Genomic DNA, 66,199 nt, shown 5'->3' with positions numbered 1-66,199 from the left:
GATTTCCCTAAACGCTTCAAGATGAATAGTTGAAGGATAAACTGGCAGTTACAGGATAAAGCCCGGGCTGGAGTTTTGTGCCAGCATGAGGTTTAAAGGCATTTTGATCCCTTGGCTGGGCACAAACCACTTTTCTTGTCCTAACGACAAATCTTATTTGATATTATGTCTTGTTGAGATGAGTAAATGACTGATGATAATAAATGTATTGTACAGAGTTTCACAAGCACCCCTTACACGCATTTTCTTCTGTGAGCTTAATAAATTACTTTCTGCATTTCCATTTCTAAAAAGTAAAGGAAAAAACTATAGCAGAGGTGTACTCTCGTACTCTCAGTATATGTAGTCAATACAGACTAATCTAACCAGTTCCATTTTTAAGCTACAGTATGTTTAGCTACTATGATTTTTCATTGCATTACAGTAATAATTGTGACACACCCAAAGGAGACAAACAACTAATGATGCAAGCAACTTGTTGCTTACTAGTGTGAACGTACAACAAAACACAATCCATGGTTTACGAACAATTCACTCCCAGTACGGTGATGAGACTCCTAGCCGCAGAAAAGCGGCGCAAAAAATTAAAAGAAGACTGTACGCCTGATCCTTGAAAATTAACGGGATATCCTGTTCCTAACATGCGGAAGAGTGTGTCAGATGCTAAGCAGGCAGAATGATCATGGCCCAGGCTTCCTGAGATACTTGATGGTGTCCGAGCACTAGTGAAACACTGGGATAAGTGCATTAGTGTAGAAGGGGATTATATAGAGGAATCAAGGGAGTTTTAACTATGTCCTAATCATCTGCACAATCAAAAGTCCCAGTTTGACTTGAATGCCTCTTTTTGTTTATTTACAGTCATTAAAATTGGTTGTGGACAAAAAAAATAAACTCTTGTTATGCTGTTGTTGTTGTTCTTACTGCACAACAGAGGACTATAAAGCGATAAACTGCCCATTTAAACATTATGTGACAATTTTGTGTGATGCTAACTGAGTGCATATATAATGTTATAATATTTCAACTCTTCTTAAATAGACTTTTGTGCAAAACCACAAATAGCAATGTTTTTTTTTTTTTTTTACATTTAGAATAAGGAGCTAAATTGTTCCTTTAGCAATAGACCACTGAAATAATGTGGATGAGTATTTCACAACCTAAAGCAGTTTCATTTGCATCACGGCTCCTGGTTCGAATTGACCCTTGCATCCGGTGCGTACTCCTGGCTCTGTTTCAGCGTCTTGATCTCATTAGATGTTTGCATGGAAGTTATTACAAACTGATAAACGTGCCACATGAGGTCAACAAGAGATCGATTGCTAATCTCATTATAAAATCATCCTGAAGGGAAGCGTCTCTCCCTCTCTTTTCCCTCTCTCCTTTCCTCTTTCACACACACAAACAACATTTGAGGTCATTTCTCATGAGAACGTAAACCGCATTACCTGTGCATTACCTGTATGAGGAAAAGAAATCCCTTCGCCCTGTTGCGCATTTAAAACCCGGGCTCTGAATCAACCTTGAAAGGATGCAGCTGCCTCCATTTGTCTTCATTGCACCTGACAGGTAATCTATTAGTCCTGATCATGGGGACTGCCATATTGTGGAATGCAAGATTTCTGCACCATGGCTTTAGGGTATGACACGAGCCACCTGACTCGAATCCTACCGCTGTGCCAAAGCAATACACACACGTATACCTCCAACAGCAGCAGGTGTGGATTTCAATACGACGGTTAACACAGCATATGTCGGATTCATGTAAGGTAACTTGAGGTACGTTTTGCCGGCTAAGCTAATAGTTTCATCACTATGAACACAAAGATAGCGAACATACGTCCTCTTAAGCCTGGTAAGTAGCTTGAGCTTCCTTGTAAGGTGGTTAAGTAAATGGAGGTAAGATAATGTCACCTCGTATCTCCACAGATATAGCTTCAGGTACCTAAATAACGTAATCACAGTTACGTTAATTTAGTTTAGTTAGCCAAGTTAAGTAAAATTTAAAAAGAAAGCTCTTTTTATCAAAAACCAACAAAGATAGCGACATTAACATAGCTTTTTGTAATGCCACTTAAGTACATTTAGTTAGCTTACAGCTTCTTTTTTTATATCGTGATGCAGATACCTTTTGTACGCCAAGTAAATTGAGGTAAATTATTAATAACTACCTGAAGCTATACCTGTGGAGATACAATGTGACATTTCACTTACAATAGCTGGCTAAACTTACCTGAATTTACTAAACCGCCTTACAAGGAAAAATGCTAGCTCAAGTTACTTACCTGGCTTTAGAGGATGTATGTTAGCTATCTTTGTGTTTATATAGTTAGCTAAGCTATTGTTTTCTGAATTTTTAAAAAAAAAAAAAAAAACACACAGACAGGTAACATACCTCTTTGTAATGCCAGTTAAGTAACTTGAGGTAAGTTTTGCCAGCTAAGCTAATGTTCATGTGAGGTAAATTTAGCTAGCTAAGCTAATTATCTCCTTATTATATCCATTAACAAATAGCTAACCTACCAGTTTTTAATGCACGTTAAGTAACCTGATGTAAGTTTAGCTAGCTAAAAATCCAAACAGATAGCTAACATAACTCTTTATAATGCCAGTTAAGTAAGTTTAGCTAGGTAAGCTAACAATTTCTTTTCTATATCTCCATGCAGATTGCTATCGTAACATTCCCACTGTAATTAAGTAACTTGAGATATGTTACAGTAGCTAAGCTGCCTGTTATTTACATTTGTACTCTATAACTCTTATAACGTTTTGCAATGCCAGTTAAGTAACCTTAGATAAATTTAGCTAGCCAAGATAACTGTCTCATTATCATATATCCACAAATATAGCCAACATTCGGATGGTTAAGCAACTTGAGGTAAATTTAGCCAGCTAAATTTGTTGTTGTCCTTTTTTAATCAGCACAGATAGCTAGCATAGCTCTTTGGAATGCCATTTAAGTAAGTTTAGATAGCTAAGCTAACAGTTTTCTTACTATATCTCTATGCAGATAGCCTACATACCTCCTTGTGATTCCTGTGAGTAAGTAACTTGAGGTAAGTTATGTTAGCTCAGCTGTCTTTTTTTATTAAACATTCACACGGATAGTTCACATATCTCTTTGTAATGTTATTTAAGTAACCTGCAGTAAATTTAGCTAGCTAAGCTAATTGTCTCCTTATTAAATCTCCACAAATATAGCTAACATTCAGCTGGGTTAAATAATTTGAGGTAAATTTAGCCAGCTAAGTCGTCTTTTTATTTAAAAACAAAGAGCCAACATTTTTTTGTAATTGAAAAATCAAACACATAGCTCTTTGATTTTCCAGATATTTAAGGCAAGTTTGGCGAGCTATGCTAACAGTTTCCTTACTATATCGTCATGCAGATTAGTAACATACCTTCCTCGATTGAGTATCTTGAGGTAAGTAATGTTGGCTAAGTTGTTTCCTTACTATATCTCCACATAGACAGCAAATGTACCTATTGTAAAGTGATAGTAGGCTATGCTAGCTAAACTAAGTGTTTATTTACTGTATATCTCCATAGATAGCTAACATCCTTCCCTGTTGTTCAGTGACGCAACATGAGGTGAGCTAGCTAAGCTCATTATTAGCTTGAGTTGGGAAGCTAGCCATATTCGGCTATATTAGTGATGTCATCAGGAGATAAATGGTAGCTTGGTGGAAATTAGGGTTTGTTGTTCATATTTCACTCAATTATGGTTTTATTAAAATTTAATTCCAGCATAATTTCGAGCAGATAAGCCACAGCCGCTACATGAAAACCGACTCCTCCTTCCTTCCACCCACCAACCCTAAAAAAAAAAACCAAGGGAATACCCTGAAACTGAATACAAGAGAATGCAAATTGCATCAGAACACAGTGCCTTCTGGGTTAGTTTTGTTCCTGAAGTAGACGCAGTCCCGTGAGTCTCAGAGGGCTCATCTAACAAACTTTCCTTCAGCTAATAAAGTATTGCAGCAGCCCCTTGGGTTTGTGAGCGGAAGTCAAGAAAGTTGTGTTAAAAACAGTATTGGAACACAGCCCGGCTCTTCAATTCCACAGCGGTTATCAATTATGAATGGAGGATTCTGCTTGATCTGCGTCCGCCGAGTAGTCACAGATGAAGAAAGAGGGGAGAAAAGAAGGATAAATGGTGTGTATGTGTGTGTGCATGGCAGAGAGAGAGAGTGAGACAGACAGAGAGAGAGAGAGAAAGATCATAGGCACTTTCCCCGTAGTTTACTTAAATCAGTTACTTATATATTCATGTTAGTACTCAGATGTCATCTTCGTAGCCATAAAGCAACTATTCATTTATATTTAAAAAACATTTTAGTACCTTAAATATAGAAAAAATTTACAATTTATATTATATTTAGTTGTATAAATAAACATATTTAAAACATTCCTTATATGCCTAATACTCATTGTTGGCATTAAAAAGCAAAAAATTGGCTTAATCATTTCATTTTGTTAATCTTATAATGAGTCATATCACTCTCACTCTCACTCATCGTCTATACAGCTTTATCCTATAATCAGGGTCACGGGAAGTAATATCAATCTAATTATATTTGGATAATTAAATATTAAGGTAATTTAATTATATATTAAAATTATAATTTAAATAGTACTTTAAAATAATACTAATAATAATTATTATAATAATTAACTTATTTATCTTCTCTACTGCTTAACCTATACAGAATCGCAGGACGCCTAGAGCCCATTCCATGAAACTTCGTGCACAAAGTGGGTTATACCCTGGACAGGGTGTTAATTCATTGTAGGGCACATATGCACACACCACACACTCACTACAGTAAATTTGGGAACACTAATTAACCTAATATGCATGTCTTTGGAATGTGGGAGGAAACAAGTGTACCTGGAGGAAAAACCCAACATGCATGTGGAGAACATGCAAACTCCCTGGACATAGACCCATAGACCCGAGGCAGGAATCGAACCTGAACCCTAAAGGTGCAGGACCCTAGGCCATCGTGCTGTCTATTATTATGATGATGATGATGATGATTATTATTATTATTTAATGCTGTAGAATGTCTGCAGTATATGTTAGTTCCTGTTATCGCTTATGTTACAGCAGCTATAAACTGGTGTACCTTGATTGACCAGATTCTCTTTTTCCCTTTAATAAATGAGCAAAAAATGAAGACCCTGAAGAGCTTGCTGTGTCAGGAAACATTCAGCTTTATATCAGATCGTATTTAAACGCTCCGAAGCAGGAGATTTCTTCAACTAATGTTAAATAAACAAATCGTTGGAATATTTTTTTAAGCTATATATGAGCACTTACAATGGAAACAGAACAATTAGGTATTAGGATATGAACTGCTGTCAGACCTGCTGTTATGGAAAATAAATCAACAACTTCTAACCAATCAGGATCGAGCTGTGGTGTAATTATATGTAGAGAATGTCTAAATTGACATGGCTGTTAATCACACTCGCCCCACGCCAACTCCAGCACAGCTGGAAACATTGCTCAAAGCCGCGTCAATGTATTATTAACAAGACATTCATATTTAATGCGGCAGGTCTAGGTGTCACGCTGAGGTGTGAGTTAGCATAACTAGCCGGTGGATGATGATGCATGAATCCTGCAGCCACTGTGCGTATTAATGACCGCATTATACACGCCAAGACACGTATTAATCACAGGCATCGTAGTGTTACGCACTCTCTTTCCTAACAGATTTGTCAGGAAACGGATTAACCTCGTCCCAGGAAGAGAAAAAGAGACAACAGAGAGAGAGAAAACAGACAGCTGCAAAATGAGAAGCGGGTTTAATTGAAAACCGCTGTGGATGTGAGATCTGGGCTGTGTTCCAATACCTTTAACATGACCTTGTTGACTTACCCTCACCATTTCGACTCTGCCAGCCTGAAGGGCTGCTCCAATTAGCCTGAGTGAAGTTTGTTAGATGAGCCCTCGCACACTCAAGGGATCGAGTCGACACCACGGCCGGAGAAGAGAAATAATTGGGAAGGCGATTGGATGGCAGGAAGTCCTAGGGCCGACATGTTTGAGGGGGAGTGGGGGGAGGGGATGGTTGTTTTTGTGTGAAATATCAATCAAATACATCAGTTGATACTTTTTAATTAGTGCATCTTTTTTAATTAAAGCTTTAAGATGGACTAGCATCTTACTATATGTCAGTTTATGTAACAGTAGTATACCTCTCAACAAAAGAAAAACGTTTTTACAATGAAAATTATTTCTATTCCAATAACCAAAAAAAATGTAGGGCATTTTTTCCCCCCATTTGGTACATTTATAAATATTTTATCGGCATAAAATATGTATTTTTTTAAACCTTGGCTTTTCACTAGTTTTATGTTTGTTATATAATTTTACCATTCACAGATAAACATTTACTATTTTAAATTGTTAAAAATGTATTAATTAATTAATTTATTCATTGTAATGTAATTTTTTTTAATATATTTTTTTTATGCTTTTATCGTTATTTATTATAAATACCTTATTTATTTTGCGCATACATTAGAGGTACTTCAATCTCAGAAAAAAAAAAAACATTAACATTTACAACTATTAAGCGTTCCGCAGTTATCCCTCTGGGGGAAACCCTTAAAGCTGAACCATAACCTTTAACCCCTCCACTAAGAATGTTTTTCTATCAGAGGGTTCCATGTATAACCCCGTAATCAAGCTAATGACACTTAACTATCCAAATGATCCTTCTGGAAATACTTTTTCTCCTTTAAGGAAGCCCATCCTTAATCAAACAACGCAAACTGAGCAACATCCTGAAATTAAGGACATGATAAATAGAAGGTAAATATGTTCGACTAGTAAAAACAGTGGGGTTAGTCCCGAATAATGCAAAGTTCCTAAAACCACCCTGAGAAATTGCCGAAAAATTGCCGTCTGTGTCCTTTATGGTGCAGACGCTAAGACACTAAAGTGACAGCAGGCTGCAGGGGTTCAAGTTCCCAGCATGGACTCCGCCATGGGTAATCCTGTCTAACACGCATGCAAATCCCATCTCTACACAAACACAATGGCCAGCTTGTGTACGCTGCTGCCACAATTAAGCCCAGGGGAAACAGGGGGGCCCAAGTTCAGACGCGGTTCTGCTTGTTTGGCATTAAGAAATGGAGAATCAGTAAAAGAAAAAAAAGAAAAAAACATGTTCATTTATCCAATTAGAGAGCATGCCATCCTGCTCCTGAGTCAGGCCCACATTCAGCTGTTGTTAGACTGATATCTGCGATTAAGTCTCTTTAAAACCCAATCATATGTGAGTGTGTACTCCTGGGTTTCGTCTACGCAATTATACCCCAACTCTCGCTCTCCTCCCTGATCCTCTTTCAGCAAAATGCCTGTGTGTTTGCCATTTTCTCTTCCATTCAGACCCCAGCGGGAGGCCACAATAGCCCAGCTGGGGGTCTTCGTCCCAATTTGCCATTGTTTATCACCATTTCGCATTCTCCGACTGAAACAGTACTCCCACCACCACCACCACCACCATCACCACTACCCCAGCTGCCCCTTTGGCACCCAGAGCCACAGCTTTGTCACTCTCAAACCCACGATAGACCTTTGAGGTAGCTTCTCATATTCGCCTTCCCTCCAGTCCTTTTATTAAAACCAGGCTTTCAAGTTTGTATGTGTGCAAATTCATTTCTCATGGGCTAAAGGCACAGGGGATGGACGTGTTTCCTAAGGACACCTTTTGTTCTGGAATGTAAATGCTGCCTGTATGTAGGCAAGTTGGTTGAGAACCAACAGTGCAGCTCTGTCTCATATGGAGCACAATGTGGTGGGGTGATTTCACAACATCAGCCAGTTCTGGGTGCAAGGCAAATCCCATGTTTGTATTGTATTTGGACAATTTATTCGACACTTGTATGGAAGGAGACTCCAGTGTCAATGTTTTATTTGAGTTAGTGTTAAGCTGCAACTTCCACTATGGGAAAGACATCAGTGTTTTTCTGTCTTGAAGAGGAACAACTTGTTGAATGTTTGAAGTTCTGCAGATGCTTACCAATGTTAAATGTATCGATAAATGGATAAAAATACAATATGAGGTTTTTGGTGTGGTTTATGAGAAATAATAATGTACTGGCTATTATTATCTACTGTACAATATATGTGCAATTTGTATATGGTAATTACTAAGCATATTAATCTTTCCTCTGTCTATCAGTGCAAAAGGACCATTAAGACCAGCAGTGATTAGATATTATTTAAGTGATTGGCCATTTCCAGCACAGCAGTGACACTAAACAAATTCTATGTGGTTCACCTTTGACACCTACACAAGGACATCTGATAAAAGACATCTAGCATTTCCTGTTTAGCAAGAAAGTCTTTGGCACATGACGTTTTTGGCCTGTGAAAGAGCGACACCGGTTTTACAGTATTTTTAAATCACCTGATTCTAATTAGAGTATCTGACCGCAGCTTACTTTCTTAATCAAATCCGTTATCCCTTACTTTACTGTGAATGGCCACGCTCACTGTGTCCACTGTTGCCATGCGTAATAGCATGACAAATCAGAGGATCAGATCAGAAGTCTGCCGTGTAATTAAGACTTACCCTACTGGAATGCACTGTCCAATGTTCCAGTAATACCTAAAATCTAGAAGGCTTGAAAGGTTGACACAGTAAAGAAAATCCTTTTCCCTTAAATCTGCGAAAATGCGAACCTGTGTAGTTGTTCAAATTACTGAGTTGATGGGGGTCTTGCAGATTTTCTCCATGCAATACAAATGGTAATGTTAAAAAAAAGTCTCCCATCCTCCTCATGCTTCCCCCTCCATTCTTTCTTCATTTTCCCTCTCCATCATTCTGCTCTTGCACTCCGCCTCCCTTGTCAAGACTCTCCTTTTGTTGACATCAACCGGGCATCAATGGTCTCTTTGTGCGCCGGAGTGTTTTCACTCCAGCAAATCTGATTAAAGGGAGACCTCGGTGGTGTGTTCATGCCAGAGCTTTGATGGGAGTTACAGCAGAGGAGCAAAGGATAATTCGGTCTACCACAGTGTTGGTGCAAACGATATAATCAATCCAGTCTGGAGTTGCCAAAGTGTCACTTTCAAGATCTGGTTTCCCTAAGTGAAAAAAATGAGAGACTTTTTCTTTTTCTTCATCTTCCTTTCTTCAACTTTTTCAGGGACATACAAATGTTGTTGAGGAATCTGGAGGTTAGTCCCCCCCACCCCCCCGCCCAAAAAAAATGCTGTTATGGGAAAAAAATTAAAGGCTTTTTACAGAGGTATGAAAGCACGTTCCGCATCAGTCCCGACTTGAAGTCCTTGGCGATTTTGCCTTCACGCTCTGCTCTGCGATTTGTTTAAGTGAACGCCGCGGGAGGCCGAAATGCAATCCTACCATCTGTTTCTCGGCGCGTCATAACTTCATAATTTCATCCTCTAGTGGCGTCTCCGTGCCACTCCAATACCTGCGGCTAAATCGCCCTTTATTTTTGTTTCTCGCTCCTTTTCCCTACACACAGAGCATAGAAGAATCCTGGAACGATCCCAGGCCTGGTCCCCATATGAGAGACAAGCCGACAGGATTGTGCACTTGATTTGTTGCAAACTTGCACCTGGTGCTCAACCGGAGAAGAACTTTATATCTGAGCTAAGGTGCTACACCCCGGTGCAATGGCGCCAAGAAGTCCTGGGTCTTGATTAATCTCACGACACATCTGCTTGGCCGATTTGAAGACTGTGCTGATACCCTCAGGAGGATTCGCTGAGCCCCAGCTGCTGTTTGGGTGGCCGTCCCACCCAGCATGGCTCAAATCTTCCCTGCTTACAACCAACAAGTAAACAAAAGCATGATCAGTCGGGCCGCTGTGTATTTCCTGGTCACCGCCTTCTCAAATGCATCAGTCACCATAACCAGCAGTCTTGCATGAACGGTTTAGGTTGGGGTTGGAGACAAGTCCCTCTGGCTTGGCTAATTAAGCTCAGAAGTATTAGGAAAATTCTAATGGGCTTTTCAGCCACCTGAAGGCAATGTGCGAGCATTTTATATGATAAAAAATTTCCAGGACATTTATACATGTGTTCAAAGTAATCTGATGCTAACAAAATAATCAAAATAATTGGCGGTAAGGTTCCATGCTTTTTTATGATCATAAACAAAACTCAGATTTCAAAATGTGGTTTCGGACGAGTTATTGGCAAAACTAAATTTTAAACCTGAACTTATTCAGATTCTTTGTTTTATTACGCATGAGCAATACTTCATATACCTCTACTTGAAGTAATTTCTTTAAATGTAATGGGTGTGGTGTTAAATTAAAGCATGGGGTTTACTGCTTTCACAGCATGTATCCTTAATCTTGTATCTATAATCTGGTGTCCAGATAATCCTTGAATAATCCAATTACTGGGTTGAATAACAGGTGTTCTGTCAGAATGCTGTGACATGAACCAGTACAAAGCAGTTGTTAACAAGAAATTGCAAATTATAAACGTAAAGCTTTATAGCTTTACCGTGAACTGTTAGAAAGCGCCGACAGTGTAGGCGCCTCCTTTAAACGTCCTCAGAGAAAACTGAAATCGATTTTTGAATGAGCAGCTCACTTGTCAGAGACGCTATTATAGATAATTAACCGACACCTTCAGACCAATCAACTCAAGAATCCATGATCACCGTGGTATGTGTGCGTATACGGCATCATCATTTCCAACTTTGTCTCACTGGTTTATTTAAACAGCCTCCTGGCTAACAGAGGCATGCTGGGAATCGAGCTTCTGCAGAATCCTGAGGCTCAGACAAAAAAACACAGAAGATGATTATAAAGAGCGCTAATCAGTCCAACACCTGTAACAACATTTTCTGTTGTTCTTCCAGTTGGATAAAATGATGATCTCAAATAAGCCACGTCTCCATTTATGAGCAAACTCTGAATGGAAGTTAGCGCAGCCTTTAAAGGGTAATGGCTTCCAAAAAGCGTTGTAAAAGGTTAAACTGCCTATCAGTGTCTTCTTCAAGACGCCGCATGTCACAGTGACATTCACTGACGTTAATCAAGTGAGAAGGATGTGACAGGCACCAGGCTTGCTTTTAAATAGGACCCTGGAATAGTTCCTTAAGCTTTCATAACAAACCATTTTCCTCGTAAAAGGATCACAGCATGTACTTTGTCTTCTCTAAAAGCTTTGTGGCAGTACAGCTTTCACGAAGAGTGAAAAGGATGCAGGATGAATGTTATGTTTTGTAACCGGTGTAACTCATTAAGATCTTACCAAAAAAAAAAAAAAAAAAACATACAAAGAAGGTGTGCGGTCAGTTACTTCCAAAGCCCATCTCTCCCTCCTTGAGTCCAATTCCTTCCTCCAGTTGCCATAGCAACCGCTCGGCAAGGACAGGGGCATCGCCACGACTCGGCCCTCAGCGAGCGATCAATCACTGCACTCCTTTCTCATGCTTCTTAATTGCTTCTTGGACCATCTTCACTAACGTCACACGCCAGACCCGACTGATCGGTTTCGTCAATTTATTTTAATGCGTTCCACACGTCAATGTGGACGCCCTAAACGAGTGGATCCACGCCCCTTGATTATATTTTAGTGGAATTTTCTTCTCGATTTGAAAGTGACCCCAGCCTCAGTTCGGTCCAGAAAATGAAGGAGAGTGAGTCTTTATTACAGCTCTTAAGCTGCAGCCCAGAATGGGTGGGTAATTTATGAGCGGTAACGTATACCGCTTTTTATTTTTCTTTCATTACCATAAAATTGACTGCTCTACTGCACTATATTGCAAGTACATTAGCAATAAGAAAGGAAGCAAAGTCAGCCTGTGCATTCCTCTTCTTAAAACCCCTGATCAAGCCTGGTCGGGGGGTGATGGAGAAGAGAGAAGGGAGAAGGGAGAAGGGGAGGGCGGTTGTGATGATTTGCATGACTTCTTGGTGAGGTAATCCATGGCCCTTCTCAGCCGTGTGATTGCACAGGCAAGTGGTGGCAGATGTCAGCCATGGACGGAGGAAATCAGGTACATGAAGGGAAGGAGGAAGGGAAAAGAAAACAAGGTGGGGGAAGGGTGGAAAGAAGTGGTGGTGGCGGGGGGGAGGGTTATCAAGCAAGATCTCGCATGGCATTTTCCAGCGATTTCCTCTGGGCCGCCTCCAAAAGCTACTTGAGCGTAAAAAGGCGCTTCGATTCCACATGGTGGTCCTGCTAAGTGCTGGTGGCCGTATTAGGCTACTGAAAGGATCCTCCTGTGCCCATCCTGCCTTCTACTCTTCCTACTGTATGTCGACACCAGCGGATAATGTATGAGGTCCCTGCTGGGCTCTTTTTTTTACTCTTTTATCCCTGCCGTTTCACTGCCTCCCTCCACTGATTTACTGCCGCTCTTTGTTGGCAGGAACTCTGGCAGGAGGTCCCGAACCCCCCTCAATCCCATCAGCAAACACAGAGGGACTCTAATCTCCTCTTTGAGCCCTTCTCCATTCTCTCGGCGCCTTGGGGCGGGCTGCGTCGGGGTAAGAAAGTCACACCAGAGCCGCTGCTGGATCTCGAATCCACACACTAGCGCTTACAAGCGAGTCGTTCTGGACGAGGTCACCGTTCAGCTGGGGAAAGTCACTCAGTTATTCAGACAGGGGGCAGCGAAAAGCAGCCGAGCTTCACCGGGTGTTTAAGTGGGCCATAAATATAAATCAGGCATTAAGCAATCCTCTAAAGGCTGTTCGGAGGTCAGCAGATTTGTTCCACAGTGCTGGGCTCAAGGGGTGTAGGATTTGGGGCCTTGAGGATTTGGAGGCCAGTAAGAGGAGATACATAGTAGACCAAGGAATGATATTCCACCCCTCCAGAAGTAAAGATGCTCGACACTCAGACAGTTCCATAAGACGTTCCTTTATACCTACATAGGTTTTAACTGTAACCATGACGAGAACCATATAAAAGCAATTCGATGTGCCCTTTTATGGTACCACTTTATTTGGTGCCTTTATTTCTGAGACTCGTCTATATTTCCAATCATGTCCATTAAAAATAAAACTTCTTTTTTTTTTTTCTTACCATATTTACACCCACTTTGTACAGTCCCCTCTTAAGTGGGCAGCAGATTTTCAACCTTTAGCATTTCTTTTTTTTTTCCATGATAATGCTGCTGGTATCTCATAATCACCTCAGCGCACCGTACAAAGCACAAGCCAACGTCGATCCTTTGAGACTTTTCCATGCACTTGCGTGATGCATTAGGAAACTAGAAGGGAAGCAGAAGCATGACGAGAGACGTGAGGACGATGCCTGCGCTGAGTGGGTGGAGATCACCGAGACCAAACTTACTTTCAGCATTCCTAGACAGAGGTGCGGGTCGAGGCTGTTATCCGGAGGCGTAGGACGCGCTGGAACAGAGCTGTGTGAATGTTCATTTAATGAATCACCCAGTCCTTATACTTACTTTCTCACTCTCTTGCTCTCCGAGGCAGTGCTGTGTTGCAGCATATCTGCAGTGGTGTGTGTGTGTGTGTGTGTGTGTGTGTGTGTGCACGCAAGCAAGCCTGCAGTGTCTAATTGGAATCACAAGTTTTCCAGCAGACAGTCCAGAAGCACATATTGACAGCAAGGACTTGCACAGCTAGCAGATGAATCTTGGCTGTTATGCGTTCGACGAATGTTCAGCTGTACCTGTCTTTCTGTTGTCACACACGTATACAGATACACACACACTCATACACACATACTCATACACATACACACACGCAATCTCGCTCTGACAGTGCCCTGCAGTCTTTAATGAGGAGTCTCGCATTGTGATTATTACAGCACATTTGGACCAGACTCTCTCTCTCTTTCTCTTTCTCTCTCTCTCACGCTTTCTCTTTCCCTTTCTCTGCTTTTCTACTCCCTCCCTCACATTTGTTCCTCGCCTCTCCCTCTTTCTTTCTCTCTCTTTCTACTGATGAGGCAGCGAGAACGGCGGCGACTGCAGGCCCAGGAACCTCTGGGCAAATTGCTATGCCAGTTAAAAGAGTCCGACGCACACCCCGGCTCTGCTGCCAAGCTGTTCTTGCCGCGTTCGGCGTAATTGGCGAGATCAAACGCGCCTTTGTGCGAGCGCGGGGGAACGAGGGTCTGCTCGCTTAGGGACATACGACTGGGGAAATCAGCCAGACAAGTCAGAGCGCCTCTGATCACGCTGACAAAACCGCTTACACAGTCCACACATACACGCCCAAGACACATGACTTTGATTACCTATGCGAGGTCTAATATATGTGTATATATATATATATAAATAATATTCACACTGTCACTGAGTTCTCAGTTCTAATTAGTCAGATGGTGTTAATTTATTTCCTAAAGCTCTGTCATATATTCTTGCCATCGCCGTCTTATTGTAAAAGCTTAACACATGGTGGGTATATTCGTATAAAGGATGCTCCATGTACTGTAACAAAAAAAAAAAAAAAGTGTGTCATCACCAACATGGTTAAGGAAGGAGTCTCCAGTGTCAGAGCTTGGTAACAATCTCCAAGGATTTTTGTCCCCCCACTTTCTGGGATGTCTTTAAAGAGAGGGATAAAAGAAAGGCCGGAGAGATTATGACGTCATAACAGATCCGTTTAACAAGAGTTACTAGCAAAGGGAAAAAAAAAATTGATCAGACTCCAAAATAAAATTTTTGATTCATTTATAATTTATTTCATTTAAGTTGGTGATAAAACATGGAACTTTTTTTTTTTTTTTTAACATGGTTCAGGTTTTTCTGAAATGAATAGTTGTAAAATCTAAAATCGCAGTACTCATGGTACCGCAATACAAGGCGTATCAGCACCTTGGGGCCGGTGTATTATGGTATGGAGTGTTCCCTGGTCATTCGCGTCGTGCTATAAACCGAACTTTGAACTCTGTGACGGAAAGCGCGGGCACTGGCGCTGGAGACTCTTCAGTATGGAAACGTTTATGTGGCATGTCTGATTTACAAAGCGGTGATGGTTTCAACATCTTCGGACCAGTCTGATTTGAGAATTCAACAGCAACTGTTCAAGCAAATATCTTGCTTATATTATTATCATTATTATTATTATGATTAATTTTAGCCTTTTCATAGGTGTGTTTATTTATGTAAGGTGTTCAATGATGGTGGTAATGGTTACATTTTTTTTTGTGTAATGATTGCCCAGCCTTTAAAACCTAAAAGAGAAGCGTGAATAAGCCACTGATTGCTAATTAGTGGACAGAACAGCAGGTCTGAATTGAACACTCGGGCCATCGCAAGTAATTTAAGCAGGTCTAATTAGTCTCGTATGAGCCGTATTTATTTACAGAATTATGCATATTTTACGACAGAGTGAATTCCTGGTAAATACGGAAAGCTGTTAAAACAACGGCTTCCATCAGTCCGCGTGTTGTCCGTCTTCATGAAATATGATCGACCACAGAGTTCTGAAATCTAGCATGCATATGAATCTCATTTGGACACATACAGTATACACACACACACACACGCGCACACACACACACACACACTCCATAACGTCCTCCTCCTTCACAGTTTACAGTAATTCTAAGATCACGGTCCATGAGGAGGTTTGTCTTAATACTGGAACGTGAAAGACGAAATACAACAGAGGTAAACAAAACGCTTCCGGTTCAAAGGGTTCTTAAAGTTCTTAACCTCCTCAGGTGATCGTTGTTTTTTCTTTACCCCCTTTTTGAAAAAAGATTTTTTTTTTCCTTCTGCATTCTTCTTTTCTTCAATATGAAGATCCGAAGAGAAGTCTTGGAGAAAAAAAAAAAAAAAAAAGGGAATCGAAAATGTCCTCGGGCCGACAGCAAACCCCTTTCATTTCTACTCGGGGCTCGCATATTAATTCATGTCTTTAATTCATGTCAAATATTATTCATTTAGCTTGTAAGTCTTCACTCTGTATCGCCTCCGGAAAACTCACAAACGGAAGGATTTCATTAAGAGAACACCCAGAACGCTACCGTTAATAATGCAGGAAAGCTAAAGGCAATCCGGTAGCATGCGAACCAGATGCTTACCCCTCTACTGCCTCTTATTCATCGTCAGCCATGTTACATTTATTGTTTTTTTTTTCTCGCTCTTTCAAAGGCTTGCCTTTAGAGAAACATGCAGGCATGCAAACTGAACCTGAGTAGAAAAAAACCAAAACAACAGATTTTGAGCTGCGTAAAAATCGTCCAGTGCAAAAAAAAAAGGAAGAAGAAAAAAAAAAAAAAACAAAGAGAGAAAAAAAAAAGAATGGAATACGATCCGAGTAATTTATACACAGACTGTCTGTACAGACCAGAGTAGTTTCTGTTTAGGGAAGCCCAAAGGTTCTCCAAAGTTCCTCAGGTTTGATGATATATATTTCCAAAATACTGCATGAAGGAAGTTTTCCGGTCGGTCCGGTGGGTGCTGTCGTTAGTGATGAACTGGTCCTCAGAGGTGCGGTCTGGTTACCGATTCGCACTCGCTTCAGACTCGGATGGGGAGAGTTTGGCTCATTTGTCTCATGTCCTGCACGCCGCCTAAACTCTTCCTCTGGTGTCCAGGCAGGGTCCCGCCAACACGGTACAGATCCCTGAGGGGAAGAAGCCAAGGAGAAGAGATGGAGTGAGACACTGATGAAGATAAACAAACCAAAGTAAACCCTTGTTAAGAGACTAAACACTTAGAGACTCATTTGTTTTCCGTTAATTGTGGTGTTCTTGATCCTGATTGGTCAGAAGGTGTTAGCAACTCATACAGTAATTAATATTGAAATGAGATGACTGTTAGGTGTTCTTGTAAGGAGTCTCCAGTACCAGTGGTAAGCTTACATTTTACATCAGTAACTTGGTAACATAAGCTAAATTGTATGTCGAGTAGCTTTAGTTAGGTTCTGAGATATATATATATTTATAAAAAAAAAACTAATCTTCTCACATGGTAGGTTAAATTGTCTTAAAAGTCTGAGTCGTATAATCCTTTTAAATCGTTTCGTAGTTCTCAAATATTTAAAACGGTTGACTTAAGAATCAAAATCATGTTTTCACACAGTAGCTTATTTTAAAACTTTTCTTTGAGGAAATGTGTGTTAAGCATTTTTGGAAGGAGTCTCCAGTGTCAGCTGTACACGTTTCCACTACAGGCAAGTTTCCAGGAATTAACAAGCTGTTTTTTTTCTTCTGCCAATTAACTGTTTGCAGATTTCAAGCAAACATTAAACAGTAAAACTATGAAGAGCTATTCTATAATAAAGAAATGGTTCATCGCTGTGCAGTGGGAGGAACAACCCAGCTAAAGTTGTATAACGTTGTCATGTAGTCATTATTAGAGTGCAACGTCGTCCACCAAAAAACATAACACGGAGACAACACTGCTTTTGAAAGGTGATGAAATGACGTTGGGCTGAAGATGAGGTCAGGTGTAGCTCAGTGGTTAAGGCATTAGACTACGGTTCGGAAGATCTCAGGTTCAAACCCCACAACCACCAAGTTGCCACTGTTGGGCCCTTGAGCGGCCCTTCACCCTCAACTGCTCAGGTGATAGAAGATAAAAATGAGATAAAAATGTAAGTCGCTCTGGATAAGAGCGTCTGCCAAATGCCTTACAAATGTAATGTAATGTAAGATGGTCACAACATAATGCGGGAGATACAACCTCACAAAAACAACAGAATATCAACCTTTATGTCGTTCGATGTTCCTTCATGCAATTTCATATCTGCAAAATGTTTCGGTTTCACAATAATTAAATGTTTAAAATCATTATCTTAAAAATGGAAATAGTTGCATAGCAGAGTCAGTGGAGTCATCAGATGTGTTGTCTTAAAAATGTTTTGGTGCAGATTCAGTGTTATCAAAAAATATTTAAAATTCGTATTTTAAGTTATATTGTCAAATATATAAACTTGTATTAAATATAGTAGGGTATTTAAATTTTATATTTTTGTTATATAATATAAGTGATGTCGTCAAATATTGAAATTTATCCTAAAACTAAAAGAAACTGTTCATAGCAGATTCAGTGCTAGCGGTAAAAAAAAAAAGCTGATTCCGTGTCATGGTCTTAAAATTCTTAAAAATCTAAATCGTATTGTAGCGGATTTAGTGGCTCCACCAAAAAGTTGAAATAGTTGTTCAATGACTTGACATCGTTTCGGTATCTAGTTTTATAACAGAGTCAGTCGTATCGTCAAATATTAAAGAATACTCTGAAAATTCTAAATCGTATCGTAGTGTATTCAGTGCTATCTCCTAAAATTTAAAATCTTAAAATTTAAGTTTAGTCTCAGTCTCCGTGGCAGCATCGAATATTAAACATCAGTCTCTTATCAAAATCATTTCATATTGTCTTAAAAATCTAAATCGTATCGTAGCTGTAGATTCAGTAGTATGATCGAATACCACAAGCGGATCATAGTGGCATCTTTAAAGGTATTTTTTAAATGAAAGAATTGTAGTAGATACAGTGGGATGGTCAGAAATCGATGGTCAGACTGATTGGTACCAGCATGCATCACACCACCCCATCATTGTGTATTTTCCTATAACAGCACATCATGAAGTGTGCTACTCCTCACCTATTCTCACATAACACCGCGTCAGTGTCAGGGCTGAGAAAGTTCCAGCACCCGAATGGTACCTGCGCGCTTCCTATTGATGACGGGAAGAAGAGAGCGGCTGAGAAAGCGACAGAATTATAATATAGATAGCGGAGGAAGAGTAGGATAAAAATCCACAGTATGATGCAACATCCAGGTTCTTCTACATCACTATATCTGCCTAAATGTAATTATTCGGTTTGAAGCTACGGTCCCCATTCCTTCTTTCTTCCTTTTTTAAATATTTTTTGTGATGCTGCCTTTAATTATTGCCTTTAAAAAACAGCTTTATGATCTGTAGAACTCTCTTCTTCTTATGATATACTGAGTGTTGAAAATACCTGCATGACGTCGCACCTCGAGAGATTAGAAAGCTTCGCCGATGCCACGGTCACGCCAATAAAACCACTCGAGAGGGAGAAGATCAATTCAGCATAAGTCACTGTCCAATGGCTTTGCCATTTAGGAACCATAAAAAACAGCTAACCCGAAGAAATGACAAGAGCAGTGAAAGCTATTTCAATCAATTTACAACAGTCTCTCTCTCTCACACACACACACACTCTCACACACACACACATATGCAGCTGTGGACTCTGGAAATTGGATCACGGCGTGTCAACAGCAGAGACGGGCCGCCGCTCTCGCATACAGATGCGATCATAAATGGATCATCGGCATGCGGCTCCATGCGAGAGTGTCGCCCTTTGCGCCCACGCACACACTCACACACTCCTACACACTCCGCGCTCTCCACGTTACACTCGGCTCAGCTCGCTCGGCGTATTAAAAAGCTCATTAGCAGGCCAATTAAAGCTGCTGCTCTCTCTTAGTTTCTCCTCCATCTCCCTTATTAGGCTCACTACATCTGCCGCGGCCGAGGTCCTCGCCACCGCCGCTTAAGGAACACGGTGTGAAAGGGAACGCAAGCAGGACAGCGGCGTGTGAACGTCCACCTGTTTTTGTGGGACTCTGCTCTAATAGAACATAGAAAAAAAATTTTTAAAATAGAACATGAAAAAAAGAAGAAGAGGAAAACGCACACAAATGATTGAATATTATGTTTTTGAAATGTAAATAAACGCAAACAAATTAATGTAGCAAAAAATGTGTTTACATATTAGGGAACTGTTATATGATGCTATTTTTTTGTATAATTCTTGAAAAGTTGCTTAATGGAAAAGTCAAACAACAATAAATAAACAGGGCCAAATTAAAACCTTAATTAACATTTTTGTAAATAATAATTTCCAATATTATTTCGGTTATATTGTAATAGATTTTTTTATATTTTAACATGCTATTTTGTAATTAAAAAACAATCATAAAATACTAATTCCAATTTAATGAACAATAACTAATAAAAAAAAAGAATATATATATATATATACAATTGATTAAATATAGATTTTTAAAGGAAAAATATGTAAATTAATAAAAAAACAAACATGTAAAAAGTAAACAAGGATTTGTTTATATATTAATTAATTATTTTATGCAGCATCCTTTTTAATAATTTTAATAAGTCCATACATGTTGTTTTATGGCAGTCTTACAACAGTGAATAAAAATAAACAAATAAATAAATAGATAGATAAATAAAACAAGAAATTGTTTTATTTTTGAGGATTTCTTTTTTTGTTAATGTTTTTAAAGAAGCTTTATTTTTTTATTTTGTGATTAATACATTTCTAGGTTTGTTTATAATTGATGCAGCAGGAGTTTTATCCACGTGTTGATCTGGATGGTGAGTTTCTCACAGGATGAGGACGAGACATCGGCACTGTGACATCTGATGGTTGTGAGCGGGTACGGCTCAGGTGAGAGGTACTCAGGGGCAAACACTGATTGGCATACTGAGTCATGAGGCAGAGCTGTGCTTGTCTCTCTCTTACACACACACACACACACACACACACACACAGCTCGTCTGATGACAATGTGCCTGCTGTAATGTTTGCTTTCACAGTGTGTTCTGTAGATGTTTAATATGAAGCCACAACCAAGAATCCAGTGATTATCATAAATATACAGTATATGCTGTCTGAGCGTCTTCTGGTGCATTTTTTTTTTTTTGACTCATAACGCTTACTAGCGCACGTAAAAAATTTGAGTCAACATTTCTTTCCCGCGTTGTTTGTATAAGTCGTGTCTATCTTGAACGCATTAACGCCACCGGAAAGCGTAACTTAAGTGTTTATGCACGGATCGTATAACTCTTGTTAATTTGTGAAATCGTTTTTCACTTCTTCAAATAATTTCATAACAACACGTCTCGACGCACGACGGATTAATTAATAAACGGACGCGTGCTCTTTTCAAACGCGCTGAAAAAGCCGGCGGAATGACAAGTCACTAATTATTTTCTAATTACTGCAGTGATATATTACAATAGGTGCTTCATTACACTTTTCTCAAGAGACACGCAGATAAATTAATGCTCAATAAGGAAGAAAAAATTCTAATCCGTCTCTGACGTCAGTCGGGCGCACTCATTAGTAAACACTCCCCTAAGACTTTTGACCTTCAGCGGTGAATTAAATACAGAACTATGTTACATAAAGTACTAAGTGTAAGAGTTATGACTAATCAGCTTTTGTGAGTGCAGACGCTAAAATAATTCACACACACACACACACACTCACACACACTCACACTTACCCTGAGTGTGCGGAGGTGAGTGTTTTGAGGCTGGCGGCGTTGCGCAGCAGCTTGTCCAGCGTGCTAACGATGTGGGCGAAGCGTGGCCGCGCGTTACGCTCCTTCAGCCAGCACTCGAGCATAAGCTGATGAAGAACGGCCGGGCAGTCCATAGGTGGAGGAAGCCTGTAGTCCTGCTCCACTGCGTTCATCACCTACGACAAGAACAGGGTCAAGCCGGACGTCACGTGCAAAACTTATACAACATAGAATTTAAATATATAACGACTAGTCACTTCATCATGTGGAAAATTAGCAATTAGACCGGCGACACTGAAAACGTGACATAGATTCATTTTCAAACTATAATGAACAGACAGCGGTACCTCGGCGTACGAGCGCCCTGCCTCACAAAGAACTGAAATTTTGCAAGAAATTTGCCTTGGCATATGAAGCATCTTCGCATACGAGCGAACAAATCAGCCCGAACAGAACGCTGGCTAAGTCGCGCGTTCGTCCCGGAGCCGTACAGAGCTCGAAACTTGTTTGCATCAGTGGAATGTGAAGTGAGTTTACATATTTTTTTGCATTTTCTGTAGGATTTAGTGAAGACAGAGCACCATGGGTCTCAAGAATGTTAGCAAGAAGAAAAAGGAGCCACTTTCAGTTCGGTTTTTAAATCAGCCGGTGCCGAGAGAAATCAAAAATTAAGGTTCAGTAAGGTTTAATATCTATTTATTTCATATTTTACTTTATTTATATACTATAGTAATAGTATATAAATAAGTACTTATAGTAAATTTATATTTACTTTATTGTCTTTTCAAAAAGTTCTGATTGTTTTTATATACAAAAAAAATATGATTATAGTGTTGGAAATTGCTAATATTTGTAATATTTTTAGGCGGCTGGAACGGATTATCTGCATTTACATTATTCCCTATAGGAAAATGCGTTTCACAATATAAAATTTTTCATCTTAAAAAATTACCTTCAAAACTAATTTACTCCATATCCCAATGTACCGCTGTATAATTTCTTTACATGTTGTGTGTTATCAATAAGTCAATGACAAAGTCGATTCACTGATTCACTGATTTCAGTCTGTAGGGGATTAAGAGTTGATTCCAAAGCTTCAGAGTAGACTACTCAGACCAAAATTAAGTGTTTCAGTTCGAGAAACATATATATATATATCTTTGATGTTTTAATGGCTGAAATTCGGGCTGGAAATATCCAAAAATATCAGAACTGTATGCTTTTTATGCTTTTTCTGTTCTTCACGGTTCTTACTTTTTTCTGTTTTTTTTGGTTAGTTTTAATTAAACTTTAGTGAAAATATAACTCTTCACAATTAAAAAAAGACGGATTAAGTTCATTCTCTTTTCTCCACTTAAAAAGCTGCCCAAGTAGAAAAAGTTGATGAACCCCCTCTATCAGGTGAAGGTAAGCGAAACCTCATTTTTCACATTGTTTTAAATCCTTTTGAAGGCTTAAAGATGCCAACGTTGCTAATAATGAGCGATGGCTAGTCGTGGCCAGTTAGCATTATGGAAATGAGAGTGTGCTGACGGCTTCCCGGGAGATTCTGCTCCACTGGTTAGCCACGTTAGCGCTTTTGGGCGATGTGATAAAGAGACAGCGCATGCAGGTTTAATCCTCGCTTGGCAGTGCCTGCAGAGCGGCGCTCAATTCTATACACACACTCCATCTGTAAGAGTGATAAGGCTGGAGTGTGTGTGTGTGTGTGTGTGTGTGCACTGCAGTTTTTCTCGCTCACATCCTGGTTGCTCATGTCCCAGTAGGGCCGCTCCCCAAACGACATCACCTCCCACATGACAATGCCGTAGCTCCACACGTCGCTGGCTGTGGTGAACTTGCGGAAGGCGATGGCCTCGGGGGCCGTCCAGCGGATCGGGATTTTTCCACCCTGTGTGAGGAGAGAGAAACGCGCCCACGCGCCACATGAGCCGTTTGACGCCAGTTTCAAACTCACCAGATGCCTAATTAGAGTAGAGCCTCAACACTTTCTCACGGGCTTCCCTCCTCGCAGTGCGCTTGCTGTTTTGCCAGAAATCTGACTACGGCACAAGCAGCAAGAACAAAGACGCTAATCAGTACACGGGCTAATCGCATATAACTGTCACGCTAGCTCTGAAATACAGCATCAATCCTGTCTGTTATGGTCTTACACCTGTAAGGGAGCTGAGGCCTAGGTGTCTGTCAGGAGCCTGTGTAATTCAGTACAGATGAAGGAGGCGTGGCCTGTTAGCTTCAGTACTGGTACAGGCGGTATGGCCTGTATGTTTCAGTACTAGTAAAGTGGGCATGGTCTGTGTGTTGCAGCACTGTTAAAGTCACCTGTGTGTTTTAGTACTAGTCAAGAAGATGTGGACTGTAAGCTTCAGTACTGGTAAAGGAGGCGTGTCCTGTTTGTTTCAGTACTAGTAAAGCGGGCGTGGCCCGTGTGTTTCAGTACTGGTAAAGAAGATGTGGCCAGTGTGTTTTAGTACTAGTATAGGAGGCGTGGACTGTAGGCTTCAGTACTGGTAAAGAAGATGTGGCCTGTGTGTTTTAGTACTAGTAAAGGAGGCGTGGACTGTAGGCTTCAGTAGCAGTAAAGGGTGCATAGCTTGTGTTGCAGTTCTAGTAAAGGAGATATGGCCTATGTGTTTCAATATTGATAAGGAGGTGTGGCCTGTGTGTTTTAATACTAGTAAAGTGGGTGTGGCCTGTGTGTTTCAGTACTAATGAGGGAGGTGTGGCCTGTGTGTTTCAGTACTAATGAGGGAGGTGTGGCCTGTGTGTTTCAGTACTAATGAGGGAGGTGTGGCCTGTGTGTTTCAGTACTAATGAAGGAGGTGTGGCCTGTGTGTTTCAGTACTAATGAGGGAGGTGTGGCCTGTGTGTTTCAGTACTAATAAAGGAGGTGTGGCCTGTGTGTTTCAGTACTAATAAAGGAGGTGTGCCCTGTGAGTTTTAGTACTAATGAAGGAGATGTGGCTTGTGTGTTTCAGTAGTAATGAGGGAGGTGTGGCCTGTGTATTTCAGTACTAATGAGGGAGGTGTGGCCTGTGTATTTTAGTACTAATGAAGGAGGTGTGGCCTGTGTGTTTTAGTACTAATAAAGAAGGTGTGGCCTGTGTGTTTCAGTACTAATAAAGAAGGTGTGGCCTGTGTGTTTCAGTACTAATGAGGGAGGTGTGGCCTGTGTGTTTCAGTACTAATAAAGGAGGTGTGGCCTGTGTGTTTCAGTACTAATAAAGGAGGTGTGCCCTGTGAGTTTTAGTACTAATGAAGGAGATGTGGCTTGTGTGTTTCAGTAGTAATGAGGGAGGTGTGGCCTGTGTATTTCAGTACTAATGAGGGAGGTGTGGCCTGTGTGTTTCAGTACTAATGAGGGAGGTGTGGCCTGTGAGTTTCAGTACTAATGAGGGAGGTGTGGCCTGTGTGTTTCATTACTAATAAAGGAGGTGTGCCCTGTGAGTTTCAGTACTAATGAAATGTGGCCTGTGTGTTTCAGTACTAATGAAGGAGGTGTGGCCTGTGTGTTTCAGTACTAGTAAAGGAGGTGTGGCCTGTGTATTTCAGTACTAATGAAATGTGGCCTGTGTGTTTCAGTACTAATGAGGGAGGTGTGGCCTGTGTGTTTCAGTACTAATGAGGGAGGTGTGGCCTGTGTGTTTCAGTACTAATGAGGGAGGTGTGGCCTGTGTATTTCAGTACTAATGAGGGAGGTGTGGCCTGTGTATTTCAGTACTAGTAAAGGAGGTGTGGCCTGTGTGTTTCATTACTGGTAAAGGACGTGTTACTTGTTTATTATCCTATTGATAAAGTGTGGTAAAGGAGGCGTGGCCAGTGTATTTCAGTACTAATGAAGAAGGTATAGCCTCTGTAACTCAGCCTGGTCATGTCTCAGTGAATGAGGGTGTGGCTTATTTAACCATCAGTGGTAATAATGGAGGCTTAAATTATGTGTCTCTTAGTCACTGTAAAGGAGGTGTGGCTTGCCAGCCAGCATTTATCAATTTGCTGCAATAAAGCTTTAATGATCACTTTTTTTTCGAGAAAGTTTTTTCAAAAGAAGCACACACAAACTCACCAGGGAGCTGGTGTAGGTCGGGTCGGACGAGTTCTCGTCCAGAAAGCGCGAGAGGCCAAAGTCAGAAACTTTGCACACCAGGTTGCTGTTAACGAGGACGTTGCGCGCTGCCAAGTCGCGGTGGACGTAGTTCATGTCAGAGAGGTACTTCATTCCGGCCGCAATGCCTCGCAGCATGCCGACAAGCTGTGTCACGGTGAACCCGCCGTCATTGAGCTGGAATGGGAATGACAACATCATAAGTAAGATGGTATACACAGGCCAGCCATAACAAAAACCACCTGGTTACACAACAACTCCCTGTCACAAGAAACTCTTTGTCATGTTTTTTAAACCATGCATGAGCAATATCTGCACTGTGGCATGGTGCGCTACTCTGCTATTAGAAAACTCCATTTCCACGAAGAGGTGTAAGTAGGTCAGCAACTATCTTTAGGTAGGTGGTACGTGTCAGAGTAACAACCATATGAATGGCAGGAACCAAGGTATTCGCACAGAACAATACCTTCAAAGGCCCGCCATCTTTCCAGAGTGCACCCTGTTGGGATCGCAGCCACCCAGTCATTCAATCCAGTTGTTTAGGTGTCCATTATAGGTGTTTTTGGTGTTGGACAAGGATCAGCGAGGACACTCTGACCGGTCTGCAACTACGCAGCCACTTACACAGTATGCACAATATGACACACTGTGTTCTGATACCTTTGTATCGGAGCAATTCGTCTAGCCATCACGGTAACAAAACGTCACTCAGATCCATACATCTGCTCTTTTTCCTACTTTTAACTCATCATCTATGAGAACTGACTATTCACTTGATGACTAATATATTCCATCCCCTGACATGTGCCACTGTAACGAGGATAAGCAATGAAAAGCGTTTGTTAATGTTATGTCTGATACATGATTTAAAAAATATGAAATAGTTATAGTAATATATATATGTCACAAATATGTCACTGGCGGCATGGCAGCTAAGTGGTTAGCAATGTTGCCTTGCACCTCCAGTGTCCAGGTTCGATTCCTGCCCTGGGGTCTTTGTGCATGGAGTTCTTCCCTGTGTCTGGTGGGTTTCCTTCCTTTACTTACCCAAAGTCCAAAGACATGCCGATTAGGCTAACTGGCGACCAGCAGGCTAACTGGCATTTCCAAGTTGCCCGTAATGGGTCAATGCGCATGTGAATGTTGACTGGAGGTCGTATCACGGTTGTAATAAAGGAATAAAAACGATCACCATTGGCCGACTTGGTCCCTAGTTGGACTAAAGAGGTTCGTACATGGATAGGTAGAGGGATCATTTTCTTCATATTTATATTCAGATCTACAGGTGCATCATATTAATTCATTAGTGTGTTATGGAAACAAGAAATATCAGCGACTTAACAGCTAGCGTTTTAAGTTTAAAAAAATATTCCAGCATTTTCTCTTGCATTGCTGTATTGGTATTGCGTTACTGAATTACCTTGTTCAGATGTAAGATGATACCTTGCAATGTACGGTTATCATTCCATTCTCACCAGTGTTTGCAGATGCATGACACACCACTACTCCTGGGCTAATCAGATTAATCTACAGCACGGTTCTGCTCGACTGCCCTCACGGCATTGTGTAATCTACTTCCAGATAACCGAGCGACATGGTTGGCAGCCTGCAAGCTGGAGCTCCTTCATTCCACTAATCCTTGCATGCATAATGTAGCTGTCACTTATGAAAAGTTTTGATCTCGGGAAATGGCAGCTGATAACGCGAGCAAAAGAGAAAACCTCTCCCCGACCCCCATTCTCAGTGGAAAGACCACACGAGTCATGCTGAGGCTCTAACAGGAACCGTGATTAGATCATTAACGGGACGCACGTGCTCCTGTTCAGTCACAAGGTTGTTTTTCTACCATGTTGCTGATGATTCATGGAGTTTGCATCGGTGGGCAGATGAAGAAGAGTGTGCGTGTGTGCGTGTGTGTGTGTGTGGTGTCTAGAGGTAAGGATGGTACACTCAGTCGATTTTAGGAGATGACTTGAGAGGCAGCCAGTCCCTTAAGTCCAAGGTTGACTCATGTGCTAGATGGTCAGTGAGTGAAGTCTTTTCAAAAAGCCCATTTATCTGCTTCAGTTTAACAGAAAGCTGATCTGCTGTCATGAGAGAACCCTGAGGTAGAACCCAGTTGTAAGGTGAATTAAGGATATTTCTGGAAAAGTCCCTTATGCTCGGGGCTTAGCAAGTTCTCCTGTCAACTTGTGAAAAATCACAGCTCGTCTGACCGCTCGACTCTGCTTTATTCATTTATAGACATGGAGATTTTGTAAACTAGGTTGTATTCCAACGTATTTCAACAGTCCAAGCTCCTGAAACTTACCCTGAGGAAGGAGTCTAAAGCTCCGTTCTCCATGAACTCTGTAACTATAAGGACGGGGCAGCTCCTGGTTAGCACCCCCTCCAGGTGGATGACGTTGGGATGGTCGAACTGGCCCATGATGCTCGCCTCGGCCAGGAAATCTCGTCTCTGACGCTCCGTGTAGCCTGCTTTCAGCGTTTTTATGGCCACGGCCACTTCCTTCCGACCGGGCTGTTTGAGCCTCCCGCGACACACCTCGCCAAACTCTCCTGGAGGTAAGAAGAAGAAGAATAAGAGGAAGAAAAAAGTAAACAGAAAAACTGATTTGGACTGAAGGAGAATTACTTTGATGGATTATGAGATGTTGAGATTAAGAAAGACTAATGGATCGGTCATGTTTAACTACGTGGAACAAATAGAAAGTGGTCGTTTTGTTTTTTAAAATTAAAAACAAGTTTTTTGTTGTTTTTTTCCTTTCCTTTCCAAATAGGAAATTAATCCATTTTTTCATCCATCCATCGCCCAGAATAATATCAAATCATTTTTTTATTCGATCCGCCAAACATGTAGGTGTTACATCATACTATACTACGATACATAGTAGAACCATGTTCCACATTATAGAACCTGTATCATTGTACCAAAGTATGCACCATGGTAGAACCAAGTACCGTACTGTTGTAGTATATTAACATCCAGGTATTACATCAACAAATAAGTAACATGGTACTGTCAAAAATACTAAAAGCCAGAGCAGGATATCACGTCAAGGTTTAGTTCCTACATCCAGGAACAGGAAGTGAACATTAACTAAGATGTATGTGCATGTTTTTATACAATGCATGATGGGATTGGGTGTAAATGCAAACACACTGTAGACAGATTCGGAATGCAGAATTTTTCTACAAGATAATTTAATTAGCTTTAAATAACAGTAATGTGTTACTGCTTGGTGAACATAGACGTGCTTTGAGATCAGACACCTCATGCTTTAGTCCTGCGACAGAAAAAAAACCCATCAGCCCTTGATGTTGAAGCTTCCCCGACACCCGATCTGTGGAGGAGTCGGGGTGTGAACCGACCGCTCTCTCCGGCGTGAAACGGTTTGTTTACCTGCTCCGATGACTTCCTCAATCTTCACGCAGGAGATGTCGATCTCGCGGGCGAACTCGTGCACCGCCTCGTTGGGGTCTTCGTAAGTGAAAGGGTCGATGTAGACTTTCACACCCGGGGACACTGCGAGACGGTGAAGGGGGCGGATCAAATACAAAACGCAGCAAATCTTTACATAAGACATAACCGTGAGGATTTAGAAGCTAGCTTTGTGATGCCTGATTTCACTTGGCGGAATTCTTAGTGAAACTTCCAAACATTTCTGCCTGAATAGCATTGTGGAAAAGAAAAGAGGGGAGGGTGTGGGAACGGCTGCTTACAGTGAGTGTCTATGACAGATCCAGCTTTACTCACCGTACTGCTGCAGTTTCTCTGTGTACTCCAGCTCGGAGCCGGTGCGCTGCCTCCTGAAACCAGACCAAAAGCGTTCACAGTGTGATCACGTACAGCACTCGCTTCTAATGAGCGCGCCACGTCGTGCGCGCGGTGTGGAACTGTTCGGCATTGATTTCACACCGCTGCACGGGAGCCCTGAATCACCAGGACAATAAGCGTAGCGGCTCGAGATTGCCTCATTCTGCACCGCAGACATAATTGCGCCATTACACGGTCGAGCTGAACGCAGGTTGCGTACCACAAACCCTGCACCAGGGGTCACACCCGCCATGAACAAAAAAGTCTATGCAGATGATGCTCAGACAGCTCGAGTCATCTCATTAGCCCTCTTTTGTTTCGATAAGTTTTTTTTTGCATTAAGAATTCAAGCGAATGAAAAGGAGTGGACAGTCCTGACAGAACACACTGTCCCCCCCATCCCTCCGCATACCGTCCTCTTGTTTGGTTGGTTCACGCCTGACAATAAAATCCGCTCCTAATTAGCATCTCATCTCCAATGGAAATGCACAGCGGAGAAGAATGACATCTCACACAAGGACACGGAGAGACGAGGAGGGAAAAAAAAAGGGGGAGGATGATAAGGATGATGATGATGATGATGATGGGGGACGATTTGGGAAGAATTGCTAACGCGCTGCGCTCTCTGCAAACTCTGAAATCGGCATTCTTTGTCTTTGTCCTAACACCAGCTGACGATCGACAGTGCTTCTGCAAAATAGACATCTTTTTTCTTTTTTTTGCAGATGCTTTTAAAAGTACGTTGAAAAAAGTCTAAGATTGAGTATAAATATAATGCTTATTGTGTTAGAGTCTGAGACGCATTGTGTCTGCATTTATTTCACCAGTTGCAGCAGAGTTAGCATTGTGCTGAGAGATTTCATTGGTTTAAAGTCTCACCTGAGGCAGAGGACGGCGATGACCACCGTGGCCACGATGACGACGAAGCCGGCCAAGGCAGAGCCGATGATGAGAGGCAGCTGGTCCTGAACTGAGCGCTCTGGATCGTCTGGAAGAAGCGAGGAAAGGAAGCAAACCTCATTTAGACAAGGGCTGCGTTGCCAAAAAACGGTACAAGAGATGCCAAAAGATCTGCAAGTCATTTGCGAAATAACGTGCGTGAGACGTAGTAGTAGTAATAAGACAGTAGGACGAGCGCACTGACTAGTGTTTCCCGTGGTGATGCACAGAGAAGAAAATTCAAAGCAAACAAACATAGATCGTTTTTAAATAACTATAAGGTATAAAACATTTTACTATTTTAACATTAAAGAAATGAAGACACCACCATGTATAAATATATAAAATAATATTTTATAAAGTCTGAGACGTTTTTGTTTTGCTGTCAGTTAGGAAAAAATAAATTAAAAAGTTTAAAAAGATGTAAAGTGAGTGATTACTGTTCCTAACCCTTGTGGTTTTCGTCCTTTATTTGTGGCAGCCTGTAGTCTAAAGTCTGACCTGGTAATCTGTGAACTGGTTGTCAAGTCCGAGACGGAGGGGGACATACCGTGCAGACTGGTGCTGTAGTCCACCGGGTGACTGTAGCTGCCGTAGCCGGCCACGGTGCGAGCTCGGACCTGTACCGTGTACACCACGCCCCTTTTCAGCCCCTCCACCCTGGCTGAGCTGGTCTGGGCTGTGACCGTGTGAGAGAAAGATTCACCCTGTCTCACACACACACACACACACACACACACACACACACTAGCTACAGTATCTAAACAATAGACAATGGATCATCGATCTGAGCCTTTTTGTATTCTCACTGCACCATTCAAAACCAATAGGGGGGTTGCCAAGTCTTAACAAATCGGTCAGATCTGACAGTCTAAAACTCCGCAAGTATGACTGCCAAGAGCAAAAACTGTAGTAATATTCTTTTAATACAAATAAACGCAATATCATACGACATTTAATGGAATAATATTAAAGCTGCAGGTTTTTCCCCCCAAACATCAAGGTGCTTGAAATGTTCTCATATTATCACATACACACTGTATTATTATAATAATATAATAAATGATAAATAAACTCCTTTATACGATAAGAGTAGCTAACGCACTTATTTTACTCATTCACGGTTTTTAAAAACTGTGGGCGTGGCAACCAAAATAGATTAAGAAATATAAAAAATATCGAAACATCAGTAAAACTGACATCCGTCCGTTATCCACAATCCATCCTATGAAGAAAATAATAAAAAGAAAGTAGGAGGGGCTTAATATTCAAACGAACATGCTTGATTGACAGCCCTCTATATAAAAGTCAAAGCAAACACATGACATAATGATCAGCCGTGCGTTCATTAAACATCATCCTTACGGTCCGGTTCGGTGAGACCTAACATTAGCCACGCCCACTTCGCTTTCAGAAAGCGTACAGATTCTGTAAAACGCGTAATTATTCTCGGCGCACGTCGAACCCACAGGAACGACGTTAACCTAATTAGAAAGAAAGCAATCACCTGTTTATGTTCCCTTGGACTTTAGATAGAGAAAAATGCTCAGAGATTAAGGGGAACGCAGCGCGTCTGTCACGCCGCTGATGAAAATGAATGAATAAAGGAAAAAAAAATCTTTTGAAAAATGAATAGGTTCAATAAATAAATTAATAAATAAATATTATCCAGCACTTTGGGTGTTAACTGTTTGGCTGTAAGCACGGGCCATCTGTTCACCCCATTTTCAATTTTTTTAATTAACTTTATTTATACCCATGGGGGCAATTGGGTTTTCACACATCCCGGCTTGGAACAAAACTGTAGCTGGAGCACAAACTCAGCTATTGTCTGGATACTTGGAGATGTTCAGCGGTAACTTTAATAATAACAACAACAATAATAATAATATGATGTTTTAAATGATGGACAGCGGAAAGACGGGCAGAAACTTTCTGGTGCTTTGCTTGCTTTGTCTTTAACCTGATTCTCAGCGCTGCTGTAGGTATAACACGTTCCAAGCGTATACAGGTTATCGTTTCTATAGCAACAGCCCGGAGATGTACCCTTAATAATAATAAAATTGTAAAAAATCTGTTGTTTTTTTATTGTAAGGAGTCTCCAGTGTCAGTGCCTTGATAAGTTACTGTTTTAAGTCTTATCAGCTTTGAGAGACAGAGATAGAGAAAGAGAGAGAGAGAAAGTGAAAGAAAAAAACGGGCTGTGCTTATCTGCCAACCAGAAAAGAAAACCCCCTGTAGTGTGTCGAGACACGCCCACTGCTCTACTACTGCCCGTAAATTTCACATTACAAACCGGAACATCGCTCTATCTTACCTGCTCCTGGTATTTGATCTCGTAATCTAAGATGACTCCGTTGGGTCGCTCCGGAGGGAGCCAGGAGAGGCTGAGGGTGCTCGCTGTGGAGCGCATGAGGTGAACCGTGGGTACAGCTGAAGGTGCTAGAGAGAGAGAGAGAGAGAGATAAAGAAGAAAAGACAATAATCAGCATTTCGGCCCCCAAAGTGTCTGCCTAACGGTAATTAAAATGATGTAAAGTTTATTGCTGTGTGTTTTGGTTTAACGCTGTTATGGGAATAAGGTGGAAAGGGGCGACAAGATGATGTCATCAAAAAAGTGAAGCGGTCCTGCAGAGGCTCGTGGAGTTATCATTTTTTTTATACTTTTTTTCCTTGGATCTGGATTTTCTCACCCGCCTGATTGGTGGTTATGTTGACGGTGGCGTAGCGCGGCGTGATGGGGCTCTTGGGCGAGACGCCGTTGACGGCCTGGATCTCAAAGCTGTAGTGCGTGTGAGCTTGCAGGTTCCTGACGGCGGCGTGTCTCTCTGCGAGGCCCAGGCGCCGGGGCGCGACCTCCACGTTGTCGTCGCAGCGCACGCAGGCGCCGTGCTCGCACTTCTTACACACCACGTTGTACACCAGGTCGGCTCGGCCACCCGAATCGCGAGGCTCCGCCCACTCCAGAGACACGGACGTCTCGTTTATGCTGGAGATCACGCTGAGAGGTGCTGAAGGGACGGCTGAGGACAGAGAACGAGACATCCATACGTTACAGCAGCTATAAACAGTCACCCCTTTCACCAGCTTCTCTTCCTCTCTCTCGGGAAATGAATAAACCTTACGGAGGTATTGCATGACAAGCGCACGCCATGTTCCAGCACCATGCGAGACTTCCATCTTGCATACGTGCGTTTAACAGTAAAGTACAAATCAGCCTTAGTGCTATAAAGAGCATTTTTTTTTAACTGCCATGGTTTGGGTCGTTTGCAAATCAATACGGTGTTTCATTTAAACCCACAGAAGCGACCTACACATGCCATAAACGTCTTTGCTCGTAGATTTCATTCGGCTAAAAAACGGAAAATTGTACTAATGTAAATTTTTTGCTATAATGTTGCTTTACGTTAAAGCTGACGGATCCATTCGGAAAATGAAGCGGACGTTTCTGCTTTATAACGATGCTCAAAGCTGGAGCCGGTCTGCATCGCCTCAGGCAGCACGGCTCAACCCTTTAAGGGCTTCCGTCATTTATTTATACACGATGTTCTCTCGGAGCCGTAGCTTAACATTTTGGAGGAAAATGAGGGAACTGAGAGGAAAAAAAATATATTTTTTTGGCGATCTCTGAAAATCAGAAGACGAGTTCCTTTGTGTGAGTAAAACAAAATGTTATTACTATTATCCACATTCGTGTTATATTAAAACTTGTCTTATCAGCGCTTTTAAGGCTCCCTGTGTGAGCGTCTTACATCAGGTCATTTGTAACTGCGGTGCGAGAAAACATGGACGCCCCACTTGTGATCCGCATGAAAGGAGAGCAATTCGGCTTCTCTGGTCTGAGGGTGTACCTGGTGCAGAACCAACTCACGGAAGAACATAAACAGGGTTGTTTGGATATCTGCAAATAGTACGGAACGTAAAACATCATCAATCACCGACCAAGAGAAAGGACAAAAGTCAACCATCAGCTGGGAAATTCATCAACGCTTACAGTTTTCTGGGATTCCTTGAGGGCCAGAAGTATTGGAACATCATCAAGACGCTTACTGAAGAGCCGGAGACTAAACTTCAGATTAAACACAGAGGACTGATACCCGAGGGTATCATGATCTCACGTGACGATGTACTTCGGCACACTTCTGCCAACACTTGACACACTGTGAGGTGTTAAAGCGTCCTCCCTATAGTCCTGATCAGACTTCATCAGACGTTGGTCCCCAAAAGGAAGCAGTAGAACACAAAGATTCACTTCCGATGAAAAAGTGAAGACAGCGGTGCATTCGTGGCTCGCAGCTCAGACTAAAACATTTTCTAATAAGGGGAATTACGAGAACTAGTTGACAGATGGACAAAGTGTATTGAACATCGAGAAGATTATTTTGAAAAATCATTCATTTCTACACAGTCAGAGTGTTTTATTTATTTTTTCTTTGACTGTGACAAAGCTCTGAGACTGGAGACTCCTTCCATAAGTCCTATTGGATAACGGGACATGACCCCATTATAATTCTTCACCGTTATCATCTTGTTAATTAGTATCACGTTTTTAATCCTGACACTATCAGTGTTACTTGAACAATAGGTGAAATATGTCCTTCTCGATATCCGCGTATTGATTTGGTTAATTAGGGTTTTAGCCTTAAGCCAATTTCTAGTAATTACCCTTTCAGCAGCTGTGAGAAGTGTTTAACTCGGTTTCCTTCCTCCGTCGAGGTGAGACAAGCCCTGAAATATAGCCCCGTCTATGACACGCTCCCGGGAGTGTGAATTAAACAAACGGCTTGGCAACTTCAAAATATATGAGCGTGATTTACATCTAGAGCGCCACACTGCCTCCGGAAAAAAACCTGGAATATGTTTGCTTTTAATTTCAGCACTAATAAAGAATCTAATCTATTTTTTTTCCTCTCCCGGCTTTGACTTTTGGGAGATTCGAGAGCTCCTCTCGCATTTTTACAATTCTTCACCCTTCGCTTGTTCTGCTCCGTCTAAAACATCTGTCAAATAAATAAATGCAAATTCATTCTAATAATCTCGGTGAGAAATGTATTTAAACGAATCCTGATTCATTTTCCCGTCACACAAAGTATTTAAAGTTTAAAAATCAAATCTCTAAATGCTAAAGCTATGTCTCATCCATTAATAATAATAATAACAATAAAATAATCGAATGATTTGGTTAAAAGGGTGACATCACTGCAGCCAGCACATGCTGTACAGATTAATGCGCACTTTTCAAAATTATATAAAATAAAAAAGTGAGATCCCGGTTTCAAAAGTATTGGCACCCCACAAATAACACCTGGAACCTTCTTTTTTTATTAAGCCAATTGCTAACATTAACTTATAAGACATAAGAGAATATGATCCCTACTACGTCCCATCTATTAACTATAAACGTCAGTTGATTAATTATTGGCACCCTTTACTAAACGAGTAATGTGCTCAAAATCCCCCAAAAAGTACATCGTAGCAAGCTTCTGCCAAGCACTGTGCAGATTAATTCTCATTTGTCATCTCTGTTTTTAAAAGTATTGGCACCCCCCCCTTTTTTTAAAGGCAAGTTTATACCCCTATCCCAAATATATCAAGATATCCCTGATCCCGAAGACAGAAATGGCTTCATCAGCGCAACTATTTCAAAAAAACCCTTGTTACAGAAAAGAAAACCTTCATCATTTGTTATTTTCTGGAGAGGTGCCAAAACCTTTTTTTGCACTGGATTCTAACCGTCCTGCGTAAGATCCCTGTCTTCTGGGTTGTTGTTTCGGATTCCTCTAGACTATTGCAGTATTGAACAGCATGATGTTGCGCGGTGTAATAGCGTATAATGCGGCATTACGTTACGTTACAGTGGAGCGGGAGTGTGTAAACCTGCCAGCGTTATTAAACTGCTTGTGAGCTACCTTACACGCATAATTCGATTTAACCCACTACTAAGGAGGTAAAAGAGAAATAATAATCGTTTCTATTTTGAACCGCTGCAGTCCAAAAGAAGAAGAAGAAGCAACAACCCTTAAAATCACACCCTTCGTCTCCCTCCTCATCCTCTCCTCTCGTTTGTTTTTCAGGCACTGAAGGAAGAAAGAGAATACATTCATGAAAACAGAAGTAAAAATGAATCAAGATACTGGTGTGTTTGTAAAAGCTTGAACACGGAGCGCTAGGCGATTATTATTAAGCCAGTCGACTAAATTAATAGGCAGCAGATGGTTACCGCGGAGTAATTATATCTGTTGTTGCTAACTATTTCATTATGAATTATTACAGGTAACCTGTGGCCCCTCGACTTCATTCCTTTTATCTCCATCTGCTGCCCAGTTTGAGAAATTCTGAACGCTGTGCAACGCCGTACTGTTAATGCATAAATAACCTCACGGAATTTCACAACGCTGTTTTACAACGAAAAACATAGCAGAAATGAATTGAATGTTTTAATAAGACTTGATACAAGGCATGTTTTTTAATGATATGATCATAATACGCTAGAATTCGGGGGTTCAGTCACTGCAGTACACTTCTGCTTTACTCCACTCTTTCCTTTTTATGGCATTGGATTGATTAAAAAGATCTTTTTAATAAATAAAATGAACAATCTATACAGCACAGTATTTCCAAAAACAAAAAACAAAAAACGACACATTGTCTGATTAAAAAAGGTATAAAAAAAAGTGTATTCTGTGCTTCTTGTGCTGATTTCTTTAATATGGACTTAATAAGCAGCTGTGTTTACATGCACCGTAATATTACACTAATAATCACATGAAAAGCATAATCAGAATAAAAATTAATGAAATAACCACCTCGGACACAAACAGGCAACCCTTATTCCCTCGGAAGGAATTTTTACACTAAACCCAAATTTTTTTATTTATTGATAATTGCGTTTTTTAAGGTTGGTGATCGCATAGGCATTTCACTTTATATCGGACTGTGTATGTGACAAATAAAATTAGAAGTAGAATTTGATTTGAGTTTCCATGTTCGTTGTTGATGGCGAGCGTTAAAGGAGGCGTTTGCGCTTCTGAGATTCTGCTGCTTTATTAGAGATTTTTTCAAACAAGGTTGCCAGATCTCACTGAAAAAAATCCCGACTAGACAGCGCTGAAAAACTGCCCACTCTGTTACAATTACTAGTAATTTTTATTACCAGGCCACGACATAATTTAACAAGGTTGTTCTCTTCCGTTGAAAAGTTCCATTCTGATGCAATGCTTTGAGCGTGTAAACACACATCGGATCTTAAAATAGAGTTAAAATCTCTAATCAGAATGATTTCGATCAGAAATGTTGTCCATGAAAACGCAGCGGATGATGAAACGTTTTTCACTTAGAGTTCAAAATACAAAATATAACACCATATATTATCTGTATGATTTCATACAACCTGGTTATTAGAATCTTGTACAAAATATTACGAGTTAGTGGCATGTTTCTTAACATGAGATTTTGGTTCTTTAGGCAAAAATTCACGAGGCGAGACGTTCATATGCCGAGATCGCACTGTACTACAGCATCTAGTATAATCTATTAGACCTGGAACAACACCTTTTACAAAATATTATAACACATTACAATCTACCATACCTATTACAACACCTATAAGAACACCTATTACAATCTGGTACACTTGTTACAACGAGTATATGACCTTTTTACAACATCTATTACAACCATTATAATCTATTTACAGCTATTAAAACATTTATACCAATATATTACAGCTATAAAAATAATTGCGATCTATTATAATACCACACATTACATACATTACAGTCTATTAGACTTACTGCCACACCCTTCACAAACAACTGCACCTACAGTACAGCATCTAATGCAATTGCAACAGCTATTACAGTATATCACTATCATTTCCATATCTGGCATCATATTATACATAATACAACATTATAACAATCAATCACAGGTCACAATAAAAAGGCCCAACCTAATACACCATTTATAACCCCTGTTACAGTCTAGTACAGTCCTATTACCTATACCCTATTACAATCTATAATTACAGTGTTATTACAATACATTAACGCAGTAGGTTATTCCGGGTGTGATACTGAACTGGAAGTAAAAAGATCTGAAGCTACTCGAGCGTTACATGTTGAGTTTTTAGCCCCTCGCTGTGCTACACGGATCTCAGCACAGACTCCTACTCGTATTCAAGCAGAAAGTCCGGCGTGTGAAAGCTCACACTGCTGAACTCCACCAGATCAAATCTAATCCCTCAAAGGGTCAGATAAAAGCAGGCGTTTATTCCGAGTCGCTTCGATCGAATCGGCTAATCGCTTGCACATATTCATTCCGAAAGCGTCGCTCTCTCGGAGGAGCCCTCGTCTGACAGGACGGATTTCAGAAACGATGGATCTCGCCCTCTCGGAGAGTTAGAATGCAAAGTAATTAAAAGCAGAGACTGCAGTTTAGACACAAACCAAACGAGCCTCTGGGAAAAAAAAAAAAAATTCTAATCTGACTGCTTCCCCCACTGTCTCTTTCTGACTGATATTAAGTGCACACTCCTCTGTGAAATCCATTCATAACATGCAATATTTTAGGCATGCTGCTGTACATAATCGAGAAGCCCCCCACCCCCCCCACCGGCTTTTTTTTTGCTGATTCGATCCACGTGCGTGTGCGCAATTAGCCTGCAGGCTAAGTGGTTCCGGGACTCGCTTTGATAATGGCGAGGAAGGTGGCCTTTATTGCTTTTTTATTCCGTGTCATCACGATAATTAAACATGTTCAACAAGGCAGGGAAACACGGCAGACTCACTGGTGCAGGGCGAGTCGGGAGAGTCGCCGTCGGCGCGGTAGTAACCGTTCTGACACGGGCACACGCTGGACGCGGCGGACGTGGCCCGGCTGAAGGGTGGACACGGGGTGCAGAAGCCGTCTCCCTGCTTCGACTTGAAGGAGCCAGGTGTGCATGCTGGGAAGGAAAGGAAGCAGAAGGAGAAAAGGGTCACTCAAGGCAGCGAGGCGACATGTTTTGCCTTTCTGTGTGATTTTTTACGACGTGTGTGTCTTAATCCGGGATTTGTTTTATCCTGGATTAAGACACGGTCAGCGGTAAAAAAAAAAAAGGTTAAGCAAAGCTGTAACTATTGCAGACATATACAACACATTTAACATACTAAAAATACGGTATACTAGACACATATATGTGGTTATATATCTTGAATCAAGTCTGTAAAGCATATTGGGTAGACTAAGGACACTCTGGACATATTGGACATATTCTGGTTGTACTGGACACTTGGACATATTGGATGGACCTGAATTTAGGAAAAAATCTGGACATATATAATTGGACTATATTCCGATATTCTTTGGACATCCTAGACGTATTGGACATATTTCAGAGACCATATATCAGATACACTTTGAACACACTGGACACACTTTCCAAATCCGATCTACAAACCTATTTTCTGCTGTGATCTGATATGACGCTGACTAGCCACCCCTCCCTCCTTCCTACTTTGCAATCAGGTATCTCAGATAGGATCATAATTTCTGCCTCGATCGATTGCTAAGGCAGAGAGAAAAATAATGGCACCCCAATAGCATTGCCTTGCCTTTGGTTAAAACACTGAGATTGTATCAGCATGGCATCAGCACCGTAGCAGAATAATTATCTGGTGCCCAGATGTGGCATTTGATGGAATCTAGTGATGTGTTTCGAAAAGATGAAATGCTGAACGACACGTGCTGATTTGCCGTCAACGGCATCGGTGTGCCGCACCCTCCTCCTCCGTCCCGTTCTGAACAGAATCGATGTGGAAATGGCTGGAAGAGCGGAGAGTCACATTGGAATGCCGTCTGACTGCGTTATTGCTCTACACACTGCGGAGGCTGAATTACACCTCAGCTACCGGGCCTGCTTCGGTATTCCACCCATGATATATATTAGTTCCTGACTGAAGGAGAGAGTGTGAGGATAATAAGAAAGTGGAAAATCCGAGCGAGTGGCCCTTAACAGGCGCGGCGCTCTGCATTCAGATAGGTATAGGGTGAAATAGACAAGATGAGAGGACGGAGAGAGAAAGAGAGAAAGGGGAGGGTGGGGGTAGGGGGAAAAATAATAGCCAGAAAAAGAGACATATGGGGGGGGAGGTTTTGGGGGGGAGATGGACAGAAGGAGACATTGTGAAAGAGAAAGTAATGAGAAGGACGAAAGAAAAAGACAGAGAGAGAAAGAGAGAGAACCAGAAGGGGAGAGGTACAGGAAAAGATCTGGTACAAGAGAAAGCTAAAGTAAGACAGTGAAGGAGAGAACAATGGGGAAGATATTTAGAAAGATGGCTGTGGTGAAAGAAAGACAGTTAGTAGTAAAGACATGGCAGAAGAAAGAGAGAAACAGTGAGTGAGAGAATGAGAGAGAAAGAGTTAGTTGGCGAGAGGCTTTGATATAACATTAAAAGAGGGAGGAAGAGATAGAGAGGATAAGAGACATGCATATAGCATTGAAAGAGATTGAAAGTGACCATGTTAAATAAAGAAAGAGAAAGGCTTAAGCAAATGAGAGAGAGAGAGAGAGACTGGCAAAAAAGCAGGATGGACAGACAGATACAAAGGAAAAGACAGCGATAGTGACAGAATGCTCAGGCGGACAGATAAATGCTAACGGAGTTGTCTGAGGTACGTGTTAGCTGTGTCCAGCCAGAGTGGTGATGGAGGACATTACACCCCCACCTCTATCCCCCACTCTCTATCTCGCTGCACAAATAACCCACCCCCCACACCAACCACGCTTCCCAGCTCTTGGCCGAGTGGTGGTCTGGTGGTGCGCTACGACCCCTCAGGGAATCATCTATCAGTCTTTTAAGATTTGCCCTTAACCTTGGGCGACCATATGGAAACGAATGAAGCTCATCTGAACTCTGAACTCTGAAAACTGCATCTGCAGGTTTCTTCTTTATTAGCCCAGTCTGTCTCGACTTTCACCCCCGCTCCTCAACAACACCCCTCCCCATTTGGCCCTCTCTTTGACTGTCTTTTATTTGTTTATTCCTTTAAGATCCTCTACTATCTCCTTCTTACTCGCTCGGTCTCACCCAGCCTTCCCCCCCATCTCTTTTTTTTCGGCAGCACCATCCGTCTCCGCTCTATCGCTCTGTTAGGACCTTGTCAGATCTGTCAGGAGCGGCTCTTGCTGGAAGCTTTGTTCTCTGACGCTGCTGCAGTCCTCCACCCGTTACTGATCGGCTTTTCTCTCCCTCTGTTCAGAGTGCTGCAGCTCGGAGGAGACACGGGAGTGTGCACACACCAGCTGGAGCCAATCCCTCACATTCTTCTGAACATAAAGAGCTTCTACAAATCCGCCTGTCCGTTTAATTCGTAGTGAAACTCTAATTCTAATTCGCACAGAAAGCCCTTCTCTTGAATTCTGTGAGCTTCTGTGAGCCAACAACTTCACCGTCCAATTAGTTCTTCCATGTTTAATCCTTTTAAGCCATTCAGGAACCTGATAATTCACTGTATCTCTGGTGAGAAAAGAGCTAAAGGCCCCTTTTTGACCTCAAAATCATCACGAATGGCGTTAAAAGAAAATAAAACCTACCATACAACTATGGCATCAACTGTACACCTTCCAACCTGCGCCATGTGCCAGCAAAATTCTCAAAACATGCTTCTAGGAAAGGTCTGATAAACCTCACTTACCCTGACACTGTGTGTCTTTCTTGGCTGGCTCAAAGCCTGGCATGCAGGTGCAGGATCCCACGGGAACCATCCACTCGCCGTCTCCGTTGCAGTAGAGTTTGAGAGGGACTGACACCTCAGCAGCGTTAGGGACGCACGCGCCGGTGGCGATGACCAGCGACGTGGCCTCCGCACCCGTCGCTGTTTCAGGGAAAACTGCGAAGCTGGCGATGGTAGTGGAGCACTTCTTGAAGAAGACTCGAGCGGAGATGAGAGACATGCATGCACCCAAGTCTTGAAAGGCCAGGTAGAAACCGGCTTTGGAGAGGGGGCCGAAGCTCCGCAGTTTGGTGTTGACGATCCCAGACTCAAGCAGAGAAAAGCTTTCATCAGGGGCGATGGTGTCCACCTGGGGGCAAAGGGTTCAGACGATCAAGAAGTGACCAAGTCAGACATACTGTACATCTTAGTAGAACCGCCACACAAGGAAGAAACAGAAACACTTGGAACAACAAACAAACTCTTTCTATGATTGAGGTATAGGTATGTTCTAATGTGTAGGTTTTGACACTACTTTATATACACAATATATACATATTTTAGGTTCCCACACACAATTCCAGCCCTTTCTGACCTTCACATAAGGATTCTCCCGCCACGGTGGGCTGTTTGCCGTTGCCGTGTCTCCATCAGACTCGTAATAAAACAGGTTGAAAGTCTCTTTGCAAGATCCGGGGATGTTGGGAATGCTAGCGCAATCCCGCACCGAGAACTTGAGCTCCACGTAGACACGCAGCACACCTCGGCGTGGAATGAAGTCCGTCCGAAGCCAGTTGTTCTGGTTGGGCTCCAGGACATTACACACCTGGTATGTCCGAATAGGGTTCATGGAGTCGTCGTAGCCGCTGACCTCCTCCCACTGCGAGGAAAGAGTGAGAGAACAAAAATGTGTTTTAGGAGAGCTGTGAAGAGAAAAAGGGTATTTAAGGGTTTACTGGTCATTTATTTGGCAAGCGCAGACAAGATCCTTTGATTTGTCTCTCATCATCCTTAAGCAGATCTACAGGTTGCATTCTTTCGAGCTCCGAACTGGACGTAATGCTCTCCAAAACGCCCGAGTGCATTCTCGTTGAGCAATCTGGGTAAATGTAATCCGTTTTCCAAGGTGACATTTGGGTCGGGGAACTTCACGCTACACAATTAAGAAGCGGCGCGGCGAGGGGGAAAGCATGTGTTTATCTCGGGGCGAGCGGGAGCGCATTACTTATAATGATGTATGGGTTTCGACACGCCAGACAACGAGCGGCAGCCAGCAGAAAGGACCGGACCGCTTAAGATTGTTGCCATGGCAACCCGTCGTTTCCATTGACTGACTCTGCATGCAGAGTCCAAAGACAAATTGTACTACGGGAGCTGTGTGAAAAGGGGGTGGAGGGGGGGTTCGGTTGGTTTGAGAGAGGTTTGTCAAGCCTAAGGTCAGGGGATATGACAGTTAACTCCCTTACTGGTCATAATGCCATGTGTTTCACATGTAGGGGGATTTTTTTAATAAATGCAAACAGTGCCTTAGGGAGAAATATTTTTATCCATGGAACCTGTTTTTTTTTGTGTGCAAACATGAACGTGTAGGTAGGCAAAAACATACAGACTGTATACTTGTACTCACCCCGCTTTCCGGATAGGTGGTCCATGCTAGCTCGGTGGTGGCCCACTTGCTGTCCATGAGTGTCTCTGTAAGCCGAAGATAATCAGTAAACAAATATATCCGAACATAATGAAACAAACGTTGCATGCATCCAGGCCCGTGTCCCTTTCCAAACCCCGAGCTCATCACGGATTAGCATTCTCTCTCCCTCTGCATTATCTGCTGCATGCCTAATCACTATATTTGTGCCAGCATATAGATAACGCTGCCTTCGTTTATCTATCCTCAACAGCAAAAGCCTCTGGCTCAGATGGAATAAGGCCCTGTTGCTTTGCCCGTACGGAGGCACGCGGCAACCCCCCCGGGGCGTTTACTGTCCTCTAAATATACTCCAATCAGTGGAGCAAAACTAGCCAGCGTACGGCTAGCGCTCATGCTAATGTTTTATTCACTTTGTTGAGGCGCCGCTCGATGAGGCTGAGCGCTCGCTTCAAATTAGCGCCGCTCTCGCATCTCCGAGCTGCTGCATGAAATATTCAGAGCAGAACGTCAACTTAGCCGATTAGGTCTCCGGAAAATACAGTTCAGGCGGTGTAGGAACACATACACACATACGCGCTTGTGTGTGCACGTACAAACACAGCACACGCACAAACATTCTCACACTGTTTATGCATATTGTAGTGCCCCTTTTCATCGGTGTGTAAATTACAGGGTGGAACAGGGTGGGTTTAAGAGCGTCTTCATTGGGTGAAATATTCATCTAATTAGAATTAAAGGGAAGTGGCTCTGAAGCTTTGATCAATTCCTCATGACCACGCTCCCCTCTTTACTTGAGCCGCTTTGAAATTGCGCCTTCGCTTGCACTCGAGTGAAGAATACCGCTGTCGCGGGCTTTTCCGTCAGGCTTCTTGTGGACACTCCTGAGAATTACTCTAGAGATTTTCTCCAAGCCCAGTATATGGAACGGGGGGAAGCGTACAGTCCTGGGGATTCATTTAGAGCCATATCGCTTTAGGAGCAGCGCAGTGCTGAATGACACAACCCGTATCTCATATCGTGTCGTAAATGGAAAAAACACTCAACATCATTAAAGCCTAGATATGTATGTATGTATATACACGGGACTGGATAAGAGTGTTTGAGCATGTAATTACCTGAGAATTACACTCTATCTCACCTTACTATTTAGCAGTGAATTAAGTTTACAAGGTTCAAATCACACAGGTGCTGTTTTGTCCTCGTCAAATCAAAGAAATGCAGGAAATTACATTTTATGTATATTCTGTATATATATTTCCGATATTTCTATTTAATATTTATAATATCAGAAATAGAAGAAAGTCTGGGGTAAAGTGCAGACCACGCCGACACATTCTGAACATGATGTATGTATTTAGAACAGTTGTAGCAAAAACACATTTATTCTTGCTGTGTACATGGAAAATCAATAGTAATAGTATTTATAAAAGTAAAAATATTAATGATATAGCAAAAGCATGAATATATATTAGCTAGAGCTTAAAGTTATATATTAGTTAGAACTAGACGTTATGTATTAGGAGTGCTGGAAATGATAAATTAGATAGAGCTGGACGTTATGTATTAGCTATTTAGCTACAGTATATGTTATAATTTAGCTAGAGCTGTAAATTATATATTAACTAGGGCTGTACGTTATATATTCCTAAAGCTGTAAGTTATATATTAGCTAGATCTTTAAGTTATATATTAGCTAGAGTTTGTGGTTATATATTAGCTAAGTTATATATTAGCTAGAGCTATACTAGGTTATATTTTAGCTATAGAGCTCAAAGTAATATATTAGTTAGAGCTGTAAATTTTAAATTAGCTAAAGCTCTTGGTTATATATTAGTTAGAGCTCTAAGTTATATATTAGCTAGAGCTGTAAGTTATATACACTATAAGCTAGAGCTTGAGATATGATAGTCTAGTGTCATATCTCAAGCTCTAGCTAATACTGTATATAACTTACAGCTCTAGCTAATATATAATTTACATAATTTATATATAACTTAAAAATGTATAAGCATTATAATTGCTTGTGGTTATATATTAGCTAAGTTATATATTAGCTACAGCTTGTGGTTATATATTAGCTAGAGCTGTAAGTTATATATTAGCTAGAGCTCGAGATGTAACACTAGACCAATAAATGCTTGTGGTTATATATTAGCTAAGTTATATTTTAGCTAGAGCTCCAGATATGACACTAGACTGATAAATGTGTTAAAAAGGAAACTGAAAAACTGTTTGATTAAAGCTAGCTAAAGCTAGCCTCTAATCCCAGCAATATCTAGACAAACACAACAAGGGAAAGGCGGCAAATAAAGACTGAAGACTAGAATTTTTTTAATGACTTAAAAAAACACATCAGACGTCCTGAATTTGATACATTTTCTGCTGTAGACCTTTTGCATTGCCGTGTTTTAATAAACATGTACAGGGTCAGTAATATAGATTGGCATGTTTTTTTTTGTTCATTACAATGCAATCAATAATATGAATTTTATTTGTTTTGAACCAACTATACAAACATGACTGAGAAAAAAATTAGACCATGGATGGTTACAAGATTTAAGGCTGTTTCTGTGACCAATAATAATTATATGAGCATTTGGTGAGTTCGACATTTTTAAGACATCGTTCCGATACTTCGGGTAGAAAAGAAAAGTTTTAAAAGTAATTATAACTTTGGTTCTGCCTGACATAAACCCAAATCGACACACACCAGCAGGACTTCTGTATAAGCAGCTGTTTACTGATCCTGTGTTGCAGTACAGCTTAAATTATAAGGGTTCATTCTGTTACGTATTTTACTCCAAAAACAAACAAACAAAAAAACATCTTGCACAAAAAACCTGAAACGTAAATAGTCTTTAAAAATTGTAATAACTGAAAAATAATTTAAAAAATGTGTCAAAACGGAAACCGAAATCCTGTTTGATTGAAGCTGGCTAAAGATAATTTTCTAATAGTTTAATCTAGTTTCTAACTCAAGCAATATCTAAACAAACACAACAAGGGCAAGCAGCACATAGACTAGAGTCTAGAGACACCTCCTCATTCTGATTGGCTGGATATTGGGGTCTTACATCACTCGTACAACTGTGGAGACAATCTACAGGACGTGTTTATATAACTGTACTTAATGCGAAAAAAAAAAAAAATCTCACTTTATTTCATCAGGAAATAAAACGTTACATGACGTGACCACCAGCCACCTGGTAATATATAACTGTATATCTAATTTGACAAATTAAACTGAACCGATGCTGAAAACTCCTCCCATAAATGTCCATTAAATGCGTCCTTTTTTGTCTTTAATGTTAAAGTAACTACAGAACACATGTGTTCCTAACGAGCATTACAGGCTAAACCAAGTTGCGCCATGAGGACTTAAGACACCTCCATGCATGATATCTGTACAGAATGTTATTTTCAGACGGCCCCTTGACTTGGACGCTTCTGACAGATGGGCCGAGTCGACTCGGGGGACCGAGCGAAGCCGTTTCACACTTTCTCTCCTGTCACAGTGGAAACGGTGCCCACTTGACCTCCATGGGATGTATAACTAATGTGCTCTGTTAGAAAACTAGTGTGACAGCCTGGCCTCTGAGTATCTTCTTCTCTCTCTTTCACACACACACACACACACACACACACACACATACGAACGCTCAGCATCGATTGAGCTCTGCCCGCTGACACCGAAACTGATGAGGAATCGAGCCAGCACGAGCCTGAGGTGAGACGAGCGAGAAGGCGCCAACGATCGAGACGCAGCCACTGTGTGTTTGTGTGTTCGTTCTCATTACAAATTATACGCCGCACCTCAAGACAGGAAGGGGTGCCACAGGGAAGGCGTGTGACTTTTTTTTTTTCTTTACGCCCTCTCTAAAAAGGCACCATGGAGCGAGGATGCACACCTTCTCCTGTGCCTTCTGTGTGTGTGTGTGTGTGTCTGTGTTTCACACCATCAGACGTGTCACTCCATCCAAGCCGAACTGCTCTTCTTTCTCCTTCCGACCGATCAGACGCCCACGGCGGCGCTACATCCTGACCTGAAAAGGTGTGCCGTCCTGCTCCTGGCACGAGACTTGACCTGTTAGTCGTGCATGCAACATGTACACGGCATTGTGTGTGAACACTGTACATACACCCATGCATTGTGTGTGTGTGTGTGTGTGTGAGGTGCAAATGGGTCTGGTCTGGGTATGGAACAAAGCCAAGGCATTGAACACCCCAAAAAACATGTAATCACTGCATTGCACAGAGATCCTATTGTGCTACAGTGAGAGGGAACCAAAAGTGTGTAAACACACACACACACACCGACGGGACCCCCGTTTTCCCTAAAGCCCACACCTTGGGGATGTTTTTGGGCATTTCAGCAAAGCTGGGGTGAATTTATTTTCCCCTTATGAAAGTCATCATTCCTGCACACACACACACACACACACTGAGGTTCGTCTCGTGCTCTGCCTTCATAAGGACATTCCGATACAAGCTGCGGATGTAAAAAGCTGACTTTCTTGTAAAAAAACAAACAAACAAACAAACACACATACAAAAAAATTAGAAAAAGAGGCACTTTTCTCTTTTCTAAAAAAAAAAAAAGGAACAAAGGGACTTACCTTCAACAGCAGACACCACAGGCAGCAAAAGGCTGCACAAAACCAGCAAATAATCCATCATGAAGCTTCCAACATGAAGCACAATTCAGACTAAACCATCACCAGCGCAGGAACAAAAGAAACACAGACAAATCAAATCAAAACACAACCGCAGTTTGACTGGAGGATCAGCTGGGACTGACTGACACATCCATCTCCGCGCTACATCCCAGATCCCTCCCGCTGTCTCAAGCCCAGTATTCCGCAAAGCATCCCATCCCTCTGTCTCCCTCTGTCTCTCTCTCTCTCTCTGTCTCTCTGTGTCTCTCTCCCCCTCTCTGTCTCTCTCTCCCCGCGCGCGCGCACACAGCTGTTACAATGTAGCGCCTCGCCGCTGCTACGTGTTCGGCATCCTCGCGATCAAAGGAGCTGTTGCTTCTCTGCGGACGGTCCAGGGGGCGGGGCTAAACCCGTGCGCGAGCCACCAATCAGCTGAAAGCGCGGGAGAGATGGAGGGGGGGGGGAGGCTGATAAAAAGGAGGAGACTTTAGCTCCGCCCACACGCCCACCTTTACCTGCTATTTAAATATCAACATTATAGACTGCGTATCTGTCTCTCTCTCTCTCTCCTCAATGTCATGTCAATCATTTTTTCTCTTTCATGTGTCAGGATGGTAATTTTCTTTCTCCATTTAAAGTTTTCCATGTTAAAGTTTGGCGACAGAATATTTTCTTTGTCGCGTACAACAGTGGCGTTGTAACACGTGAAGGGAGGGTTCACCGAAGGGAGCTACTGTACACAAGACGACCAGAAGGAAGACATAAGGTCCTTAGCTCCACCCACACTCCCACCTTTACCTGCAATTTAAACACCAACATTATAGACTACGTATCTCTCTCTCTCTCTCTCTCTTTGTCTCCTCAATGTCATGTCAATTATTTTTCACTTTCACATATAAGCATGGTAATTTCTTTCATGTTTCATGTAAAGTTTTGCGACAGAACATTTTCTTTGTCGTATACAACAGTAGTGTTATAACACATGAAAAGTCGTTAGCTCCGCCCAACTCGACCTCTTAAGTAACTAAACCAGTCGATGGAACAAAAAAGAACTGTGTGGATGGAGCACTCATGTATGTTGTCATGGTTAACAGACAGAATATTTTCTTTCTTTTAGGGTCACTGGCAGTCGTATAAGCATTTCACTACATTTCGTACTGTGTATGACTGTATATGTGACAAATAAAATCTGAATTTGAATTTGTCTTATATGACAGAAACATTATAACACATAAAAGCACCAAAGTTACACAAGACGTAGCTACACGAGGCAAATAGAACGAAGACATAAAGTCCTTAGCTCCGCCCACACTCCCACCTTTACCTGCAGTTTAAATATCAACATCATGCACTATATATTTGTATCTCTCTCTCTCTCTCTCTCTCTCTCTTTATCCTCCATGTCATGTCAATCATTTTTCCCTTTCATATGTCAGGATGGTCATTTTTTGTCATGTTAATGTTTTGCTAACAAAATATTTTCGTTGTCGTATACATCAGTAATGTTATAACATGTGAAAGGAACACTACAGGAAGCAAATAGAACAAAGACATAAAGTCGTTCGCCCCGCCCACACTCCCACCTTTACCTGCGATTTACATGCCAGCATTATAGACTACGTATTTGTATACCACCACCCCCCCCCTCCTCATTGCCAGGTCAATCATTTTTTCCGTTACATTTGCCAGGATGAAGCACTTGTGTGTATTATCATGTTAAAGTTTTGTGACAGAATATTTTCTGTCCTATACAAGACAGTAATGTTATAACACATGAAAGGTACACAGAAGGTGAATGACATAGCTACATGAGGTGATTAAAATAGCAACATTATGGACGATACAAGAACTTTTATTATGGTGAAGTTTTGCGGGAAAATAATTTCTTAGTCGTATATTCCAAAACATTTTAACACATGAAAGCAGTTACTCAAGATGAGTAAGTAATAATGTCCATTTTGTCCAACTCTAAGTGCAACAGCCAATAGCCTACAAGTCTACGTTTTGGATTTTGTTTTACCAAAAAGAGCAGGTTTATAGACTAAAATGACCCTCAACCTCAAAAGCTGCTTGTTTCCTAGACCTCCTGGATTCATCTAATGAGCTAACCTTAACACCTTAACCTTACCTCATGGGTGTATCTCAAACCCCTCAACCTTCCACCTCACCTTTTTTTCTTTGCTCTTCGTTCCTTCAAACCTCACTCGCTGAACCTCAAACCATATCTTGTGGTTCCTCACAGAATGTTGACCCTCTTAACCAAAATAGACGTATCATAAATCTCTCAACTTTTCAACTCTCACCAAAAAAACGCCTCAACCTCAGTTTGCGCCCTAATCCTTGAGCATCTTTTTGGCTGAAATCTCTCAACCTCACCTGGTAAGTCCGTCCCAAATTCCTCAATTTCATTTCTTGGATATGTCCCAAAATCTCTTAATGTCAACTAAGACAACATGGTTAATGTCTCAAACCTCTTAACCTAAGCTACGTTTTCCATACAAGTTTGCATACCAAACGCCTCATCATTAACTACTGACCAAACCCTCAGTACCTTAGCTCAACCACAACCAGGATCACGTCCTAAATCCACCAGGCTCACCCAAACCTCTAAACAGTCTCCAAGCCTTAAACCACTCACTTTGCACCTCGCTCTTTAAAAGTTAGCGAAAGTTTGTTTACTAAATCCCTTGACCCTCAAAACAAATCCCTGAAACTCATACCTTAGAGGTAAACCCTACTGACACTGAACATACGCAAAATTAATCTTTAATGATCCAAATGATGATCCATAACTCTTTTTATTACTTTTTGCTGACTGTTATAAAACCCCTTGCTGGATTTTGGTCACACAGCGCCCCCTGTTGTCTGTCCTCTCCATATGCTCTGGAAAATCCAAACGTTAGATCAGTACAAATGCGGATGACCTAACCTGATCTGGGGTTATGTTTAATCATTAAAATGACTTCAGTGTAACTTTACTTACTTTCTTATCCAAATCCATGTTTATCCTCTAATCTATTCCAGGTCCACCTACAAACATCTGCTCTGTTAGCAAATATTTAAGAGATTCATTTTGCTCCTGCTTGTGCTCCATCTGTGCCTGAGAGACTGCAATAACATTCTAACATTTTGGAAAGTTGCTGTTTTCTTTGCTTGATTTTTCTTTTTCTCCACCTGATTTCTTGTAAATCTCATCATTTTGCTTCATTAGTTGTGAAACTGTTTGTTGAACGAATCCGAACTTCATTTTGTAATCACCGCCTCGCTTCAGTGCAGCGGTCCCATTTAATTGGGCTTAATGGGACATCGCCAAACACGGCGTAACAAATCGCATGCTAATGCGCTGAGTATATATATACAGTGAGAGCATAAATATTTACCCCCTTCAAAATGTCAAACAACCTCAATAGACAGAAAATGTGCCTGACGGCATAGAAGTAGAGTTTGTTAGAAATAAAATCTGAACATCGTGATAGTTAGATATCAACTCAAGCTCTGAACATCCCACAGAGCAGTATTATTAAAAAATGGAAAGAATGTCAAACAACCATGATTCTGCCTAGAGGAGGCAGCACCAAAATTCAGAGGACAGCTATTCAGGGAAGCAACATGAGGCCGAGAGTAAGTGTAAAGGCACTGCAGAGAAATCTCCAGCTCAGATAGGAGTGTGTCCTGCACACGATCTACAGTACAAACCTGTGCTTTTTCAAGAGGAGAAAGCCATTGTTAAAAAAAAAAAAAAAAAAAAGGATCGTTCAGGGACTCATGTGGAAACATGTGGAAAAATGTTCTGGGGGTGCACTGAGAGCCAAATCCACCTTCCTGGCCTTGGCAGAAAGCGGTATCTTTGGCAGAAAACCAACATCCTGAGAACACCTTTCCCACAGCGAAGCACGGTTACGGTAGCACCGTGGTGTAGAGATGATTTTTTTATGAGGTCATGGTTTTACAGGTCAGAGTCCAGGACAAGATTGAGGAAGTAAAAAAAGAAGAGCCTGTTCGTGTCTGTGAGATGAGTGCGGAGGTTCAACCAAGACTGGTATGGATAAAAAAAACAACCATACAACAAAACAAAAATAAAAATAATTCTTGGGAGACCAATAAATGGCTGTGGAATAAAAGGAATAAAGCACAATTATTGTGAGAAAATTATGTTTCATTGCTGTACTTCATTATATCTAATTTATATTATATTTTATTATACATACAGATATTCAGTATATTTCTATAATATAAATAATATTATCATATATATCAATATATAAGATAAAGCAATAAATTATACATTTAATATTAAAATATTTAAAGAAGTCGAAATATTTATATATATATATATATATATATATATATATATATATATTTTTTTTTTAAATATCATATTAAAACCAAGTATATAGCTGTATGTGTGTAATAAGCTTTAAGGTAACATTAGATGACTAATGTTAGTGGAACTATATTAAATGGAAGAGTAACACAAAGAGAATTCACAGCATGTGTCAGGACAGCGTCTCGGTCCAGAACAGTCCCTGCCGCTCGAGACATTCTTGTTCTCCTTCGAGCGGCAGTGTAATTACATACGCTTTCTGTCTAGATCTAAGATTTTCCACGGATTCAAAGCCGCATCGATTTTCTTCTTTTAATAACGCATTGATCTCAGAGCAAACAAATCCGCAACCACACTGATGAAATCAACAACAAAAGGACTGTATACAACATTTCTACAGCAAGACTGTAAAAGGAAGCGGAAAAAAAACAAAAAACGATTTGATTATGCAAGAGCACAAAAAGCTTTACACATGCAACAAACGCGAGGGCTCAAGTCTGGCCTTCTCTCACATCTGTTCTCACCGGCGTGCCTCAACGGGGGCTCGATTTGCTACATATGGACGCAGCCAGGAGCGGGGACAGGCTGGGGGAATACAGAAGCACAAGAGAGCGATGATAGAGATTGCGTGTGTGTGTGTGTGTGCGCGTACTTCAGGGCCACCGTATACTCTAGTGGATAAAGCTTTCAAGACAGAGTTTAAAAATGTGGTTTACCAAGCTCGTATATATGGTGGAGAGCAGCCAGGCGATGAAAACGGCTTTTAGTTTTAGTGCTCGAGCTGACGGGCCAGTGGGTCAGAGGAATTAGAAGAAAGGAAGAATAAAAACATGCTCAGGAAAATTGGTATTTGTAGTCGCTTTAAGTGCTGGAGATTCGAGCTGGGCGATAAATCCCGACGTAGTAAACCTATTTAAGATATTTCAGATATCGTCAGCGGCCGTGACTCACAGGAGCAATCGTGGTCGTTAGATATCAACCCAAGAACATTAAACACTGCCTGTTTAAACAGAGTCCATCATTTTTCACCATTTTCATTGTTTAGTACTTCACCGAAACTGTTAAATAAAGAGTAAAACACTTAGCGGTGTGCTATTTTAAGCAAATAATCAACCACGGGTGATGGTGTGATGCGGCTTGACTCGATGCCAAGCCGAGCTGTTTGTGTTTACAAAGCACTGTTACTGGGACTCCTTCCAAAAATGTTAAATAAGCATCTCCTCACCGAAATCAGTGTGTGTGATAGGATTTCTGCTGGAATGTTGCTCACACCTCATCCACTTGGTCACGGTACAAGGTAAAGACTTTAACCGTCTCCAAAGATATGCAAGTGGAAACGGAATATGATTCGCGCCTCGTGTCTGTGTGTTTGTCCCCGGGTGGGTCCGCCACACAGTCGAACGATAATGGAGGTGATAGAGACGCCGGCGGTCACCTAAAAATGAGGTGCAGGACGACACGGAGAACAACGAGCAAAGAAAAAACACCACAATCGTCCTTCCTGTATTTAGTCGAATCAAGACAACGACCCCGAACGTACAGGAGACATAAACAGTACTGGTGTATAAAATGTACTGGTAACCTTAGGGAACTAAAGAGAGAAATTTTTAATAACAATACTGCAGAAATCAAATGCCTTCCTATAGAAGAAGATTTGCTTTGCAACTCCCTTTATTTCTCTCTGTAATCCCCTGCTACACTAATGCACTTAGCCCAGTGTTTTCACTTGTGCTTGAACACCATCAAGGTAGAAAGTTTTCTTAGTACGTCGGAGCCGCTTGCCTCATATCCCAAACGCCGGCCTCCCAGGAACATGTGGAACTGGCTTGGAGTGAGGTCAGGACTGTAAAGGGGGCGTGGCAATGACTCAAAGCTGAGTTCCTGCAATGTGCAAGTGGTGAATGAGAGTGTCGACACAGTTCACACACAGATGCGTCTGTTCTTCAAGTTGGCGACAGGTTATCCGTCGGTTTTCAAGGACCAGGCTCTCCACTCGCTGAATGTTCATGGGATCGACTGCAGTACGCTCAGTCTGGGCTTCTATCATGGTTGTAGCACTGCAAAAACATGGACCAGTTCTATCGGAGGTACCATTTCCTGACATATCGGTAGCACTTTGTGACATTTTCAATGTTGTCAGAATATAATACCTATCGCTTTAATGCTGGTAGCAATTTTTGACGCGCAGATTCAACGTTTAACTGTGAAATTTTATTTCAATTAAAATTTTTATTACCAAGCAGAAACCCACAAGTCACTTGGAGTTGTTGTTGGTCTCGCGGCTGTTCCCGTCGAGGGGTCGCCACAACGGACCATCCGATCCGCAGACAAGCTTAGCACAGGTTTTATGCCAAAAGCCCTTAACAACACGACCCTGTAAGGGACCACCACCAGAGGTCGCTGTTTTTTATGTGTAGTTTTTGTTGGCTGACTCAGTTTCCCAGAAGGCACCTCGGTCAGGTGATGCGAGTGCACCCCTGAGCCGAAGTAGCCATTACTCCATCTATAAATAGCTGTTTAGTCTGGGAAACTGGATTGAGCATTTTTGGTTTAACCACTGTCATTCGTGTGGGCATTTTGTTTTGTTTTGTTTTGTTTTGTTTTGTTCTTTGTTTAGTTTATATTTTGATTTAAGTTGTGTTGACTTGGGCTCTCAATTTGGCAATGTTTTCTGTAGGTGTTCTGTGTGTGTGTGTGTGTGGAGCTGATTCAGTCATGTCATATGTGTATGTGAGTATTGTGGGTTTTGTCCTCCTGTTTCTTGTGTGTTTAGCTAGAACAGGTAAGTAGCTAGGTGTGTGTTTGGCTAGGAGTGTGTTTAGCTAAAATCTAGGTTAAGCTAACTAGCATGCTTCTAGCCATAGCCCCTTTGTGTCTCTAGCTTATTCTGTGTTTCCTGTCTCCCTAGTGTCCCAGTGAGCTTGGCCTTTGAATGTCTCCTAGCCTGGCCACTGGGTATCCCATGTCTGTGTTTCTGTGCCCCCATTACCTAGTGTGTGTTGAGCTATTAGGTAAGTGTAGCTTAGTGCATGTTGGGGCTAAAGACATGCTTAGCTAGGTGAATGTGTAGCTAAATGCCATGGTTAAGTATAGCTTAACCATGTTTAGCTAAAAGCCATGCCTAGCTGATTGCCATGTCTTTAGCCCTAGTCCTGTCTTTCCTGTATCTTGTCCCTAGTCGCTACGTGTCCCCCCTAGTCGCTACGTGTCCCCCCTAGTCGCTACGTGTCCCCCCTAGTCGCTACGTGTCCAGTTTCAGCTCCGCGCGTAGTTTGTGTGTTCTTTCCCATGTTGCGTCCTTCTGCCTGTGTTACGCCACAGGATGTGTTATTTGTCCTCCAGTCTGTGTCCTGCCAGAGAGCCCGTGTTAACCCTAAATTGTTAAGTATGGTTTGAGTTTGGTTGTTCCTTCGTTTTTGTGTCTTTATTTATACTTTTGTGTTTACCATCATTAAAATGCTCTTTTTTTTTGTTTTTTTTTTGTTACACAACCCCTCTGCCTTTATGCCTGCTCCTTCCACCCACGGCGATCAACGCCAGCCATTACACCCCATTCGTGACAAACCCTCCCAATTTATCCAGGCTAGGGACCGGCACCGCGTGCAGAATCGAACCCGAGCCTTCCACATGGCAGGCAAAAAAACTGCCACCGATGCCCTACACAAGTCACTTGGAGTAGTAGGATTTATGGGTGGGGCACTAATATGAATTGATCATTAAAGAGTAATGGGCAGGACGGATTTATAGAACTCCTGGATCACAGATATACGGCCTTCTTTAAACTGTTTCAATGGTTTTACTAAGAGTCTCACCATCGTACTAAAAATGTCAATCACGCCTTCCTTCACCAGAAAAGTCATCACAAGTCCCAGTTTGACTTGAACACCACTTGTACATCATGTGTGCACATTTAAAGTGAATGTATTGTACTGTACAGTATACTGGAAGTAAAGTATATCCAGTGAAGGAAGCAACAGGTATTTCTTTTCTTTCTTTTTCATCCAACTCTTCCTCAGGTAGGAGCCGTAGGAGGGACGAACGGCTGATTCGTTTTAAATGAAGTCAGGTAACACAGAGGAGACGCAGGTCATCATTTGACGCAAGACAATCTAACAATCTAAAAATGGAAACCACGTTCACTCAAGCTTTCGTACACACTGAGGAGTTAACATGCCGTAAAGCACACACGGTAGGATGATAAAGGTCATTCTGCTTGTTTCGGAAACGCAGCAGCCTTAACAGCGGAAGCTATAACTAGAAGACTGATTTGTTTCTAGAAGGTCCTTGTTTGTGCAGGCTGAACAATGTAGAGCTTTCAAAATGCTGAAAACAAGACAGATGACTCGGTGCGTCCCGCTGCCTCTCTGGTGTCGTAAATAATTACTGATGTAATGTGCGGTCGACACCCACAGCCCTGCACTCTGTGTGTCTGTACGTATATAATGCTATGAATATATAGTATATACTGTATCTAGAATATATATGGTTTAATATAAAATATGATCTTGTGTTTTATATATATATATATATATAAGTTGCTCCAAATTGATAAAAATCCTCAAACAGCGTGAAGACGTTTTTTAGAAGACGTTATTGTTTCCCCCTTTTCTTTACACGGAACTATAATTCCGATAACCGTAGATCTGGGGATTTTAAGATCTCTCTCTGTGTGTCTCTGAGACAGTCCATCTTCATCTTCGCCAACAATCCAGCATCTGTTTGGAATTCTAGCCGTGCTTAAGATATTAACACTGTACGTTGCAATTCGAGAAGAAGTAAACAGAGAGTGTTTGTAATAATGGCAACTAATTTATGTGCACATCAAATAAAAGACATTAGTGTCTGTGTATAATTAAAGTCATGCGCATGTTGAAGTCATCAGAGTCTGTACACCATGATAGACAAAAGGGACGAGGACAAACGTGCCCGTTAAAATGGTTTGTTTCGAGCCCCCTTTTCTAGATGAAGTAAAGCTACAGCCGGTGTCAGGACCGCCCTCCTCAGACATTCATCTCTGATAGTCGACCAAAAACTAAGAAAAACATTCCCATTAGCGAGGCGTTTCAGATGCGGTGCTTCATGCCGACACGTTCCCGGCTGGGAGTATTGATGAGTCACCACATTTCTCTCTCTCTCTCTGTCTCTCTGTCTCTCTCTCTCTCTCTCTCTCGCTGCTTTTCCCTCTATCATTATTCTTCCTCTCCACCTTTTTAATCTCCAGCGGGCTGACTCAGAATTCATTTTCCACCCAGGAAGCGCACGGCTCCTCGCTAGCCCCGATTAACAGGGTAGATAGGAAATTACGTTTGGATTGTATTTTGTAACATTTATTTTTTGCCAAGTTTTCATTTAATCACAACGTGGGTGGTTCGGTTTGTGATCAATATCTACTCCGTGTCAGACGTTAGAATTTACATCATGCGTTGTTTAGATGGTTGTCTCTCTGAAAGGGAAATACGGCTTCCAGACTCGTTACTCAACAGGGTACAGAATTGAGCAATATCACATGAGATGGAGTGCTGTTGTGCTGAATATACGCCATGCTGATATACAGCACAACAGCACAATCGCCATTGTTCCACAAACACCGTTAACTGTCAGCAGATTCGTTTCTTTATTTGAGCTATTTCTTTTTTGCTCCACTAGCAAGTATCTTCCACGACTGGCAGAATTATCCAACCAAGACTGGTGGAGCTAGCGACCAGCAAGTTAGCGTAATTAACAGGAGGTGAAAGTAGTTTCAACTTTTCCAGTGTAAAAGAACATGAAGAGTTCAGAGGCGATTCAGAACGACTTAGAAGTGAATAGTGCAGAGACGGCGTGTTGTGTAAGACGCCATAACGTTATCAGGTGTGTGTTTTTAGTGAAAGTGCTTCTGTGACTGGGTGTGAATGTGGGTTTTGTCATGCGGCTGCTCTCTCCTCAGTACTGCGGACCGTACAGACCTACTCTCACCCCACAGCTAGTGTCATTAACCACTGTAGGACATATAAACGTGCTGTTACTGTCTATTATCACCTGTGAAATACCTCTCGTCCAGTCAGATCGCCGTGTTTTTTATGTACAGATTATCAATTGTGCACGAAAAAAATATACTGAATTGAAGCGCAAAGGATGTGTGGAGATTTTCCCTTTTTATAATCACACTTAAACTTTGATACTAGTTAGATTACTAAAATAATTGCAGTTATGTGAATATTTTTTATTAATTAATTAATTAATTTTATCTACTTTTTACATTTAATTTAATTAAACTTTATTCAATTTTTATTATTAGATTTTTTATTGTGTAAAACTGCATTTATGTAAATAACACAAAATGATTTTCGTTCTGAATTGTTGACAAACACACCTTTATCGTTTAGACGGGTTTTTCCAAAATTCACATTTTAACATAAGTTTTTTTTTTTTAATCAGTATATAATTAAAGTCTTTCACTCATGCACTAAGTTTTATATTTAAGCGTCCATCCAAGTCCTGAGAGACATTTATTTTCTTTCCAATCCTCAGGTGCTGTTAACATCGTAGGAAATTAATTGACTTGATGCATGAATATGTTTTTTTGGACAAATTTAATGCGAATTTAAATCAGCCGGTTGTATGCCGACAAAAAGTTCTGCCAGTGCCTCGGCTTATTATCACGCTTATTAAACGCGTCGTCTTTTCTTTATAGCCGGACTTATTAGACTGATGGTTTGATGCCGCGCCGTGTCGGAGGACGACGTTTGACAGGCAGGGTGCTGCTTCCACTATTGTATTCCGTCATAAATCTATTGAAAAGCATCGATTGCTACAATTCACCGTTTGGCGGAACGGCACTTTCACAGCGCCTCGTCTGAGATAAATCAACATCCAGCACGGTCTGTCTGGAGACATTATTTCACACCTGACTCTAATGCTTCTGATCAGAGCGGTGTAAAGACTCTCGCCAGATGAGAGTCGACAGATATTGAGCAGCGCGATGAGAATCTGGTGCTTCGTGCCGTTCCTCAGGACGACCACGGATTGGAAGTAAACCGTATTTTCCATCAACGCGCACAGAAATCTCTAACAGACTAAAAATAGTAACAATCTCCTGTTATCATGTACACTATCAAGTGAAGGGTTCGACACACCTGCTCATAGCAGTGCTTTTTTTTTTTTTGTTATTGCTATTTGATTTTCTGCACTTTTTCAGTAGTAGACGAGATCCCACATAAGGTATATAATATACACCGGATGTCATGTGCTCGCCATGGTGTATGACAAAAAGGAAAATGTGCCTCAATTTTACAAACTTCCACATTAAATATCATTTTAATGCTTTTAAAATAAAACCTGCATAAAAAGAAACAGGGAAAAAGTTTTAAAAGAATGCAAGGAAATAAAGCACAGAAGAAGAAGAGGAGGAAGAAAGAGAATGAAATGAGGGAAAAGCATATTAAAAAAAGCTACTCTGAGGATATGAAAAAAGTGAAGCCAGTGCTAAAATATTATTAAAGAATATTTATATCCCATTCAGGATGAAGGGTAAAAACTTATGAATCATTTAGGTTTTTCATTAGCGGATTTTTTTTTCTTCTGCACTACACTGTAGTATAGTTAGAAATTTCATGCTTTAGTCCGTTTATTAGGCCACACCTACTTCAGAGAGAATGAGAGACCCTCCTACCAGGCTGATGATTGACAGATTAATAATGCTTTAGTGACAAACCACACCTCATTTACTGAGATGGACACACACGGCCACACCTCCTTTACTATGATTCACAAATAAATAATGCTTCAATGACAAGCCACGCCTCCTTTACCGGACCTCACTGTCATAGGTGCCACTCATCCTTTGGTGACATCACCCTTGATTATAAATGATGTATAGGGCGTGCCCAATTAGTATATGCAGGGCGGAGCACCCACAGCTTCTCTGGTATTTAAGAACAAGAGTAATGTAGTGTAGTGCAGGCACGCCCTTTTCATTATGAGTTATAAACACATAGGCCACACCTCCTTCATTATAATTGACACAATGGTCATGCCCACTTTATTATGATTGACAGACACTTATGATTATGATTAATGCATAGGGCACACCTTCTTCATTATGACTGGCAGACCATTAGGCCACACCCCTATGAATATGATTGATGCATAGGACACACTTTCTTTATTATGACACACAGGCCACACCTCCATGATTATAATTTATAGACACATAGGCCATGCCCACTTCATTAGGATTGACAGACACATAGGCCACACCTCCTTTATTATGATTGACAGACACACAGGCCATGCCCACTTCATTATGACTAGCAGACCATTAGGCCACACCCCAATGAATATGATTGATGCATAGGACACACCTTCTTCATTATAATTGACACAATGGTCATGCCCACTTTTTTATGATTGACAGACACTTAGGCCACACCCCTATGATTATGATTAATGCATAGGGCACACCTTCTTCATTATGACTGGCAGACCATTAGGCCACACCCCTATGCATATGATTGATGCATAGGACACACCTTCTTCATTATGATTGACAGACACACAGGCCATGCCCACTTTATTATGATTGACAGACACATAGGCCACACCTGCTTCATTATGATTTATAGACACATAAGCCACATTATGCTTGCCAGACATGTAGGCCACACCTCCTCTATTAAGATTGACACACAGGTCACACCTCCCTCAGTGAAGTGTAAAGTTACGGTAGCCACGCCTTCTTTAAAGAATAACAGGAACATAGGCCACGCCTTCTTCTTCACTTTTTCAGTGACAGAAATGCATAATACATTATGATTGACAGACACACAGGCCATGCCCACTTCATTATGATTGACAGACCGATAGGCCACACCCCTATGAATATGATTGATGCATAGGACACACCTTCTTCATTATAATTGACATAATGGTCATGCCCACTTTATTATGATTGACAGACACTTAGGCCACACCCCTATGATTATGATTAATGCATAGGGCACACCTTCATTATGACTAGCAGACCATTAGGCCACACCTCAATGAATATGATTGATGCATAGGACACACCTTCATTATAATTGACACAATGGTCATGCCCAGTTTTTTATGATTGACAGACACTTAGGCCACACCCCTATGATTATGATTAATGCATAGGGCACACCTTCTTCATTATGACTGGCAGACCATTAGGCCACACCCCTATGCATATGATTGATGCATAGGACACACCTTCTTCATTATGATTGACAGACACACAGGCCATGCCCACTTTATTATGATTGACAGACACATAGGCCACACCTACTTCATTATGATTTATAGACACATAAGCCACATTATGCTTGCCAGACATGTAGGCCACACCTCCTCTATTAAGATTGACACACAGGTCACACCTCCCTCAGTTACAGTAGCCACGCCTCCTTTAAAGAATAACAGGAACATAGGCCACGCCTTCTTCTTCACTTTTTCAGTGACAGAAATGCCACACCTTGATTGCCACATAGACCACGCCTCCTTTCCAGGAACTGTCTCAATCTTAATCTAAATCATAATGAAGGAGGCGTGGCCTATTTGTCTGCCACACCCCCAGACAGAGTGCAATTAAAGAGCACACAGCGTAAAAGTAAATATATTTATTAATGAAATACTGTAAAAAAAACCTCTCCATATATTTAATGTATTTTGCTTATTATTCTTATTATTTTCCAATTAATAAATTAATTTCCCTATCCTTTATTTAACCCAATGAAGCTGTAATGTCTGGAGGTATCTCAATGATGTGAGAATAAAGTTCATTAGCAGCAGCTTAGTGTCTGTGTGACCGGAAGGTTGTGAGATTCTGCCTCCCTTGCACGTCTCTGCCAAATGAATGAATAAATAAATATGTGTAACATAATACACGCCGGCTAATTCTCTAACACCTCATCTCTTTAAACGAATCAGACTGCGTTTAAAGGACAACATGCAAAATAAAATGTCTCTGCATTGCATTTCCACCTGAGTACAGACTTTCTGAGGTCATGCCTTGTGTCAAGGCTCTCATGTTTCGCTGGCTTTTGTCATTTTCGGTGCCTTTTCTCTTGTCGAGAGACGAAATTGTGCTGATGTAGTGCTTTTTTTTTTTAAGTTCACTAAAACACTGATGTCCAGCTCCAGGCACTAAATAGCCCCAACACTACACATTTTTTCATGCATCCCTGCAAAAATATACACCTGATTCATCTGGTTTCGGGCTCGCTGAGCATCAGGTGTGCTTTCGCTGACGAATGATACAACACGGAATTTGTCCTTTGAATATCAGGCTACAGGCTGATGCGGAATAAAAAAAAGATATTTATCATTGATTGATTCTTCTATAGTACACCGGAGCCATGATCGGACCGCCTGCTTCATGTTTGAAATGCCGGCCTCCCAGGAACTCCTTTAATGGCCCAAACACGTGGAAATGTCTTAGAGCGAGGTCAGGACTGGACGAGGGATGTTCCTGTAATGTCCAAGTGGTATCTGTAATTGGTGTTATCCTGAACGTCCAGCTGCCTAACACAAAGTATGACTGCAAATCAGTCCCTGCTATCTCTATCTGATATCACCCTGTTGAGTCTGGTTCCTCTTAAGGTTTCTTCCTATTGCCATCTCAGGGAGTCTTTTCCCTGCCACGTCGCCCTCATCACTGACAGTCTGATAATTATGACTTGTATTTTTTTTCTCACCATTTTCAAACCTATTTCAGGGCACACACTCCACACAGGTGGAAGGTGGGACTCGAACCTGGAGTCTCGAGGTGCAAGGCGACCATTACACCACACTACGCCAGCAGACTTTTTCATAGAAAGAAAAACTCCCTCTCTCTCCTTTTTTTCAGTGCCCTCCATACTGTACCACCTCGGCTGGGATCGTCATTCACGGCCCTCTTTTAAAACGTTTTTACTGTTCTAATGTTTTCCTGCGGATAATAGTCTCCTCATTATGCACTCACTCAATCTCATCACAAGTCCTGGTTTGACTTGAACGGCCCCTTGTAAGTAGTAATGCAGCTTAAGAAAAGTGGTCGTTTTTGAACAGGATTCGACAGGAACCCTTTCAGATTAGACCTTGCCACAATTTATAAACTGATGACAGTAAGAAAAACAAAAAACTGTTGATGATGACAAAACCAATGTTTAATTGATGTTCAATCGGACTAAAAAAATGAGTGTAAACATGTGAGTTGTTTGATGTGTCCAGACGGCGTGACTCTGGTCCGAGGTGGTAACGTGACGCAGCCGTGTGAGCCAAAACATAACCACTTCAAATTGATGTCTTGTTTATAGCAAAAACCGTTCAGGCATGTCAGTCGCTCAGTAAGACGCTGTATGTAACCCAAGCCTCATGATTTTTTTTGTACCCTTGAGCTACACACACATACACAAGAGTCAAGTTTATGTTTCTGGATGACAGGAAGTCCCACGGTGTCCTAGACCACTTCAGTGTGTCTCTAAAGAACCGGTTGCGGTTTGAGACATCAAACACGTCCCAGCTCATTGACTATATTTGTTGTAAAAAAGTGGAAAATTGCACGAGGGTCCTTTTCCCTTTAAACCCCGTCTTTAATCTCGACCTACAAAGAGTTTTCACTGTCCGTTAAGTGCTTTCATGCCCACTGAAATATACGATCTTTAGCATTTTCACTGGCTCGATTCCACTATCATTCATCGGCCAAGCTCATTAATTTAAACGCACCCTGATTGCAGAAAGTAAGACTTTTCGTGCTCAGAAGTGTACATTAGCCAACGACTAACTGTCAAAGCTAATAACTCTCCCTAGAAGCAATTTGTCTGGCGGGAGTAGAGTAAAAAAAATCTGCATTTCTATTGAGTGGTAAGTAATAAACATTGTGTTGCGCATAGAGCCCTTCCGCAGAAAGAGAGAGGCCCAGATAACAAAAGCAATTTCACATTTATATTACTCTTTTCCAGACTGTTCTATCCAAAGAGACTTTGATGTGAGACAGAAATTAATACAGACTCCCACTGAGACGCCCAAAGCTAAATACAACGTCGAGGAAGGCTAACTTCTAATAAAAAAAGTTTTAACAATAGAAAGAAGAAAAAAAAAACATGCATACATACAAACACACACACATCGCGCCTTTGAATTCTGAATTCTGATTGGACAAAATGTCCATCCATCTTTTGTGTATTCTGAGTAGGGTCGCATGGGGTCTGGAGCCAATCAGAAGGAACCCAGGGGACAAGGAGGGGTACATCCTGGATGGGGTGCCAACCCAAGGCAAGGCACAAGCACACAGATAGATTATGGGAAAATTGAAAAGGTAATCAACTAATTGTGGAGGAAACCGTAAAACCCGAAGGAAACCCATTAAGCACAGGGAGAATGTGCAAACCTCATGCACACATATCGGAGGCAACGATGCTGTATAACCCCAACCCTGGAGGTGTGAGGAGACAGTGCTCACCAAAAGTCACAAGAATGCATTGGTTTTGAATAGGTTATCAGTTCTATAGTAAGAGCTTTGGAGGCTGCAACATGTAATCCAAGCTGTTGATGATGCTTCCGGCAAGGGGTCGGCACATCGGACCATCCGATCCGCACACAAGCCTGGCACCGGATTTGCTTTCATAGAATGCCCTTCCTGATACAACCCTCCTTTTTTATTTTGGCTTGGTACCGGAAATGCAGTCGAACCTGTGCTGTCCGCAGGCGAGAAACCAACCCCCTAAACCACCAATGCCCCCAACACATAATCCAAGGCTTAAATCTAAATCAATTAGTGCAATTATTATATTCCCGTAAAGATGTGTTTAGTTGCCAGTAATGTCAGGTAAGATGTGGCACACTTTCTTTGATGCTCACTCATCGTCTATACCGCTTCATCCTGTATACAGTACAGGGCTGTGGGGGGACTGGAGCCTATCCCAGGACACATCATCACGAGGCAGGGTGCATCCTGCAATGGGTACCAATCCATTGCAGGGCACATACACTCATTCATGCACTATGGACAATTTAGTAATGCCAATTTTGTCCTGTAGGAGGAAACTAAAGAACCCTGAGGAAACCCACTAAGCACAGGCAGAACATGCAACCTCCATGCATACAGACCCCGAGGTGGGAATTGAACCCAGCCCCTGGAGGTGCAAAGGCGACAGTACTATCCACTAAGACACTGTGCTGCCTTGTTGAATGCTAAGCAAGGAAAAACAATGTCACAAAAACTTTTTTGAAGAAATGCAAATATTACTTACCAAAGTCTCAGGTAAATCAGAATGACAATAATTATTTTCCATGATGATATCATTCATGACTTTTAATATCTAAACCTATATGTCTGCATTCTGACCTTTTTAAAAGAGGTGTAAGTGGAACAAAACACTTCAGGACCAAAAATTATTGGAAAATTAGCAGCTTTAAAATGACAACAATGTTTCTGCTTTCAGCTTCGCATTGTGTTTTATTTCCTCGGTTATCTCAGAGACATACAAAAGCAGACAAATATATATATATATATATATATATATATATATAGACATTCATTTTGTTCCAGTGTGCAAATGGTCATGGAACGACTGAGCCTTCTGGCGTTCCTTGAGAATTGCGAGTGAACTTGCGGCGTGAATTCATAAAGTATCAACTGAGAAACAGACAATCTTTTGACCCCCTCCTTTATCCCTTTTCTTAAATTTACCACATTTCCCGAGACTGACTCTGGGAAAGGCTTAAGGCGGTTTATCACAAAGGAATCCTCCACCCAAGTAGGTTGTGCTGATAAATCCCAATACTT

The 66,199-nt window shown here is 41.4% G+C and overlaps 1 protein-coding gene across 1 annotated transcript; it reads right to left on the bottom strand.

Moving 5' to 3' along the window:
- Positions 1-15,273: 15,273 nt before the first annotated feature.
- ephb3a (eph receptor B3a) lies at positions 15,274-48,463 on the bottom strand. The gene is made up of 16 exons (XM_053493409.1): positions 48,069-48,463; positions 43,432-43,496; positions 42,400-42,684; positions 41,787-42,174; positions 38,896-39,051; positions 32,801-33,130; positions 32,425-32,549; positions 30,658-30,814; positions 30,048-30,156; positions 29,109-29,161; positions 28,755-28,877; positions 27,663-27,910; positions 25,313-25,528; positions 22,991-23,140; positions 21,232-21,425; positions 15,274-16,566 (listed from the first exon to the last, which is right to left on the bottom strand). The coding sequence occupies exons 1-16, from the start codon at positions 48,127-48,129 to the stop codon at positions 16,461-16,463; spliced, it is 2,766 nt and encodes a 921-aa protein (XP_053349384.1). The 5' UTR covers positions 48,130-48,463; the 3' UTR covers positions 15,274-16,460.
- Between the last annotated feature and the right edge of the window lie 17,736 nt (positions 48,464-66,199).

The sequence above is a fragment of the Clarias gariepinus genome, chromosome 1 (genome assembly GCF_024256425.1).
Source record: "Clarias gariepinus isolate MV-2021 ecotype Netherlands chromosome 1, CGAR_prim_01v2, whole genome shotgun sequence".
In the NCBI taxonomy this organism is placed as follows: Eukaryota; Metazoa; Chordata; class Actinopteri; order Siluriformes; family Clariidae; genus Clarias; species Clarias gariepinus.
This window is presented reverse-complemented; position numbering and strand designations above follow the sequence as displayed.

Coding starts and splice junctions, on each gene's coding strand:
- ephb3a (XM_053493409.1), bottom strand. CDS start 48,129: ATGATGGATTATTTGCTGGTTTTGTGCAGCCTTTTGCTGCCTGTGGTG. Junction 43,497..48,068: donor TGTGGTGTCTGCTGTTGAAG/GTAAGTCCCTTT, acceptor TTCGGCTTACAG/AGACACTCATGGACAGCAAG. Junction 42,685..43,431: donor CCACCTATCCGGAAAGCGGG/GTGAGTACAAGT, acceptor CTTTCCTCGCAG/TGGGAGGAGGTCAGCGGCTA.